The 72,089-nt window shown below is 32.8% G+C and overlaps 4 protein-coding genes and 1 pseudogene across 8 annotated transcripts in view; 2 read left to right on the top strand and 3 right to left on the bottom strand.

Annotated features, from left to right (window-relative positions):
• Positions 1-19,318: 19,318 nt before the first annotated feature.
• LOC108477444 (uncharacterized) lies at positions 19,319-24,380 on the bottom strand. 2 transcript variants are annotated; one of them, XM_017779990.2, is made up of 10 exons: positions 23,999-24,380; positions 23,800-23,894; positions 23,608-23,705; positions 23,469-23,518; positions 23,138-23,233; positions 22,904-22,993; positions 20,986-21,078; positions 20,740-20,835; positions 19,893-19,958; positions 19,319-19,708 (listed from the first exon to the last, which is right to left on the bottom strand). In XM_017779990.2, exons 1-10 carry the CDS (start codon positions 24,185-24,187, stop codon positions 19,538-19,540), a joined length of 1,044 nt encoding a protein of 347 aa, XP_017635479.1. In that variant the 5' UTR covers positions 24,188-24,380; the 3' UTR covers positions 19,319-19,537. The 2 variants fall into 2 exon arrangements, with proteins under 2 accessions (XP_017635479.1, XP_052878399.1); XM_053022439.1 differs by lacking the exon at positions 20,986-21,078.
• A 14,830-nt stretch (positions 24,381-39,210) lies between these two features.
• Positions 39,211-43,993, bottom strand: LOC108477291 (protein root UVB sensitive 3). 3 transcript variants are annotated; one of them, XM_017779795.2, is made up of 15 exons: positions 43,700-43,993; positions 43,570-43,627; positions 43,315-43,374; positions 43,179-43,217; positions 43,029-43,091; positions 42,822-42,878; positions 42,657-42,720; positions 42,364-42,447; positions 42,031-42,113; positions 41,798-41,927; positions 41,512-41,604; positions 40,829-40,967; positions 40,344-40,384; positions 40,065-40,252; positions 39,211-39,706 (listed from the first exon to the last, which is right to left on the bottom strand). In XM_017779795.2, the coding sequence occupies exons 1-15, from the start codon at positions 43,816-43,818 to the stop codon at positions 39,617-39,619; spliced, it is 1,308 nt and encodes a 435-aa protein (XP_017635284.1). In that variant the 5' UTR covers positions 43,819-43,993; the 3' UTR covers positions 39,211-39,616. The 3 variants fall into 3 exon arrangements, 2 of the variants coding, with proteins under 2 accessions (XP_017635284.1, XP_052878482.1); XM_053022522.1 differs by having other exon boundaries at positions 41,512-41,592; positions 43,700-43,991; XR_008275580.1 differs by lacking the exon at positions 39,211-39,706 and having other exon boundaries at positions 40,154-40,252; positions 40,829-40,999; positions 43,700-43,991.
• Positions 43,994-46,171: 2,178 nt separating this feature from the next.
• On the bottom strand, positions 46,172-56,405 carry LOC108477832 (origin of replication complex subunit 6-like; annotated as a pseudogene).
• A 4,788-nt stretch (positions 56,406-61,193) lies between these two features.
• On the top strand, positions 61,194-62,000 carry LOC128285495 (protein MAIN-LIKE 1-like). Its single transcript, XM_053022969.1, has 3 exons — positions 61,194-61,247; positions 61,357-61,606; positions 61,666-62,000. The coding sequence occupies exons 1-3, from the start codon at positions 61,194-61,196 to the stop codon at positions 61,998-62,000; spliced, it is 639 nt and encodes a 212-aa protein (XP_052878929.1).
• Positions 62,001-71,134: 9,134 nt separating this feature from the next.
• LOC108479544 (probable inactive purple acid phosphatase 1) overlaps positions 71,135-72,089 on the top strand; it is a 4,657-nt gene continuing 3,702 nt past the window's right edge. The window contains exons 1-4 of one of the 2 annotated variants that reach the window (XM_017782218.2): positions 71,135-71,344; positions 71,533-71,705; positions 71,826-71,917; positions 72,026-72,089. The exon at positions 72,026-72,089 is cut by the window's right edge and continues 3 nt beyond it. In XM_017782218.2, coding sequence (XP_017637707.1) covers positions 71,535-71,705; positions 71,826-71,917; positions 72,026-72,089 — 327 coding nt within the window. In that variant the 5' untranslated portion in view covers positions 71,135-71,344; positions 71,533-71,534. Of the gene's footprint in view, positions 71,345-71,522; positions 71,706-71,825; positions 71,918-72,025 lie in introns of both variants that reach the window. The other variant, XM_017782217.2, reaches the window with a different exon arrangement.

The following is a 72,089-nucleotide window of genomic DNA, read 5'->3' as shown; positions in this document are numbered from 1 at the left end:
GCTAGGTTCATTAATACACTAGTGAAGATTACAAATCGAACTGATGGTCAAGGTGTCCAACTAGAGATTCATAGGAAAGCCAAAAAAAGATAGTAGTCTGAGGGATGTGATGTTAGGGATGGATGGTAGGGTTCCAAACTCGAAGAATCCATGAGTGATGTGAACGAAAGCCTCAAGGTGATTAAGGGTTGCATTGTAAAGCTGGACTATATGGGAGATGAGCTCAAAAAGAAAGTGCGAAATACTCTTAATGGGGAGTATGCATTGAGTTCTCAACTCAACTATAGATATGTTGACGTAACAAAATAATGCTCTCAAAGTCGTGGTATAGGCTTTGAAGACAAAGATGGAAGAGTTCAAGGGGAAGCTTGTTCTATGCAAAGCAGCTATGGGTGATAAGATGTTAGCTATGACACCCAAACACAAGATTGATGTCCCAAAGTCGAAAGAGTTCAAGGGGACCAAGTTTATGAGGGATGTGGACAATTTTTCGTGGGGAATAAAGCTATATTTCCATGTTGTGGAACCAAAGATGATGCCACTGAGGTAAAACTACTTCTATGTAGTTAACAGATGTTGCTTTTCTATTATGGCATTGTAGGTCTACAGATGAAAAACATGGTGGAACCAATATTGGGATGTGGTTGGAGTTTTGAAAAGAATTCGAGGAGTAGTTTTACCCTAAGTATGCGAAGGATAAAGTTCGTGTAACACCCTATACCCGATCTGGTCACCGTACCCGAGCTAAAAGATACTATTACAGTTAATAATCAATATCAAATCCAAAATCAACCTAAATTTCAATCAAATACCAAAATATTCAATAACACACGTATAATATGAATTATAACTAAAACTGAGTCTTAATCGAATTTATGAAGCACTTAAATCATCTGGGGAACAAATCAGGACTAATTTGAATTTTTTTAGAAAAGATAGGTAAAAAGTGAAAACAGGGATCACATGGTCATATGAACCATCCTACAAACAAATTAAACAGACCACATGGTTGTACCCTGCACCCGTGTGACAGATGGTGTCATAGACCGTGTGCACCTAAAATGCCTACCAAAACAAGTAAACACAACCTAGGTTCGCTTAAACTTCAAGTCATACAATAGGCCCTTAATCAACCTAGACACTACAAACATACCAAAACACAACATGAATTATTCAACCTAAGTGTCTAACCAATATGTCACAATTGCCACCACAATTCAAACATTATTTCTTAACCATTCATGCATGAACATACTTTACATTTCATGCCTATTCATTCACCAAAAGAACATCATTTTCCATCATCAAATAAAGTTCACTAATTGACCTAACACACAAGTACAAATTCATCAAGCAAGATAACATTATGGGTACCAAATATGCTTATAACAACACAAGCCACAAATCACCAAAACAACCATTATATATTGCATCATTACACACATAGTTCTTATTAAAAAATGGCACAAATTAAACATAATCAAAATACTTATATACATCCTTTTCCATAACCCTATTTACATATGCATATCCATTAGCTTGAGTAAATCATATTTCAAGTTGACTATTCACTGACCATTTTATTTCTCATAATAATGTCAAATCATCCAACATTATTAACATCATTAGACCAAGATCATGAACATCCAAAATAACATAAACACAAATACAACCCTATATACATGCCACATAATCGAATTTGGAATAAAGAAAGAATATTAAATCAGAGACTGGATAGTGTGAACTTCGAGTTGATCTGGCCGACATGTTTCGCAAAACAACCTATTCAGAGATAGAAAAGTAAACAAGATAAGCATTACAAATGCTTAGTAAGCTCGTAGGAAATTCATTTAACCTACCTCGATAAATTTACAATTAAATTATGAAAACCTAATGTAACAAGTACGAATACCATTTGGCACCCTGTTACATCCACAAGTACATCTCTTAACACTTTCAGAGGTTAATACATTATATTACACATGCTTATAATATAACTGTTTATCTTTGGTACTATCCAAAACACATTTGACCAATTATAACTCAAATCATTTTGTTTATTTATCATTCACAACTTAAAACAATGTAACTCACCTCGATTCCCATTTAATTAAATCGACTAGCTACTATATAGATCCCTGTTATCACAATTTAACAACAACATGTGAGACTATCACACATGAATCAAATAACATTACCAATGATACCATTTAATCTATATAAAAAACATTTAGCAAGTACAACATTTATGTTATTCCATTCTCATGTATTCATTTCATATTCAATATTCACATTATTTAACCAATTTTATTTTACTCTTTTATTTATCATCCAAAGAACTATAGTAAATATACCACGAATACACAGGATAATAATGCTCACACGAGCTATTAATCAAACATTAACCATTACACGATATTGCTCATACGAGCAGTGAAGAATATGCAGCACATGCAGGATCTTAGCTGTAACACCCTAAAATCGGCTTAGAAGTTTTGGCCAAATTTCAGAGGTCACATTGATCACCGAAGTGATTGTAGAAAAATTTTAGTTTAACAAACCGAAAAGCATTGCAGTATTTAAGCTACGTAAAATTCTCAGTTATAAAATCCTGATATTTCAAAAGAAAATACAGTCAAGTGCGTAAAACACAAAATTTCGTACCACAGTTTTCAAAACAATACTTACAATTCAAGTTGTTTAATTATAACTTAGAAATTATTAAAATACAATTAAAGCCTGTTTTTAACTGTGATTCCGAGACCTCCGGCATGTCGAGTCTAAACTACAGAAACCGATCGTACCTACAGGGGAAACACTAAGGGGGTGAACTACACAAGCTCAGTGTGAGTTTAAAACATATCTATCATCAGAATTACAGATCAGAACCAAACAGTAGTCCGATAACGGAAAATGCTTATAGAGATATGCAGAAATAAAAAGCAAACTCAGAACCAATGCCCCCAACCAAATGTAACAGTCAAGCACACCAAATCACACACGAAATACTTAGCAAATAAACCTGTTAATTGGTAGATACAAAAACACTCATCATCACAATGTACACACCCAAAACAGTCGTAATTGTTATAACGAACAGACATATTATTGACAAGAAACTTACATCTAGATGTATATGAATGCAGTCAAGTATTAAGACTTTTCCATCCAGCCAAAACACCTCTTTGTCCCCCGATCACACCCCATAAGAGCTGTTTAAACTTATTCAACCAAACACACCACATAGAACCTTTAAAGGCCTATCCAACCCTACATACCATGTATGTGGTCCAGGCCACTTAGATAATAATATGCAGCAGAGCTTACGTATATATAGTACAGTGCATTTCGGTAAATCGCTGTACAAATATGTTGCAGTTAAAACTGCCAAATCAGATAATAATATGCAACAAAACTGACGTATATACAATATAATCTTCCTTCTCTTCACGACCAAACCCCAAATATTTTATGCAAATGTATGTATGCAGACAAATACACAGAATTAGTGAACACAATGTACTAGCAGTCATATAGAATCAGAAATGCACTTTAAACACCATCAGCCACTCAAACAGAGAAGCTCATATACAACCAACCAAATACAGAATCCAAGCTATTGCATTATGCACACAATTGGAGATCAGAAATACGGATACAGAGTATAGAGTTGGAAATGCTCTTACACACACAAGCTTATTATCAAACTTCTTCAGGTCCTAACATGGGACGAGGTATCAATTCACAAGCACATTACAAACACTATTGCACAACTCAACCATTTAATACTACACTTACAAATAATAGATGACTCTAAGCCATGTCGAAGTCTCTAGTTCTTATAAAGAAAGACCAGTAAGCACTGAACAACACAAGAAGTAAAGTGGATTAAGCTATGCAATGAGCGAAAAACTGCATAACAGGTGAGCCAACACGCCAATGTGCAGGGGCACATGCCCGTGTGTCCTAGGGACATGGTCATGTGAACAGGTCGTGTAACTCTCTGACTGTTTCTGCTTAAATAGGGTACAGTGCAGACACGACCATGTGAGGGTCTCACATGCCCGTATGCCCACCAAACATGACCATGTGTCCAAAACACACCCTTGTGTGAGATCCCTAAATCCCTAAATTAGCCACATGACCATGTGGCCAAGTCGTGTGGAACCAAATCACCTAAATCCTAAATTCCAAACTCACACGCCTATGTGCCCAGGCCACACGGCCGTGTGGAAATCGGCTAAAATCCCCAAATTGGCCATACGGCCGTATGGCCAGATCGTGTGGCACCCAAATTAGCCCGATAACCTAAACCCAAAAGCACACGGCCGTATAAACCGCCCTCGTGGGGGCATACGCCTATGTGGCCATGAAACCATACTTAAATTGGCCGAAAACTCGATTTTGCAACATCAAAATGAACTCCAAACCTTAACAACCCAAAAGTATATCAAAATTACACACAATTTCTAGGCATCACCAGATTAATCGACCTTTTGAAAGGTCTATTTCCCAAACACACAAACAGTGTCAAATTCTACAAAATAGGTCGAAAATTTGACAATGAAGGGGAAAGATTCCCAACACACATGAAATTATAAAATACCACCAAATTGAATTCTCAATTCACAAATAAACTAAAAGAGTTACGAATCCCATAGCTGACTCGTGACCAAAACTACCAGACACCGACGTGACGACAGAGAACCGAAGCTTTTCGAATAAAAATCATTCTTGTTTTGTTTTTTTCCTTTTACCAAAAAGCGCCAAAAATCCAAGCAAAAAAGAAGAAGAAAATAGACCATAGTAAGGGAGAAAAGAGAACATAGAAAACCTTAAAAAAATAAGAACAGAAGTCAAAAAATAATAAATAATAAAAATAAATAAATGAAAATCTAAACAAAATAATTATTTAATAAAAAAATATCAAAATTTTTCAATAATAAAAAAAATCATCAAAATAATCCCCCTAAAACACACACATGAGGACTCGACCTAAGTCCCAAAGGTACACTAACACAGACCCAACCACCAAACCAACAAACCTATTGTGACATCAAAACGCGAGATGAAACCTAAATGTACAATCTAGCCACTGACCCTACCACAAAGCTCAAAACTTCTAACCCTAAAAATTGGTATGTTACATTAACCATCGGTAAGATATCCAATAAGTCGGGACATTAACCATTGCACAATACTCTAATGGCTATTCACTAAGTTCACACGGGCCTTGTATCACATATTTAATCTTTCCATTCTTTTGAACATTTTCGTACACATGTCAAAAAACCATATACTTATTCATTTTCGTTCACATATCAAATAACCATATACTTGTAATTTAAGCCAAGTAATATTTCATAACCGTTCCATATCATATAACCATTCATATTAGCTGCATCATCATACTTTGCACTAAAGTTCTTTCGATGCCAATAATTATTGTATTACAAAGATTAAACTATCAAGCGAATAAATAACACAATAATAAATAATCATTAACAAATTAAGTCTCATATGAAACTTACTTAGTCAAAATTGACAACGATATGACACCAAGGACTTTTAGGTAATTTTTTCTTTTTTCGCGTTTATCAACTAGTTGATCCGTTTCTTGATCTATATAATAATTTAACTCAATTAACCATTTCAAATACCTTAAATCAACTAAAAACATGCATTTGACCCTTTAATAATATTTTACACTATTACCCTAAATTTTTACCTTCCATTCAATTTAGACCTTAAAACCGAAATTTATACATTTATCTCAATTAAGTCCAAAACATGTTAGCCAAATTTACCCTTATTCATTTACAACCCTCTACATTTAAAAATTACAGAAATTCCATGTCAATTTTAAAATATTTTCATTGTAGTCCCTAAGCTTATAACTAACAATATTCATTTTACAATTTAGTCCACAATCAAACCTAAGCTTATAACCAAGCTATTTAACAGCAAAACAACAAAAACCATCAATGACAACATTTCAAATTTTTAACAGTTTTACGATTTAGTACTCAGACTAACTTAGATTAAGCTGCAACGATTTCAAAAATATAAAATTTATGAAAAATAGGCTTGATTTGCTTATGCAAGAAGACTGAATTAGCTTGAAGAAAAAGCCATAGTTTCTCAAGCTTCTTTGATGTATTCAGTTGAGGAAGAAAGAATGATGAAAATGTAAGAATGATGAAAATGTAAGATAACTTTAGTTTTATTATTATTTTAACTTAATTTTAATTAAATATATTAAATTCTTCCCAAACCATGAATTAACCTGCCATTATCATAAAAAGTGATAAATTGCCACTTAAAACCTTCATAATTACCGTTTAAGTCTTTTTAGCTAATTAAAATCATTAACAATTAACTTTTATGATTTTTACAATTTAGTCATTTTTCTTAATTAACTATCAAATCATCAAAATTCTCAGATCAAATTACAAATTACCTATATAAAAACTCTGTAAATATTTAATAATAATATTTAAAGGCTCAATTTATAGAAACGAGATCGCAATACCTCATTTTCCAGAATCACTTGACTTTAGGGTTAAACCACTTGACTTTAGTTAACTGTCCAATTAGCAAAACTTACCAGATCAAAATTTAATAACTATAATCAACTTGTAAATATTAATAAATAATATTTATGGAATCACTTATTGAAATTGTAGCCCCAAAACCATTGTTTCTGACACCATTGAAAAACGAGTTGCTACGGTTTGAGCCAAGTTACGACGATTTACACAACAAGGCACTATTCAAGAATTTAGTGAACTAATGCTCCAAATTTTTGACTTAGCAAAAAAAGAGACATTTTTCTCCTTTATGGATAGACTGAGACCTTAGGCCAAGCTCGAATTACAACAAAAAGGGATCCAGGATTTAGCCAAAGCCATGACAATAATTAAGTCATTGATCGAGCTTGGTACAAAAATGGACAAGTTTGGGTTTTTCAAGCTCAAGAGAAGAGTAATGGTAGGGAGATTAAGAAGGACAACCTAAAAATGAAAATGGGAAATCACAAATAGGGAAGTGGAAGTTCAACAAACAGTTAGAGAAAAAGAAAGATCAGGAGCTAGTGAAATGCTTCTTATGTGAGGGTCCACATAAGATGTAAGATTGTCTAGAGTGAGCCAAACTGACCATGTAACACCCCTAACCTGTATCCGTCACTAGAATAGGGTTATGAGGCATTACCGAACCTATACATTAGCATTTATACAAAACCGAGTCATAAATTTGCATTCCAAATCAAAACTTTTCAAATTTCACCATAAAGTCCCTAATATGGGCCTACGGGCCCCAATACATGCTTTAAAAATGATTTGGAACTAAATCGGTAACTTTGGAAAACTTTTTAAAAAAATTTCTTGAAGTTAGAGGCACATGTCCTTGTGGCTAGCCCGTGTGGCTCCCATGACCGTGTGGCCAGCCCGTGGGTAATTTTGACTTGCAATTTCTTAAGCATCAAAGGGGCAAATGGCTTGGGCACACGCCCATGTGGCTAGGCCTTAAGATAAACTGATTTTTCATCATTTTTAAGCCATTTTTACACGACCATGCTTGAAACCCATGTCCTTCCCATGACTAAGACACACGGCCGTTTCTGTAGCCCGTGTACTATCCTGACTTCACATTTAAGGATGTAGGGGACACATGGTTATATTACACGCCCATGGGTTTACCGTGTTCTACACACGGCCTAGCCCGTGTGTCTAACTATGTGGACGAAAATATGCCGTTTTAGGCCACTTTTCTTACCCTTTCATCCATTACCTGCACTTAAACACAATTATATACAAATTACAACCAACCAACCAACCAATTTATGCCCATAATATGCATTTTATATTAACACACTATTACTTAACCATTAAACTAAGTTTCATACACACATGCCATCCCTTTTTATATACTTTAACCATCTATAACTTTATCCAACCAAATACTTATACATGCCATATAAATCAAAAGATATTAACCCAAAAACTACCGGAGAACGTCTGGATAGTGTGATTCTTGGTGATGATCCGACCCTCCGACTCCACGTTAATCTACAAGACATGGCAATCACATTCAAGTAAGCTTGTGAAAGCTTAGTAAGTTCATAGGCTTAGAACGTAAACTTACCAAATATGGTAAAACATTTATATATTATACAATTCACTAATTTCTCCTGTCATTCACAAACCAAGTCAATTTCATTAAATATTATTCACACTTAAACTTCATTCTTTTGGGCTCATTTATCGCTTACCATCTCTTTTCAAATTAAGAAACTATACGGAATTGAGTACTTCGTTTTCACTTTGCCATAGTAAAACTATGGACTTGCACATGATCATGTTTGACTTTCCGAAGCCGTGGCCCAACCATGGTCTTTGTAACATCTCGAAATAGGGCTTAAATGGAATAGTGGTTGCGAAACCACAAATCTGAGATAGAAAGTTTATTTCAATTAATTTTTATGATTTACCGAGTGATTAGATGCATGTGTTAGAGTATTGATAAGAAATTTTATAGATTGCATATTTAATTTGCCTATTAGGGCTTATTTGCAGAAGTTGTTGTAATAGCCCAATTTAGGGCCTAAACGGAATGATAGTTTTAAAACCACGAATTCGAAGTCAAAAAATTTATTCCGATTAAGTTTTAAAGTTTATTTATTGATTAAAATATTGTGTAAAAATATCGTTAAGTAATTTTACTGATAAAGTGCTTAATTGGACTTTTAGGATTAAATTGCAAAAGTTGTAAAATATGTGTTCTAATTCATAAGTGCTTGATTAAAATGGGGGTTTAAAGAGGAGGTCCTTAAATGGTAATTAGACCATTATATTTCGTTTGGACAAAAATGGGCATGAATAAGACAAAATTTTAAAGAAAGACCTTAAGGGCATTTTAGTCATTTGGTAATTAAAAGAAATAAAAAGGGAAAATAAAGCCAAAATAAAGCCAAGCTCAATAGTAAGTCCGTTCTAGCCCTGTTTTTTAAGTTCTTTACGTTTTCGGAATCCCGGTAACTTGATTAAGCTTATTCTAGCAATAATTTAAGCTAGGGTTCATATTTGGAAAAATACCCATAGGTGAAATGTGTTTATTTTGATATTTTATGGTAGAATATGAAGGCTGAAATTATGTTAAACAACTTTTGCTAAGCGATTTTAAGCAAAAATGAGTAAAACGGCTTAATCGGTAAAAGTTGTTATTATTCATAACTATGTGTTAGAGTGAGAATTTGATACTATAGAAGGGAAAAATGGTTAGCATGTCATAAAACATAAGAATAAGGTATGAAGTTTAATTCCTGAGCCTAGGGGCAAAAGTGTAAATATGCAAAAGTTTAGGGGAAAAATTGTAATTTTGCAAAGTTTGAGTTAATGACTGTTTTGAATAGTAAATTAATTGACAATAGTCGATGCACATTCTCATGGTTCCGTCTTTCTTTTTCACAAACAATACTGGTGCACCCTACTGTGAGAAACTCGGTCGAGCGAAACCTCTATCCGTCAACTCTTGCAACTAAGTTTTCAATTCTTTCAATTCCGTTGGTGCCATACGGTACAGAGCTATCGAAATTGGTGTAGTCCCAGGTACAAGTTCGATGTCGAATTCTACCTCTCAAACGGGTGGTAATCCCGGTAATTCCTCAGAAAAAACATCTGAATACTTACAAACCACTGGCACTGATTCAAGTTTCTTTTCTGACTCTTTGCTATCAAGTACGTACGCAAGATATGCTTCACACCCCTTTTTCACATATTTCTGAGCCAACATCGAGGATATTATTGCTAGCAATCCGTTCAGGTCAGTAGACTCAACTCGGATTATCTCATTATTTGCACATCTCAAATCAATGGTTTTTTTTTTTTGCAATTTACAACTGCATCATATACAGTCAACCAATCCATACCGAGAATAACATCAAATTCATCAAACGGTAAAAGCATCAAATCGGCTGGAAAACAGGAACCTCGGATTATTAGGGGGCATTTCTTACACACCTTGTCGACAAGCACATATCGACCCAAGGGATTCGACACTCGAATTACGAACTCAGTAGACTCAACAGGTAGAGTCTTACTGGACGCTAATGTTTCACATACGTAAGAATGAGTTGAACCAGGATCAATTAAAGCAAGCACACTAGTACTATAGAGAGTAAATGTACCAGTGATAACGTCAGGGGAGGATACCTCATCTCGTGCACGGATGGCATAAGCTCTGGCGGAGGCACGAGTCTCAGATCGAACAGTAGTATCAGTAGTCCCTCTCTGATTACCACCCCTGCCTCCTGTATTACTCGGTGGTCTACCTTTAGTTGTTGTACCACTCGACCTCCCACCTTGCAGTTTATTTTTCTCGTCAGATTCCGTGCAATCTCGAACGAAATGATCCCGCGAACCGCATCTATAACAGGCTCTGTTAATAGATTTACCCCAACATTCACCTACATGTCGTCTTCCACACTGTGGACATTCGAGTTTTTCTGGCCGATTGTTGCCAACACTAGCAACCGAAGTAGCTCGAGAGTCCGTTGATGGTCGCTCCTTAATAGAAATTCCTACAATCGTCTTTGATCTATTAGTATAGTCTCTGAACTTCTTTGCAGCCGAGAAAGAAGTTTTACCCATCGATCTTTTGCGAAAATCTCTAGCTTTAGTTTCAGCTTTCTTTTTCTCTTTTCCAAGCTCTTCAGCCTTGTAAGCTCGTTCAACCAGTGTTACAAATTCTTTTAGTTCTAAAATACCCACTAGTAGCTTTAAATCTTCATTCAATCCCTCTTCAAATCTTTTACACATGGTAACTTCATCAGCTACACACTCTTGAGCATATCGACTAAGCCTTACAAACTCACATTCATATTCGGATACCGTCAAACGGCCTTGTTTAAGCTCCAAAAATTCTTTGCGCTTTTGATCAATGAATCGTTGACTGATATACTTTTTACGAAACTCCATACGGAAGAAGTCCCAAGTAACTCGTTCCTTTGGAACAATCGAAATCAAGGTTCTCCACCAATAGTAGGCCGAATCGCGTAATAAGGATATGACACACTTTAGACACTCATCGGGTGTGCAAGATAGCTCATCAAAAACACGGATGGTATTATCAAGCCAAAACTCAGCCCTTTCAGCGTCATCAGTAGCGGTGGCTCGAAATTCCTCGGCTCCGCGCTTTCTAATCAAATCAACAGGAGGTTTACTCAGCCTCATAGGGTCAGTAGTTGCTGGTACTATAGGCACCGGAGAAGGTTTATTCAAATTCGGGAATTGTTGAGCAGTCGGGTTTGTTCGGGCATACTATGCAACCCACTCATTCATCATGGTAAAGAAGGCTTGTTTAGCCCCATCATCTTGATTACTGGCAGATGGTTGAGGTTCAACAGGCGCTGTCCCTTGCGTGGGAGCAGGCGCTACACTCTCAACGTCATCCGCTAAGGCTCTCTCTGGAGTGGATTCCATTTACTAATCAAACAACAATTTCAACCGTCAGAAGTCATCACACTATCATATCCTAGCATTATGGCATGTATAGCTAGACTCATACGCGCTACGGTAGTCCTAGAGTCGACTAAACTGTGGCTCTGATACCAATAAAATGTAACACCCAAATATCCGTGTCGATTACTAGAGTAGGTTCATAAAACATAACATGCTCAACTTTTCAATAGAACACTTGAGATACAAAAGAAAATTGAAAAGTGAAATCTTAAAATTTACGAATAACATTACCCGATTAAAACCCTTCTATTCATTTTATGATTTATCCCCTATTGACCGAGTGCACATACATAATATATATAATTCAATCATATCACAAATATGAAGTTCTAAATCAAGATTTATAACCAAAACATTTTTAAATTCATACATAGAATTTTAGCCATATTCGTATGGCTTTATATACAATTATATCAAAATAGCTAACCTCCCAAAATTACTATCCTATACATGCCATAATGTCTACTAAAGTTTCAAACAAAAGTACCAAAAAGGTTGACAAAAGTTGCGATGACTTCGTGATGGTTCCCAGGCTTTCCTCGAATAAAATGATCTATACCAAAGCGAAAAACACACCGAGTGAGTTATTAACTCAGTAAGTCCTAAGAAAATTTTAATACTATAATAATTCAATTATCCACAAACTAAATAATTAACTCAATACTATTTGAACTTAGCCATGATATCACAAGGAAATATATTATGTCACAAACGTACCTTATGCATTTGGTACATACTTACCCGAATACACCATATACTCCTACTCTAAATATTCACAATTAAAATACCATGGCAATGTCATATACAACCATTGATGTATATATATATATATATATATATATAGTATATATATAATATACAAAGCCTAAAATTTAAAGCATAAACCAAGCCACTCCATCTATCAATCAAATCTCCAATTTAATGTTTAGTTGCATTCTTAATTGCCACAAATAATACTCCATAATCAACATTTCACACTTAGTGCTCGATTTAAAAGTCCCTTTTACGTTGCTTTTACTTATTCGCACACATAGTGCAATGTTTTCTCGCACACATAGTGCCACATAGCTTCGCACACATAGTGCTATATTTTCTTATCTTTAATCATCATAATATCATAGATTGATCAATAATTTCACATTCGATTCCCAAGAACATATATATACTATGATATCTTATCTAACTTAATTTGTCTCATCTATGCTCAAAGTTAACTATAACTTGATTACCTAAGGACTTACCTTTTTAATCGGATGACAACTCCGATCGGCTACTCCATCACTCTTGCTTTCCCTTTTTCCGAACTTGGCTCCCTTTGATCTTGAGCTCCAACTCCAGCTAAGCAAATAAAATAACTAAATCATCGTAACCCCAATTTATACTTCTTCCTCATAGACACACACACACAAAGATTCGGTATTTGCTCATACATAATTTAAAATTTAAATCTTTAAACTTAATGTATATCCAACATACTTCTCATATATTCCTATAATTCAATACATTATAAGATCAATTTCGGCAATTCAAATTTCCAAATTTTATTAGCTAAGTTCATTTTCGGTTAGTGCTCTTTTAAAATCTATCAAGCTCGTATTCCTCTAATTTCATGAGTTCAACGTCTTAGTGCCCATAGTAACTACTCAAATAAATTTTGAATACATAAATTAAGTCACCCCAAACTATCTTGATTTAAAATCGACAAACATACATATGTCAAACTATTTTAACCAAATTTTACTTATCACTTATACTAAAATATGCACTTAAACTTACTATGTTTACATCATGCCTTACACTCCTAAAACATAAGACATTAATCTATTTCCTTCTTCCATGTCTCAGTCAACTACACATTTTACCTCATAATCTTGAATTTTGCATTTTAACGTATCTATCATGACTTATTCGGCTTACATTGAACCATTACTCATACAAGAAAATAGCAAACAAAATGAATATTCCATTCAAATCCTCATATGGCCGAATACACAATGTACTACCCAACTAATAATTCAACAAGTTCAATCTCATTCTCTCATCTACATATTCAAAACAACATGAAAACAACCTCTAATTCTACTACATTGATATACGGCTTAGTGCCCAAACTACCATAGAACTTTGATTTCTTTTTTTTTTTTTTGACATGGCCAAGAGATGCATTTACAATTAACTTAAACATTTAAAGGAAAAATTCCAAAATAACTTCAAATCTTACCTCCAACTAGCCAAGAAGGTGCCGAATTGCCCTAATGAAATTTCTCTTTTTTTTTCTTTCCCTTTTGTTTCGGTTTGTAACCAGGAAGAAGATGAACACTTTTCTTTTCTTTTATTCATCTTTTATTTTTTATTCATTATGATTTGAATATTTTATTCCTTTGCCAATTTAATATACAAATTAATTTAAATTAGTGGAAGGGCATCATTACTTGGCTGGCCACTTAGTGCAAAAATGGGCATTTTGACATGCAAATCCATGCTTTCTCACCTTATTGTTATTTAATCCTTACAATTTACCTATCATCTTTTCTAAATTTCTCAACTAAGTCCTTTCAAGAAAATTCACATTCCTAAGGCTAATTTTAAGCATTTAATTTTTTTTCACACATATACTATCACACATAAATATATGCAATTAAAACAAAAATAAATTTTTGTGACTCGATTTTGTGGTCTCGAAACCACATTCCGACTAGGGTCTAATTAGGGCCGTCACAATTATGATGATTTAAATGTTCAATATTAATTCGACATGGAAATGAGAAAGTATGTAAGTTTGTATGTAAATAATACATTATCTTTATTATGTTTTTGTATTTCAGTATAGTTTATGTATTGTAACTGATTTTTAAATCATAATTGACTATTGGAAGTATGGAATCAAGTATTAGAAAGAGAGAGAAATCCCGGTTGAACTTTCGGAAAGATTGGATGATACAGATGGTATGTAGCTAGGTCACATGTATGGTGCTGAGTGCACATCATGTGTACAAGAGAGCTACAAGACATTATGATGTAGCTAGGTCACATGGGTGATACAATGTGTACACCGTATAGACAAGAGAGCTACAGGATATATGTAGCTAGGCCGCATGCGTGGTTCCAGGTGAAGGACACCATGTAGACAAGAGAGCTACGAGATAAACTGGCTAGGTCACATAGGTGGTATTAAGTGTTCACCATGTGTACAAGAGAGCCAAAATTATGTGTACAATCGAGCTAGGTCACATAAGTGGTGCTAAGTGAAGGCCACTATGTGTACAAGAGAGCTTCGATTTTAAAGGTGAAATGTGTGCGATACCCTCGCGTATCTGTTATTATTCCGAAGCGTTCAATTGAGAAATTGATTAAATGAAATTGTGTATGACTTTGTGATGATAAGTGTAAGTATATACGTGTGTAGCTTATGAGCAATATGCTCGATATGTGATTGGAAATTGGAAAGATTGTTATGGGTAAGTGATGAATACAATTGAAGTGTGAAAGATCAAAATTGACAATAAAACTATTCTGGATAGTTGCAGTGACGAGAATCTAAAAATTTATCAAAAATATTAGAAATTGAATCAGAGACTGAATGAGATATCAAATTAAAGATTAATGAGTCTATTTTCATATAACAGAAACAGAGAAAGCAAAGGAATTCTAAATTCTAAGATATTTAAGTTTCTATGAGACTCGTTCAGAATGACTATGTGATCCCCTATTCTGACTTGGAAAAATCATTAAAAATTGTAAAAAAATAATTAGGAGATATAATTTATATGCTTGAAATCCTTAATGAGTCTAGTTTCAAATGAAATAAACTAGAACACCCTTTGAATTCTGTACAAGGATAAAATTGATTTTTAGTGAAGAGTGGTCATAACAGTTAAGCAGTGAAACAAGGGTGACTTCAATGAATAAACTGTACTAATTGGCTAGACCAAAAATTTTGAAAATTTTATGGTAATAATATATGTGAATCTAGTTTCAAGGAAAATTAACGGTTGTAATTTGGAGTTCTGTAGCTCCAGAAATAAATAATTTAGTTTCTAGTACTCTCCTAAACAACTTATTTTGAACCTGTTTATGATTGTAATAATGAAAATATGTGTGTTTGTGGTGGTAATATTCTGGGAACATATTGTGACTTTGTTTAAAGTATGATAATGTATTGTTTATTAATATTTACATACTTACTTACTAAGCTATAATGCTTACTCCCTTCCTTTCGTTTTTCCTATAGTGTCGCAGATGTTAACTCGAGTTGGAGGTCGCCGGATGTTAAATCACACTATCAAACTATTGATCGATATATAAAGGTTTTAAAGTATTTTAAGTCTTTGGCATGTATGGAGACTCGTTTAATTGTTATTAAGTTGCTAGGAATTGGCTTAAAATACTGACCTATGTTATTTGAAGGTCTCTATTGTATAAAGTCATTTAATGCAGATAGTCTTGATTATGTTATTAATTATGAATCGATTTTTATATGATGATTAGTAATTATGTCCGGTAATGCCTCGTACCCTGTTTCGACGTCAAACACGGGTAAGTGGTGTTACAGTCTTACACGAGTCATATATCATATCGATGCCATATCCCGGATATGGTCTTACACAGAAGCACTTATCACTTTTCTCTGATGCCATAGCCCAGCTATGGTCTTATACGGATCGCTTGTATCACTTTAATCCGAAGCCATAGCCCAGCTATGGTCTTATACGGGAATCACTTATCACTTGTTTTCCGATGCCATAGCCTAGCTATGGTCTTATACAGATATCGCTTATCACTTGTTGCCATGGTCCAACCATGGTCTTTTTCCATCAATTCATCGTTTGTCACTAGACAGAAGTACTCAATCCGATGTTTCATTCAATTTGATCATTTCTGCAATTTCATATTTTTACATTATTCATGGTTTTATCATAATCATATAGTATAACTTGTTATAAAATTTATAAGAATAAAAATGATCACTAAAATTTAGCCACATGAACTTACCTGGGCTACTTCGCAATAGTTGTAGAAGTTCGAGAAAATTATTCGACTATTTTCTCCTTTCCACGATTCATTTTAATTTCTCGATCTATAATTGCAAAATCATTCATTAATTAGCATTCATTTCAATTTTATTTTATCTCGCAATTTATACCCTTTAAACTTCCAGTACTTATTCATGGCAACTTTTAAAATCAACCATGAAATCAAAAACTAATGAATTAGATGATAGGACCTAGTTGTAAAAGTCCCAAAAACACAAAAAATTTAAGAAATAAAAGAGATTTGAACTTACTTGCAGTAAAAATATGAAAAACCAGCTCTAAGGTTTCTTCAATGGCTGTTTTTAGCTGAGGAGGATGAAGAAAATTGAAGAAATCTCTAGATTTCCAATTACACCCATTTTTAACTATTCAATTTTTATTTCTTTTCCAATTTGAGCCCTTGTTCACACCTAATTTCAATATTTCTTGCACACACATGTCGTCCAGCCAAATAATAGGTGTTTAATTTTCTATTTAGTCCTCCTTTAATTATTACTAGAGCTATTTAATCACATTTATCAATTTTACACTTAATTCATGGAACCTTAAAATTTCTTGACGAAACTTTAATACTAACATACTAACACTCCATAAACATTTATAATGCTCGGCTTAATATATCGAGGTCTCGATACTTCGTTTTCACTTCTAAATTATTTAGTATTTATTATAAAATACTATTCACTATTTCAATCATTTTCCTAACTTCACATCGAACTTATTTTCATTAAATTAATAATATTTTCTACTCATTTGTCTGATTTAGTGATCTCGAATTACTGTTCCGACACCACTGGAATTTGGACCGTTACAGACCATCAATAAAAAAGATGTCTAGCCAAAGAGCAAAGCTTTAAAGTTTGGTTCCATGATACTCAATTCTACAAAGGTAAAAAAATGGTCAAAATCAGAAAGGGTTGCTGTTCGTAGACATTGGCATCATAGAAAAAATAGTTCTCCAATTGATATAGGAGCATCAGACTCGTTCATATTAGAGAAAGCTACCAATAAACTTAATCTTACAGTTTCCAATACAATTGGATTAGCCAAGATTGTCCTACCTATGGATGTCGCATAGGGAGTTGAGCTACAAATCGAAGACTGAAAAGGCAAGGAAAATATTGAGGTAATCCATTTAGACAATTATGTTGGGATCTAGTGCCTTGGTGTAATTTTTTTGTCATAATGTACTTGTAATTAGACCTGATCATAGGCTGAGCCACCCGCCCAAGCTCAAAGGCCCACCCGAAAAGTGGGAGGGTTTGGACAAAAACATAGGCTCGAAATATAGGCTTGGACAAAAAATAAAATCCGTTTTATAAATGAGTCGAGCCTCGGGTAGGATTTTTTAGCTTAGGCCCCATCCTGAATAAGCTTAAACTTTTTTCCCCTGTTGTTTTGCTACTATTATGTTTTTGTTTTGCTATCATTTGGCTATTATATTGCTACTATTTTATTGTTATTATTTGAATATTGTATAACTCTTATTTTATTGTTAATTTGGCTACTATTTTAGAGGCATTTATTTGTTAAGTTGCAATTATTTTAGTGTTATTTAAGTAAATTTTTTAAAAGTATTTTCAATTTGTTAAGAAACATTTATTTTAATGTTTTTTAGTTATTTGGTATATTATATATTTTTTAAATTTGTTTTTATATAAAATAATTTCAAAAAATTAATAGGGCAAGTCGAGTCCAGCTCGAATTTATAATTTTTAATTTAGGTCGGGCTTGGGCAAAATTTTAAGTCTATTTTTCGGGCCGAGCCTAGAAAATAATTTTAAAATTTTACTTTGGCCTAACCTCATCCATGATCAAGTCTACTTGTAATTTTTTAAATAAATTTGTTTAATAAATTTTTACCATATACATTAATATCATTTATATTTGTCCTCAACGACTTTTACATGCAAAGCAAAATGAACAAGCAAATATTGGCTAGACAGTAACCCATTATCAATATGTTATTTAACTTACTCATTAAATTGCAACCTTATTCCTATACATAATTACTCTCCCCCACTAAGATTTTCTCCTTAAAAGCTTAATTACAAACTTGACAAATAGAATAGTATGTTTACAATAATTTCACTAAAATAAGTTCATCACAATGAAGAAAATAAATATTCCCAATATTGTACATAAAATAATGAACAAACCTATTTGAAATAGACATAAATTAATTTATCGAAAGTATAACCAATGTGAATCTCTGTCTCTACAATTTCAACTTAAACAGGTTTAATATGGAATGAACCAACAAAGATCTTCTAGTAGTAGTTTTTTTAGAAAAATAAATCTCTTCAAAAAAGAAAACCCGATTACATTAAAAATCTTCATAGAATTCTTAGTATAATTTTCTCAATGATTCAACTCAATGAAGTGTTCTTAAAAAACCATATAAAAAAAAGGTATTCCTACAAATCTCTCAAATATGTGCATTAAAAATTGGGGAGCAAATTAAAAAGTTGTAATATCATCGTTTCGTTACTAATCAACAGTTGTGTGACAAAAAAACAATGTCAAAACATTAGTAAGTAAATTGTAATTTCTTATAATTTAATGATTAAGATTAAAATGAAAACATTAAAAAGTTAGTGAGCAAATTAAAAAGTTGTCTTTATCATCATTCTGTTACTGTTTTAACAGTTGGGTGACAAAAAACAATATCGAAAATATTAGTGAGTAAATTATAACTTTTTATAACTTGATGAATTAATATAAAAGTTTAGTATTAATTGGATGGCACAACGGTGAAATTTGTCCTTTTTATTTTAAATTGGGCCTAAATTGCGAGTTTCAAGGGAAACTCCATATTATTTGCTTTGGGTTTAAAACAACAGTTTGTAACATGAATGAAATGACGCTATGGCAGTAAATTTCGGCACAAGAAAGATGTGGAAACGAAGATAATCATTATGATCAACATACCTATGATGAAAGCTATATAACATATGCTGCGTCTTTACTTTCAGTCATGCACGATTAATACACAACTTCTTCAGTAGGGGCCAGCTGGGCCTTTTTCTGGCAGCTGTAATTCTGCAAAAATTCCAAGATTAATCTGGCAGCAGAATCTGGCTTTTCTACATGAGGAAGATGACCGCAATCGGGTATTTGGCGAATAATTGAATTCGGCAGTTCACAGTGCAGTCTCTGCAATATGCAATTCAAGAAGTTAATTTTCACTTTTGCTACTGGATCAGCTCAAAGTTTCAGTAAATTAACACCGGAACTTCAATTCGTATATCATTATTGTTATTGTTTGTCAATCATGTCCGAGAGCCACTTTATGGTAGTATTCTGATGCCTGTATGGAGCAAAAGTTTGAGTTGCTAACCACTGCTAGCTTGTTGCTAATAATCTGGTCATCCTCACCCCATATGATAAGTGTCTTCTGCTTCACCTGTACAACAAATTTTGCAAGTTACATGAAAATTTACACATTTTATTGCATTTATTTTGTTATATTAAGGCATACAAATATCTGCTCAAAATACTCCATATGAAGAAAAGTCCTTTTTTATTTTTTGTTTTTATGTTTTTCAAATGCATGTAAGAATTTGTAGGACCTTGAGATGCATCCAACACATCTATGTTACTCAGACACGGTGTTTGCGCCAGACACGGGAATTTCATTTAGAAAAAAAGAAAACCATGCATTTGAAGAATTCTTGGAGACTCATAACCCAATACCTATATTTAGACTATGCGCCAGAGAAATGAAGAGTAGGAGTAATATAACAATAGACAACAAGGAGAATCCATACACAGCAAGAATGGCAAGTTGTATTTCCCTAGAATAATTTTCCATTCATCATCCTTTGCGGTCGACAAATAAAATGAATTCCCTCCTTTTATAAGATAAAATTAACTTGTCCAAATGCTACAATATGTTTTAATTTTGCTCAGGATTTTGTCATTTAATTATATATTAAAGTATTTTCTGAAGTACTGTTATTCTAAAGATAATAAGGCAAAGTGGAATTTAGCACAGTTTGAAATCAAGGTCATATTTCATGTCAGCAACTCAAGGTTCCCTCTTGGAGATGAGTTGAAAATTTTATCAAAATAAAAACTAATTGAAACAATAAAGCTGAAATTAATATTAACTGTCAGTAGTCATACTACTCAGACTCAAGTGTGAGGGGCGTGAGAACTTCAAAGAAAAACGAAGTCGGACAAACCTGATCTATCTGTCGGCTGACATTGTAACCACCGCTGATCATAAAACTCACGGTTGCATCCTCCCACCAAGGATATAGGCAATGCAGTTTACCAATCTGTACAGGGGTACAAGAACAGAATGGCTATTAGATCCCCACTTCAACCTGCAATACTAAAAAATGTACTAGCTTCCTGGAATACACAATAATTAATCTGATAACTATTGCATTACTTTTCTTAGCATCATTTTAGTGAAGAAAACTTACATTAACCCAGTCTAAGCCGGTGTCAAATGACACACCCTTGAATGCCAAAAAATTTATATATAAGCGTAGCGGGAAGCTCTTCAATATAGATACCTAATTCACAAAAAAGTCTATGGTTATAACACTGATATGTGAGAAAAACTACGGAACTATGATGCTCCTGCTGTTCATTTTGCTTGATGCATCTATGTTCAATCTACATTTGAACATGAATATGGACATAAATATATACATGACAATCCAAGGACCCTCCAAATACAAGAAAAACTTGAAAAATATTGACTATTTGTTCGATACATATCCATATCTAACACACATTGGAGTCTGAGGAACATAGATTTAACAAGCCGACCCCTTCTCACAAAGGGAAAAAAAAAAGTACCCAACATTTACTGGTAAGCATTAAAGTGTGATGCCAATATCAAAGCCATACAATTAGCCAACAAAAGAAAGTATGAGAAAACACGAGTAAAACTAGATTTATTTGTAGATGTTGAGATGCATCAACAACCATTGAATCTATTAGAATTAAGTGAACCGAATCCTTATTTAAATAAAATACAGTGATAAAATAAAATAAAAGTAAATTCATATAAAACTACAATTCTTTTATTTTATTTTAGAATAAGGTTTTTTAAACAAGTCTACAAATAGACATAGTCTATTCCATTTGTAATCATTCGAATTCGATATAATGAATTTTCATCTCCTCTGACTGTATTTTTTTCTCGAAAGAATTTCTATGTAAAATCTTTGTAGGGTTTCCATGTAAAATCTTTGTGTTCTTTATTTTTATTTTTTTTCTTTGCGATATATTGTCATTACCAACATTCTATTTCTTTTACAAAATCAAAATTAGAAATGCGACAAAAAAAAAGTTAGGAAAAATGAGATGAAGTCATTTAACATGTCTGCTTGTTATTTCCCAAATAACAGAGGTAGGTAGTTAATGAAAACCAGAGAAAGGATTGTATGAAACAGTAACGCCATGTCATTTGTATCCCTTTTCAATAGTTTTATGCCACATCGGTATTCTTATCTTGAATTTCAGTATTTTAATTTGGATTTAATTTTTTTCAGGATAAAATCCTGAAATTCAAGATAAGAGTATTGATGTGGCATAAAACTATTGGAAAAGGGATACAGATGACATGGCGTTACTGTTTTTTCCCTAAAAACCATAGGGTGTGCCTCACATTTATCATTTATCGAAGAAGAGGTAAAATGGAGGTGATGTGGTGACAAAACCGCAAAGGAAACGAACGTGGCGATGATGTCATGACGAGCATGCAAGGGACATCATGCCGATTTCTCCAAGTTATGAAGCCGCGCTTTAAACTTTAAGTAGGACTGCTTCTCCCAATTGGAATTTGATTATTCCAAGAAGGTTTTAATATAATTATAACTCTACTCTAAGTTTATTGTATCTCTATTTTGTTATGCCAATCAAGAAAAGTTTTTATTTTGAGGGCGACAAGATGTAGTCGCATATGAATTTCAGTGAGAGTTTCGTGATAACTATGAAGAGAATTTTACCAGAGTTAGGATTTTGTTTTCTGGGTTTCTTCATATTATACCATCGTTTATTTACTCATTTATGAAAACCTAAAACCTCTTTTGACCGTGGTTTTTATCCTCTTTGAAAGAGTTTTCCACATAAAATATTTGCGTGACCAAATTTTCTTTTCTCTTTTTCGTTCTTATTTGTTGTTTATACGAGTCGATCCCAACAAAAACCTTTTGTTATTTTTACAAAAAAGGAGAAAATTCAGTCAAAAAGGAGCCAAATGATCAAAAAGGAAAAACTAGAACAATTTAGTTCAGGTGGAGAATATAAATGAGACAGATAACTATAAACATCAGGGATTGCCATAATCATTGAGATTCAAGGTTTTTATGAGTAGTTAAGAAGACTAACCCCAGCATAGGCTGCTGCTCGAGGTAACTTTGCTAGGTTTCCCGTGCCTTCCGCATATACACTTGCATCGATCAGAACAAGATTTTCAACCTAAACAAAGAAGTAACTGCGTGTCATGAGTTACATGAAGCATCATGGCATTTATTAGTAGAATCAATACCAAAATATAACTCTACTATCCAACTAGTCTAATGGAGAAAAGATCGTATTCCTAATATTGTCTAAGATGCTTACAGCTTCCGGGTTGTTGACTGCAAAATCAACTGCAACAGCAGCGCCCAAACTTGGCCCGATCAATGTCATTGGCCTTTTGATGTATGACTTCCATAGCTGTAAATAAGAGATAGCCAGTTTAATCTCAACATAATGAAACACGAGGAAGTTGGACTCAGGGCAACCACCTGCTATATGCTAACACTTGCCTCGGTGCCAATATGTTCAACCACTCTCATCAATCTGATTTCGATTTAACACTCTTATATAAGGTTACCCCATTTTTACAGTCTCACTGCTTAAATCATATGCCATTCTGTGAATTGAAAATTGTAGAGATAAGAAGATTTACCTGATAGAAATGCTCACGCTTAGATGCTACATCACATGACTTGATTCTTTCTAGAAATGAACATACAAGTAAATAAATAAAAAGGAACTAAAACTGAGGAACATACCATAAGTTGTTTGACACACAAAACAAAACAAACCTAAATTAGAGAAACCCCAACCAAGAATGTCAATAGCCCAAGTTTCTAAACCAGCCTCCTCAAGCAATGGAAATGTGTATCTCCATTCTAAACAAGAACTGGACAATGAAGAAAGTATAATCATACAAATAGCTAAAATGGGTCATCATTTCTAACGTGTTTAGTTAGAAAAGAATATATATATAAAAAGACCTGTCAAAGCCATGAAGGAGAACCACTGGATTTTGGCTGCTCTGAATCAATGGCTTCACGCAACTACTCATAATGCTTTTTTCTGAGAAGCTAGCCTGAATTGTTAATAAGAAAATTAATAGCCCATTATAAGTCAAATAATGACTGAAAAAAAACCATATATAAGTCTAAAGAAGAAGATGAGGAAGAGAGAGTTCACATTAACGGGCAGTCTTTCGATTCGGGTGGCGAGTTTCCGGGCAAATGGGTCTTTGATTTCTTCCATTTGCTTTGGTAGAAAGGAAGGGAACTTATCATCCGCCGCCGCCGAAATTGTAAATCGGCGCCGTTGGGTTTTGCATTCCGGGAATAATGTTAGAGCGGAGCTGGCGGAGGTGAGGGTGAGCATTTTTCGCCACCCGCGAATGGAGTTAGCAACGCACGGATATTCCCTCGATGAAGTGAGTGGTCGAGCATGCTTATTACTGATACTAACCGATAAACCGCGCAATCCGGACTTTTGTAATGGAATGACGCGTGTCGTAACACTTCTCCTCTTACAAGTTAAAATCGAATTGGCTCGGCAAATGCAGGCTGGAACACATCCCGCGCAAAAATGAAGTAAATTTAAAATTTAACGTGTAAAAAGGAATTTACATTTTCTTCAGAAGGAAAAAAAGAGACTACATGATAAAAGTTGTGTTTTTAGAATTCAACTAATGCTCAAACCCATTATGTAACTCATTAACAAAAATCATTAATATTTATAAAATATTAAAAAATAATAATAATTCAACCCTGGATTTAATTAGTTCGTAATTCAACTGATCTAATATTATTTTTCAAGTTAATATCTCGACTTATTTTTTATCCAACTGTCTAATCCAATTCAAACGTAATTGATTTATATCTTTACTAAAGCATATCACATTAATATAAAATTTTCAGGGTTAGAATAACTTGTGTTGTTTAGTGTCAAACTATACAGTCTAACTTTTTAACCGTAATGATTTTCATTCTATAACGTTTTTAAGAGGTATTTTCAGGCTCACTTCAAAATCAAGCGATAAAACTTTAATTGTGTAAAATACCACACAGATTAGGTATTATCTTATTTGAATATCGTTATGTTAAAAAATAAGTTACCTTTAAAGTAATTTTTCAACTTTAAAGAGAAGTTCCATTTGAGTTAAAGAAAAAGAGATCGTTTTTGTTTGAAAGCACTAAAGAAAATGTATTTGGTTGAAAATTTAAAAATGATTTTTAGAAATGAAAATGAAATGTGAAAAACAAAAAATGTTATTTTATAATAGGTAGTATGGACACGTAAATAAGTTATATGCATACTTTTTGATTTATAACTTTTATAAGTATATTATAACACTTTTTATGATACGTAAATTATTTTTATAATATATTTTTAGCCATAACTTTAGAATTTTTTAAGATTTAAATAATATTATTTTTATCATAACTTTATAAAATAAACAGAAACTATTTTATAATATAATTTTTAAGATTTATAATATTACTTTTAAAAATTTTGTAATAATTATTTCAAACACACGTTCACAAGATAAGCAATTATAAAAGTTGTTTTCTTAAGTTTTGTCGAGAGTCGTGCCTAATTAATTGTTGCTGATGCTGAAAAGATGCTTCTAAAGCAACTCCTGGTTTTAGCTGGGTTGGGCGATGTTCACGGTCCATTTATTTTGTTTTGGACTTTTTAGTTTGTATTTGGTTGTGGTTTTTCTCTTTAATATTATAAATCTCAATTGTTTAATCTCAAAAGTAATATATAAGTGATTGGAAAGTTATAAGATAATTAAATCTGAATGTAATTAATCGTGTAATTACTATAATTAAATATTTTAATTACACTCAACTCAATAAGAATCACCAATTACAATGATTACTTGAACATATTACATGTATACTTACAAACAGTTATACTTAAATCAATTATTAAATAAATAAGGATTTTAACCTTAAATTTAATTAATAAATAGGTCTGTTTCAAGTCAATATATATTCAAAATATTTTCTCAACAAATTTTAAACATCAAAATTTTTATCCTAGTTCCTATCTATAAAAGTGTTAAAAAATATTTCTCATAAATTATTTTCTAAATAAATATAAATATAAAAATAACAAAAATTTTAAAAATCAAAGCCTTTAAGCAACTTTTAAAGTCTATAAAAAGCAAGTGCATGATACTATGGCCATTTGAAAAGCTAGTGCACGACATGGTTTGAACCATGACATTTAGCATATAGAGGATTAATTATCCATGCTTTATGTGTTGTTTAAAGATCGATCTTTAGTGGCGTTTTTAATAAAAGCACCGCTATAGGTTCACATTTAGTGGCGTTTCAAGAAAAAACGCCGCAAAATTTACGCTAAACGCCGTCGTTTTAGTGGAGCTTCAATGGCATTAGCGGCGTTTGTACAAAAACGCCGCTATAGATCAGTATTAGTGGCGTTTTTAAAGAAGCGCCGCTAAAGGTATGCATATAGCGACGTTTGTTAAAAAACGCCGCAAAATTTTTTTTTAGTGGCGCTTTTATAAGAAACGCCGCTATATGTCTTATGTAAAGCTTTTAGTGGCGCTTTTATAGAAAACGCCGCAAAAAATTTTGTGAAACGATCTTGTGTAGAGCTTTTAATGGCGCTTTTATAGAAAACGCCGCAAATTCTGATCTATAGTGGCGTTTTCTCTAAAAACGCCGCAAAAAATCTTTTCATCTTTTTTTTTTTGTACTTTAAGTGGTTTATTTATGTTAAAATATAATTTATTTTTAATTAAATATTTATATTCTTGAGAAAAAATAATGACACGTAGGAAAAATTTGAATGTAAAACATAGAAAATATTTGTTAAAAATGATAAAATACTATTATTTAAAATAATTTTAAAGATTTTTGGTATATGACTGATTGTTTTTAATTTATATGTTAAATATTTTCTTATATAATTGTAAAAGAGATTGTATTAATTTCAAAATATTGAATTAATTATCATTATAGTTTAGAGTACTTTACGGTTTAGGGTATATGGTTAAGGGTTTAAAGTTTATGAGTTATTATTTTAAGGTTTAGGGATTATGGGGTTTAAGGGTTATGGTTTATTATTTAGGGTTTATGGATTATGGATTAAGGATTATGGGTTTAGGGTTAATAAATTATGGTTTAGGGTTTATGTTTATATGGTTAATGGTTACATGTTACGGGTCTAGGGTTTAGGGTTTATGTGAAGGGTTTAGGATTTTAGGGTTTAAGGATTAGAGGATTAGGGTTTAGATAAATTAGTATTTTTTAATTTATATATTAAATAATTTTTATTTAATTGTAAAAGATATAATATTAATTTTAATATAGTAAAATATTAGAGTAGTGGTGTTTTTGAAAAAATGGAATTATTTAGATTAAATTTTTAGATTAAATTATTTAAGAGATAATAGATAAACTTTATATATTTAAATATTAGATTTAAAAAAAATGATAACAAATAAAAATTAAATACAAGAAAAAATGAATATAAAATGGAGGTTAGTGGCGTTTTTGAAAAAAATGCCACAAAAAGCATTTATCTTTAACTAAAACACTGTTGTTTTAATTGGAGCTGGAAGGGGATTAGTGGCGCTACCTTACAAACGCCGCAATATATGAGATTTAGCGGCGCTTTTCCAAAGCGCCACAAACGTTTAAATTTTTGATGAAACGACGTCGTTTTCTTTTCTAGCATTTTATCCTCCTCATACCCGACGCTTAGCCATTTCCAGCGTTAATTTCCACCCTTTAATAGATTTCCCCCAATTCCCCTAATCCCTAAATTTTCCCCAAATCCTAAGCATCCAAGCTCCCGAGGCTACCCGACCACCTACTGCCGTCATGGTCGCCGTCCTCCTCGCTTCGAGATTTCCCCAAGTGCCTTTGAAATTTAGCAACCGAATTTTTGGCACCAACTTTCGCTCAACTACGCAACAAGTAAGTGTGTGCTTGTGCATTTTGGTTAATTTTCGTAAATCACCTACTTGTTTGTTTGTTTTCGATTATTCAAATGTGTTGTTTTTATTATCGGGTCGATGTAAACTTAGCTTAAGAGTATTCTATTTCATTCTATAGGCTGGGAAGGTGGATCATTGAAGAATTTGATGTGGGATATCCTCTAATTTTGTAATCTTGTTTTTAGGATTTTTCGTCAATTTCTCTTTTCATTAAGTATTTGCTAGTTTTTTATCCGGTTTTCAGGAATATCTGTTTTTCTTTTTTTCGAAATCTTGTTTGGATCTTCGGGTTCGTGTTTGGTTTCTTGTTTTTGAATTGGTGGAGATTGGGTTAGTTTTATATTTAATGCTGCGATGTTTGACCTTTGAAAGCTAAGCTTTTACAATCAACTTTGCTTGAATTCGATGGACATTGCTCCTATTTTGCGATTTGAATATGATTTTCAAAAAAAAAAGTTATTTTCTTGATTTTTGGTGGGAGACGTTTCTGGATTTGGTTTCCAGAAATGAGAAAGCCTGTGACTTTAACATGCTTCTTGTATAGAGTGAAGCTCATTGTTTTTGGTTTGAATTTTGATAAAAGATTGTTTTGATTTGGAATATTTTACATTTTCATGTGCTTGAAGTTCAAATGTTGTTATTTCTCTTATACGAAGTTTAATGGGAAAGCTACTAGGTTCTCTGTTGTGTTGTCTTTCTCATTTACTTGTGGTCCTCACTTCTTTGGTTTTATTTAGTTTACTGCTAATTTTAATCATCATTTTGTTTTGCAAATGTTGAGAAATGATTGTGTTTGGATAATGTTTAGTTGCCATCTCTCTGGTACACATGCACAGTCAATCAGTCTTTTTGCCCATATCCATGTTTATATTTTTATATATCTTTATCTCTAGTTTGTAAATATTATATAAAAAAGTGCAATTTATCTGTCTCTTGTTTGAGTATTGGAGTTTAAGGCGTGATTCCTGCATTTTGTTCTAGGAATTTTTAGGTTTATAGTGCTGAAATATAACAGTATGAAGCTAATTTATAAAGTCTATAGTGCTTTCAATGTATTTGCATACTTTCTGAGTTACATGTCCAACAGTCCTTTCTATTTGAATCATGCAGAAAGATATAGATTTGTTTTTCACTTTGGAGGAGGGAGTTCAAGGAACTTTGGACTGCATTACCCTTGAATTTGTTCTGATCTGTAGACTATTGTTCTGCTGGAGTATGTCTTATTTAGATGAGGCTGAAATAATTTTTTTTCCGATCGGCACTGAAAAAATGAAGGGGGAAAATGTGATAATAGTAAAAGCAAGATAGTCTGTTGTCTTTTCAAGTGGAAAGTGTTGTCAAAGTAGGAGAAGTGATGCTCACATTTGTGATGGTTGTAGTTAGCATCTTGTTTGTTCTTTTAGGTTGACTATTGGATTTCTTCAAAAACTCATCCTTTTTCCTGGATACGGAGGCTTTAGAATTGAGTTGAGCGGGACCTGACTTTTATCGTTCATTCTTTTCCCCTCTTTTTTTATTTTCACTTTTCTTTTCTGCAGATAGAGCCAATCCCAAGTGGAAATCTGCCTCCTGGTTTTGATCCAAGTACTTGCCGCAGTGTGTGAGTGTTTGCCTAGATTTTTTTTACTTCTTTTTTCCCTTTCTCCATTTTGTTTTGTTTGTATATTGTGAGTCACTTATTTCCCCTTCTTGCTTAAGCACCTATCCTAGTCACTTCTGTGCTTATAACCGCATGAATTAGAGACACTTTCCTTCATGAGTCTGCTGATTGGATATGTTGCTATGACTCTCCGTGCAAAATTCTAAGGTAATGGCTCTTTTAATTGATAGTTAAATGGTTTTTGGAATGTGATAGATGCTTGTTCTTGCATCTTTTTAATAACTTTGAAAGTTAATTATATAGTTTTATTTATCTCTTCTTTTTTCTGTTTTTTCTTTAACTTTTAGTTTTTTTATTTTTGAGAAACTGCAGTATGTGGGAAACATCCATTCACAAGTGGTGAACCACTACTCCAAGAGGTTTTTGCAAGTCTTGGTCTGTTGAAGGTTGCAAGCTTATCGAAAGGAAAAGGTATTATTTTCAAGATTTTCCCTCTTCTTTTTTCCCTTTATGAAAGCTGTGAGGGTGCACTATTTAACTTGAAGATTGACTTGGAGCAGCTTATACACTAGTGATAGGACACAACCAAACTAAACTTTCTGGCAAACTATAAGTAGCTTATAATCATTAGTTCTTGAATCAAACTCAAACCCAAAATTTAAACGTACATCATCAGTATAACAGCAAATATTTGGTTGAGGCAATGTAATGTATTTTTTTAATGGAAGGGTTCCAAAAAATGAAATTCAAAACATCTTGTGGTAGAAAAGTAAGACAAACTAACCATAATTGCTACTTTGAAATCTTGTGTTATTAATTGGATTTGACTATAATTTGATATACCAACTATAATTTAATATACCAACGAGCTTTGTATAAAGAAAATGAAAACTCATAAAAGGCGGGTTTAAATATATTATTTTTCGGCTTTCTGTTCACTATATACAAGGTGATGCATTTTTTTCTAGGCTTTTGATTAGACATTTACGATCATACTTTTCTATTTTAGTGTTCTTCACATATTTTCAGACTAAAAAAAAAATTGACGATGGTAATGAAATTATTTTTAAATTTTATATATTTTTATTTTATTAAATCAATTATTTATTTAAAACTTTCACTTTACTTTATGAGACAGGATAAGGGTGGGTTACTTTGAAACAAAATTAAAGTAAAAAATATCGTTACAAAACTAAACTAAATATTAATTGACCTTTTGAGAGAAATATTCTCTCAATAAAATAGTTTAATTCATTGATGTTGAAGTCATCATTTTTAGTTATAAATGTATATTATTGTTTTTAAAAGTTATTCTTTGAGAAAATTTAATTGATATTTTTTAGAAAAATAAAATAATTTTAATTAGTACATGATAATGATGCCATTACTATATACAAAATCATTTTGAATTTGGTCAAAATTTTACTATTAATCATTATATTTTGTATAAATTATTTAATTTAATATTTATATTTTAATGATTATTTATTTTTTTTGTATTTTTGAGTTGTTTAATTTTAATTTTGGGTTTTTAGAAAAATTTATATAATCTCTACGTTTATTTATAACCTTTCTTTAATTCTTAAAACGTAAAAAGAATATGTTTAAATGCACTTAAATTTGTATTCTCGAAATTGCTACAACAACAATAATACCAATTAAATAAAAGTTGAATTGATTTCTTTAGAAATTTGAAAATTTAATATTAAAATAAATTAATATTGTGATATCAATGCCTAAAATAATCAATTCATGTGATTTTGATATTAATAAAATGGACTATCTCACCACACGGATCCAACAACAAGGCTCAAGTTGGAGAACAAAATTTATTCATGTGATTTTTTAAAATTTATTTAATTAAAATAATTTTTTAGCTTGGGAAATAATATTTATCTTAATGTTAAATATATATCATATAAAACTTACAAAACTTACATAATACATAAATATATATCATAAATATATATCATATAATAACTTACATAACTTATATACCTTACAAAATACATAAATATATATCATATCATAACTTACACAACTTACATAATACATAAATATATATCATATCATAACTTACATACCTTACATAAATGTATATCATAACATAACTTACATAACTTACAAAGCTTACTTAACTTACGTAATACATAAATATACACTTCAAAATCCCCACTGAATTAGTTTACACTTATTAGATAATTTATACTTGATATATATTATCTATTTTAGTAAACGCAATTTATTGTCAACTTTAGATTTTAAGAACTACGAAATGGATAGGAGTTTTGCTTCTGTAGCTGAGGCCGAGGTACTATGAATTTATTAATTCTTTCAAATATTAATTACTTTCTACTATTAAATAATATTTTTACTACTATATTGTAGGAAGTCAAATCTGGACAAAAAGTTGGACGCCTTCAGCTTTTTGAGATTACGCATAGGAAGAAAGATGGATCTCCTATGACATCTGAAGCTGGAGAAATTATGGTATATTTACTTAATAATATTTGATTTATTCTAAATATTTATAATGTTTAATTATAATTGTTTAATTCGATTCATCATTACTAGTTTTAAATAATGTTAAGTTATGTTGCATTCCTTTTTATTATATATTTCGTTTTTAACTGTTTAATTGATTTTTTAGGAGAAACTAAAGGAGAAGAAGGCGGAATATGAAGCGATTGCTTCGACTGATAGTTCTGTTAATCTTGAGAACATTGATAATGAATTATCACTTGAAGTTTTGAGTCTGAAAAGTACAATCGGGTTCGATTTCAAGGATCTGGTGTTACCCCGACTCAATATTTTGGATCCGACTCCCGAGAATACATGCCTTAGGAAGTCAAGCTCAAGTGAAGTTCGAGGTTAAGAGACCAGATAGCTCGGATGCAAGCGAACACGGTTGAGCAAATTGCGAGGTTTAACGAAAATATGAAGAACTCCAACAACAACTTAGAGCGGAGGCGAGAGAAGGAGGCGGCGGGGAGGGAGGAGGCAAAGCAGAGGAGGAGGCAGAGCACGAGCGAGGGAGGCGAGGCAGCGAGTGATGGCAGCAGAGCGAGCAAAAGTACGATGACCTCCAATTGACTTCAGCAGATGATGTAGATGTTTCAGCAATCGCAAAAGCCGTCATCTTAGACATTAGTTTTCTCATTGTAAGAATGTTTTTAACTTTGCCACGTTTAACATTATTGTAAGAATATTTTAAATTATACTTTATTTATTAATTATATCATATATCTTTCGTTAAATTTGAAGTATTATTTAGAATTAATGTTTTTGGTTGTGTTTTTATGCTAAATTTGCTGTTTTTGGCTGCATTCTATACTATATTTGTTGTATTTGGTTGGATTTTAATGCAGGAAGTGCTGGATATTGGTGAAAAAAATATATTGTAAATCTCCATTTCTTGTGAAATGAAAGAAGTTGAAGCGAACAGGTTGAAGCTGACCCCCGAGTTTCTTGAGCTTCTAATTTATTGAAGCCATTGCTGATAACATAAAAATTTTCTTTGGAGACAAGGTTTTATTCTTTCTTAGTTCATCCCTTTGTCTTTCACCATAAAACCTTGGCTCATACATTTTTTTCTGCAGGTACCTAATATGGTTGTGGATCAAAGGTTGCTCGGTAACTTCCTTCAGGATGTACCCAGTCAAGTGCGTGCTAAGAGACGAGAAAAGTAAAATGCTTGAAGTTTTCCAATAGTTGCTTTGAAGTGAAATGTCAATGTAACTTATAAACAACAAAAAGAAAGTTCAGATGGGACCAATGACTGGTTTACCCACTAGCGCCTTCCCGCCCCTCACTGATGAGGATTTGAGGTTTATTAATAATCCAGTTTCTGATGAAGAAATTAGAGTTGCTTTGTTTGACATGGCTCCTCTGAAGGCTTCAGAAAGTGACGGTTTTCACGCACTTTTCTACCAAAGTCAGTGAGACCATGTTGGTACTTCCATTTGCAGTTGGGTTAAGAGTATTTTTGCTGGTAAAAGTATTGATGCGGAGTTAAATAATTCCCTTATTGTTCTTTTACCTAAAATCCAAAATCCGGAATGCTTTGCTCAGTTTCGTCCAATTAGTTTGTACTCTGTTCTTTATAAACTGGTTACAAAGATTATTGCGAATCATTTTAAAGTGGTTTTCCCAAAACTTATAGCTCCTGAGCAGACTGACTTCATAGCAGGACGGAATATCACAGATAATTTTGTCATTGCTCAAGAGGTTGTACACTCTATGAAGAGCAAGCAAAAAAATAGAAAGTGGATGGCCATTAAAGTTGATTTGGAAAAAGCTTATGATCGAGTGCGATGGGATTTTATAGACTCGTCACTTCAAGCTGCAGGTATTCCTATTTTTTTACGTAATGTTATTATGTCTGCAATTTCCACTTCTACTATGCAGGTATTGTGGAATGGGATTCCAACTTCGAAATTTAGACCAGCTAAAGGTGTTCGACAAGGCTGTCCTTTATCTCCGTACTTATTCATTTTGTGCATGGAGTGGCTGAGTCACAATATTCATGCTGCTATTGGTGCGGGTAATTGGACCCCTATTCGGCTGGCTCTCAATGGTCCACCGCTTTCTCATCTTTTCTTCGCGGATGATTTGATTCTCTTTGGTCACGCTGAGGAGCATCAAGCTCAAATCATTAAGAATATTCTTGATGATTTTTGTAACTACTCGGGGCACAAAATTAATATAAGAAAGACAAATATTTTTTTCTCCAAAGGTGTGGACAGCAATTCAAGGAAATGTATCAGCAGTTTTTTTGGATTTCAGGAAGTTGACAATTTGGGGCTTTACTTAGGTGTTCCCCTTTTCCATGAAAGGGTTACTAATAATACATTACGCTTTGTGGTCGATAAAGTGCGCAACAAGTTGTCTAGTTGGGACGCCAGACAGCTTTCCTTGGCCGATAGGTTAACTTTAGCTCAATCTGTCCTTCTTTCGATCCCAAGTTACTTTATGCAAACAATGATGGTTCCTAAAGGTTTGTGCGATGAGATCGAATGAATTGTGCGAAAATTCATTTGGGGATCCTCTAATGGCAACTCGAAGGTAGAATTGGTTAATTGGGACTCGGTGTGTCAACCGAAAGCTCATGGGGGCCTTGGTCTAAGGCGTTTGAAAGATCATAACACCTCTTTCATGATGAAGATTGGTTTTAACATTGTCTCTAATGTCAATACTTTGTGGGTTCGTGCCCTTCGATTAAAGTACGGAGTTCCTAGTGGTTTACCCGAAAATATTTCAAGGGGGTGTTGTTCTTTCCTATAGAGATCAATTGCTAAGGTTTGGCCCCTTATTTATGAAAACCTCTTATGGTCCGTTGGTGATGGTAAGAATATTCAATGTTGGCGTGATCCTTGGATCCCAAATTGTGACCCTTATTATTTTATATTTCATGTTTTTCTAACTTTAATATGGATTGTAGGTGTAACAGCCAATTTTGGCCCATACCAACAAACCAAAATAAAACACCAAATACAATAAATAAAAATAAAGTCCAAGAGTCACCTAGCCCAAATTACAAACTACCCAAACCCCATCAGCCCACTACTAAACCAAACCCAATTAAATACAAACCCTAAAGCCCAAGACAGCCCAACCAACTAAAAATTTTCAGACAAAAAACCTAGTCTGCAGACTTTCACCATTGCCTCCTCGCCACGTGTGCCACCACGGCTCGGGCACCAACCATCAGCCTCTGACACGACCTGTAAAATGAAGGTCCACACGCAAGCAAATACCAACAGCAGAGAAACGAACAAAGAGAAAACGACAAGCAAAAAAAAAACGAAAGGAATCAAACAAAATGAAAAAACAAAGAACAAATCAGTGTAACTCGGCTATAAAAAGCCAAAATCAATCCCTTTCTTTTTTTACGGAGATTAGAAAGCAAAATGCAAAATAAAAATTAGAAAGGTCGTTGTTTTAATATTTTTTGTTTCTTTTATCTTCTCATTTTTTTCATTTTATTTCATTTTTTAGATATCTATTTTAAGCATAAAAAATAAAGAATAAAAAAGAAAAGGGAGGGGCTTACCTGGATCTCGTGGTCGCGCGTCGGAGAACACTTTTTCATCACCGACATAGGACCCAAAAAGGGGGGTTGAGGGCCTCCTTCGATTCTTTCAGTTTTGGTAGCCTAGCCTTCAAAGGCGTTTCAAACGAGGCTAAGGGGACCATTTTGCGTCTCCCCGACCACCGTCTACGGTGGAGGAGCGGTGGTCCGGCGATGATGGGTATATTACCCTAGCCAAATGAGAAGAAGGAGGAGGGAGAGAGAGAGCAGGAAAGCTCTCTGTCTTTTTTTGAAAGAAAATGAAGTTAAAATAAAAATAAATAAAAAATTTTGGCTTTAATAGCCATGCAAAACACTGCCGTTTTGCACACATATGCTTGGGTTTGGGATATTGTCCTATTTAATCCCCGCGAGTTTAAGCATGTTTCGAATTAGCCCCCAGTGACCTTCTCTTTTCATTTGCAATTGATACCCTGAATTCTGGCCCACTTTCAATCACGTCCTGCATCCTTTTTGTTACTTTTATTGTTTATTAATTTTAGAATGTTTTATTATGTACTATTTCAAATATTTTACATATTGTTTGCTACTAGATTATTTATGTATATGATTTATTTTAACTTGTTTTAACATTGATTATTAAAAATTGAATTATTATCCATTTTAAACGTTTTTTTTTTTGTATATTGAGTGTACTTGGCTATTTTGTTATATGATATGTTTTGATACTTTTCACATATCATTCATATAGTTTATTTCAATTATTTTTATACATATAACAAAGTGACAGTTTTGTATATTATTATTACTATTATTATTTTCTTTAAGCCCCTTTTATTTCAAGTTTTTATCTCTATGTATATATATGTATATTTTAAATTAATCTATATGCACATCGTTCATTTTAAAACTATTTTCATGCCTTATATAACCCTATTTATTTATTTTAAAATATTTGTTATTATTGTTTACTTTAAATTTTATATATATTTTTCATACTTTTACATGTATATATATTATTTACTTTAAAATTATTCGTATGAATCTTTTTCAATTTGCTTTATGTAATATAGATTTTAAAATTCTCTACATTATATATTTTACAAATTTGCTTCGTGCATCATTTGTTTTAAATTGTTTATTGTAAAATTTTATATGTATTATCAATTTCAAATCGTTATATCTATTTTGTACACATATACATACTAATTATTTATTAGATGTCTTGAGTATTACATATTTTAAGTTTCTTTTACATAATATTTATTTTATACTTGTTTAGGTATCATTTGTCTTAAATTATTTTACACATTATTCATTTTAAGCTTTTCCCATATATTATTTATTTCAAATTTTGGTCTGTAATATCTATTCTAAAATCTCTTATACATATATTCTTCTTTTAAATTGGCTTGCACATTGTTGATATTTCTTTTATTAGTTATTTTAAATTCATTTCTTGTCATTTTAAATTTGCTTTACGTTTTATTCATTTTAATTTGCTTTATAATATTTTTATTCATTTGTCTTTGATTATTAATGATTAGTATCTAAGCGATATATGTTATGTGAATATTACCATTGCGTGTATTATATTTGGTCTATTCGTATCTTCATCATTGTCATTTGCTTGTATAACATCGTATTCATGTTGTATAATCCCATGCTCTACGATATATCTTTGTTTTATCTAGCCTAAGTCATATCATACATTAAGCCCAATACATTTATCCAATAAATCATTTTATTTTAATCTAACAAATACACGTCGTTTAAATATTGTATTCGCCACTATTCAAAAACAAAATTTTCCAAATAAGGCAATGTTATGCATTTTGAAATGTCGAGGAATTGTGCCCTAACTTACGGGGTTTCGATTCTCTCGTTGATTCTAAATAGCCAAATATCCTTTCGAGTTTTAAGAACACATGAAATTTCAATTAAAATTAAAGATAATTTTGCGCTCAGAAGTTCAAGGTATCGCGTCCTAACTTACGGGATGTGATTCTCTGATGTCTCGAGACGAGGAAATCTTTAGCAATCGTTTTGATCCAATTCAAGCACTTTTAAACTCGACATTCATAAAAAGGGATCGTATTTCAAGATTTATTTTAAAACTTTTCAATTTACGATATTAAGACATTAATTAATCAATTAGGTACCAATTTTAGGCGTTATGAGGGTGCTAATCCTTCCTCGTACGTAACCGACTCCCGAACCCGTTTTCTCAAATTTCGTAAACCAAAATGTCGTTTTAGTAAACTAAAATGTTTTATTAAAACAAGGGTGATCCGATCACATCCAATAAAGATCGGTGGCGACTCCCGTTTTAATTTTCACTTTCAAAATCAAAGTCGATTCCTGTTTTAAAAAATGGTTTCGACAGTAGGCTTAGTAATATGATTGCAGGTGATGGATCGTGAAATTTAGACCTTTTTCGTTTGTGGATCCCAGAAGAGATCATTAATAAAATATTGGAATCCCACCACCACACCCTTTTTTAGGGCCTGACAAAATTGTGTGCAGAGCTACCTCGACCGGCTTATTTTCCATTAAAAATGCCTATGAGAAGATCCGATATGGTACTTTGAATTCTAAAGAACGTACTTGGGAGTTGCCTTGGAGTTTTAATGGTCCTCAGCGTATCCGGTACTTTTTATGGCTCGCCCTCAAGCAGCGCCTTTTAACGAACGCCGAAAGATCAAGAAGAGGCATAGGGAATAACAGCACTTGTGGATTTTGTGGTCATGAATGCAAGGATGTACTTCACGTACTTCGAGATTGTTCTGCAGCCCGAATCATATGGGATAGTATTATTCCAGAAGAAAGACGATCCAGGTTCTATTTTGGCTCCCTTCAAATTTGGATGATGATTAATCTCAAAAATCATTTCTCTATTTCTATTGATGGTGTGGACTGGTCGTGTTTTTTTGGGATTATCGCTTGGCGAATTTGGGAGAATCGCAACTACTTTATTTTTCAAGAATTTTCTTGGAGTTACGAGAGATCCTCAAAGGTTCCTACAGTTGGGCAAGACAATATTCATCAGCCACAAAGCTAGTTCATAATAAGGCACATGCTTCTTCACACATGTTGCATACAGACAGCAATTGGGTAATTTTGAAATCTGATGGTTCGGTCAGATTTGATGATGGCTTTGCAGCTGCTGGAAGGTTTCTTTCTGATCATAATGATGGGTGGATCATAGGGTATTGTAGGTATCTAGGTAACTGCACGGTGGTCGAAGCGGAGCTTTGGGGGATTTTAGATGGCTTAAATCTTATTTTGAATAGAAGTCTCGAAAAGGTTGTTATCCAAACTGATAGTATTGAAGCTGTTAATGCTATTCAAGAAGATATTCAGGGATATCTAATTCTGCTCTTATCAGAAGAATCCTTAATATTCTTAAAGCTCTTAATCAGTGGAAGATTTAACATATTCCTTGTGAAGAAAATCCAATCACAGACAGTTTGGCCAAATCAGTTCATTCTAGAAGACTTGGGTTACGATTGATAGAGGATCCTCCTTTGTGGATTTAGTTTTCATTTATTTGTAATTTTTTCTTTTCACCAAAAAAAAAAAAGAAAGTTCAGATGGAACTTTTTCTTGATGAAATTTTGGGGAAAGACTTGATTTTGCACTTGTTCATAATAGTTATAATTAATTGCGGTTGGAATTAGTTTATTCTTTAATAAACAGCACCTGAATTGCAAAAGTAAAAGTGCTTTTGTATCATACAGTTTTCTGCATACTCAAAATGAATGATAATTATAATTAATTTGGGTTGGAATTAGTTTATTCTTTAATAAACGGATCACTTGAATTTGCAAAAGTTACAGTGCTTTTGTATCATACAGCTTTCTGCATACTCAAAATGAATGATAATAATTCAGTAAATAAAACAAATGTTCCAAATAAATGGTTAAAACTTTGTCAAATATAAAAATCATAAAGAAAAATAATTATGACTTTTTTTAGTCTCTAACTCATACACATCGACTCCCCGTTGTTGGATCTGAACTTCCGAATTTTTCTTTGCCGATTCCATCTCAGACATGAACTCAGTTTAAACCAGGTTGTCTGATTTGCACCATTGAAGCAGTGAATAAGAAATTGAATTTCCTTTTTTCTTTTTTGCTGTAATTTACTTTAATAGGGTAGCCATTTGACATGTTTGCTGTAATATAAACTAAAGTGGCTTTAGTCAGTTTTTTCACCCAATGACCAGTGTGCTTTCCATATGATTGAGTGAGAGAGAAGCCTTCCAGCTTTCCACCCTGCTAACTTTAGCTGCAAAATGAAAAGAAGAGTTGATGCATCAGTGAGAAAGCTACGTTGAGGATATGATATTCCAAAGATATTTCAAGTACGTGTAAAAACTGGAAAAAGTTAAACATATTCATGTCAGACACATCCGAGTCTGAGTAACATAGGATGTATTGCATATTACCAAGTATTGCTTATCATTTTATTTTTTTGCAAAGTCAACCAACTTCAATCCATATAAGTTTTTCCTTGGAAAATTTTCATAGAGTAACATAGGATGTATTGCATATTACCAAGTATTGCTTATCATTTTATTTTTTTGCAAAGTCAACCAACTTCAATCCATATAAGTTTTTCCTTGGAAAATTTTCATAGAGATTACCTTCTGAACAAAGCTTTCATAGTGCTTATCCATCCATGATTGGCACTCCAAATGTAGAGATTTTTGTCCAACCGTAAGATTGACCACAACAAGTGCGTGAATATACGACTTCAAGATATCTTCAGCTGTCGAATCTTTGTGCACGACAACGCTGACCGTTCCCTTTCTCTCCACTAGTAAATACTTTGCTAGAGTAACAATATAGCTAGAATTAGCAACAATATCGATAAAAGGGCTGTACCACATATATAGAATACATTCGATGTGTAAAAGATCAACCTTCATTGTAAAATGATCCAGCTGAAGTCAGAAAGTTGGCCCTGTTTGAGATATCATTACACTAGTCAGTTCAATACAGTTCATGTTACCATATGCGACGCATGTCAAAATAACTAAGCAGTCCGTATACTATTGTCAAAAGTTCAATTTAGTCCCTATATTATAAAAACCAAGTAATAGTATCCTTATGCGTTTGATATTGGTGCAAAAGAGAAAAACAGATTACAGTGCTGAACACTGTACAAAATAATAATGTGGATTCTTAGAATCTAAAAGTAGAAACCTGTGGATATAACTAAAGCAACAAAAGAGTTTCTTCTACTAAAAACATACGCTTTGTCAGATTTTAGAAGTATGTGTCAACATTTAGACTGTTTTCATTAATATTATTATCAACTTTAGTTGTTTACACCAATACTAGCTGTGCAATGATTAAATACTCAGTTACTATTGAAGTACTATCAATATAAACTTAAAATACTCACATTTCAGAGTGATCAAGAGTGGAGACCCTTAAGCCTAGTTTTACATTGGTGTGTAGGGGCTTAGCACTCTTTGACAACCTTAAAGTGGTCCATAAGGGCAAAACATGCTCCATGGCTGAAACCTCTTTAGGAGAGAGAACTGAAAAGGTATTTGGGAATGGGGATTAACATCTGCTTTTAAAAAAATGATGCCACATGTTATCATTTTGAAAATATGCTGGAAAGAAAACAGTTCATATTGAGCTTATAGAAGCAATCAGATTGTATGTGTTCCTACTAAATAGCCCACAGACATTGTTACCAATCAAATTTGTGCAGTTGATTAACTTGGATGATATCATGAATAGTTTTTGCAATTTATGGTGCTTATGCAGAGTAAATTGGTTTTGACAGAAAGAAAATCACATATCCGACCCTCCAATTTTCTTTAAGTACTTGTACTTGAAGACCGTATCCGACACATATCTAAATATGGGTATGTGAATATAACATTTCATGAACCTCCCAAATACATGTAAATACTCGGGAAAAAATGAATATACCCATGTCAAACACACACCCAAGTCTAGGTAACATAACTTAAGACAATGACAAGACAACTTTTGGGAACAGTAAAATCCACGGCCACTATTCACTAAAAATTGGCCGCAAGGGGATAATATCGACAGATTGTGGTTTTTTACCTTGGCCAGATTCTATGAAATGTTGTAGAAGAATCGAACTCCTCTCAAAGTTCAGTGAGTCTAAACTGAGGCACCTGACAGCTTTGTAATTTGCTATGCATAGGTGAAAAGGAAACCATCAATTAATTATGGGATTAGAGAAAATAAAATAAAAGATAAGCCATAACAACATAAAAATCTGGAAAAAGATGCCCTAGTTTTGATATACTATGCAGTACAAAGACAATATGTTTTACTATGTCTGACCATAAGATAGGTTACAGGAGTTTATGTCAACCAAACTTACCATACATATGGAACATTGTCAGAGAGAGAAAAGAAAACCAAATAGCGACTGGGTTTTCAGTAGTAATGCGAGCAAGAAGCATTCCCAATGCCATGCCAATCATTGTTGCCATTGTCTCTTGGCTTCCTTCCTACCAATATGTTGAAAAAAAAAAAATCTCAGTACTCAAGCTATACTTTTACAACACAGGCTCTTGCCACTGACATCCAAACATCAGACTCATTTCAAGGTACCTTGGCAGCTATATCCGCAGCATTATTTTGGAGGGCGAAATGCTGTGTCAGAGCAGCTCTGGTGGCTCCACTGGCAACACCGGCTGCATAGGGAAATCATGTAGGAAAACACAAAATTAGAAGTTGAAATTGAGTCGCATCCAACAAAAATCGCTTTACTTTTACACAATAACAAGAAGCTTCACTGGTAATAATGTAACTACCACAAAAACCAAACGTGTCCCATAGAAATTGCTTTATGCAATGTTAAAATGGCTCAACAGAACCGATAACTAACATGTCTCTGCAGACTTGGTGGTTATAATCTTAGTTGCGAGGAATTTAGAAACTTACTGAATGATCTTGACAAGCTCCCTAAGCAAACAATGAAAATAAAAGCTGAAGGGAACAAAGGGGAAAGAAGATCCATCAACATTCCTGAAATAAAACATGGAAGTCCTAGTTGTTATTTACAGTTAAGAAATTTAGGAGATAATAAAATCACTAATACTCTCTGAACCCAAAGATGTGCATGTATATGCACCCATGCAAATCCATGTACGTAAGGGGCAGAGAGAAATATTGAAGATCAGCAGTCAATTCTTTTGGACTCCAATGCAATTTCGCTACAAGAAACATTGACATACCTAAATCATTCATGAGATCTGCGACCAAACGCCACATTTTTGCATTGCTATCAAGATTTGATCCCTAATGAAAAAGCATTATGGTGTTAGACTCTCAACATGAGCTTGAAAATATGGTTTTGGTAAATAAGAAAAAGGCAATCAATGGAATCTCAATGAGTAAACCTGATAAAGTGTGAATAATATGCCTCCAAGCATTCCTGTTAGATCTCTCAAGAACCACTACAAGATTTACAATAACCATAATATCAAAAGGCCTGAACTCACTTCAACAATAACGCATTAACTCCACAAATGTCCAAACTATCACAGCTCAGGTAAAATAATACAATGAAGATTTATACAAAACTGCAAATTGGATGTTAATTCTACCTGAAAAGTTGCACCTATAATAGTTGCGGATTTCTCACCAACTCCAATAGCACTCAAAAGAGCCTGAGAAATAAGTTAAAAGTAAGCAAGAAACATAGACAAAAATCATCGCTCATAAGTAGTTCAATATCAATTGAATTTGACCCTTACTTGTGTAGAAAGCATTGTTCTTATATATGTTGAAAGTCCCTACAAATGTAATGTAAACCAAAACAATAGAAACTTTAGCCATTAAGTATTACTAATTTAAGTAGTCCATAACTGTTCATCAATGTTTTTTTCATACCTGCAAAGAGTCCCATACTTGAAAAGGGACATAATCTGGAGTCACACTGCCTGGGAAACCCTGCAATCAAGCTGACTTTCATGACTTGAAAGGAAAACCCATATTACTCAAAATCATCTCCGGGATTTTGGGTATCCAAAAATAAAAGAATTTGTAAAAGAAAAACAGATTGTTCATCAAGTTTTTCATGAGACTAAAAACCCAGTAAACAAAATTCGATTTTGAATGGAAACAAACAGGAAGAGTGGAACTTGCCTCGGGGACGAAGGCATCGAGGAATCGTCTCCAAACATGGTTGAAACCATTAACTGATCTGTTTCAGCCAAATAAAAACTTGGGTGAGCGAGAAAGAGAAAAGCAAAGAGATGAAAAGTAAAGGCTTTACCTTTGGATTTGTAGAGAAGGGGAGAAAGTGATAGTGGCGGTTTTGAAAAGCTTGGTAGAAGAAGATCCATTCCATTCTTCAATAATGAGAGGGTGCTTTGTCATCTTTGAAGCTTCCATCCACCATTCCTTAACTTCTCAAACATAAATAAATAAAAGTAGAAGTGAAGTTAGTGATCCTATTCCTATTCCGGCTCAGATTCTTCTGTCTTCCAAAACTAATGTACTTCCTGTTACACTAGAGTTCCAGGTCAATAAAAACATGATCGTTGACCCCTTTTTTTAATATGAATAATAAGTTTTTTTTCTCTTTTTTCATATGAATAATAAGTTAATTTTTAAAATAAAGAAAGAAAAACAATTTTTAAGAAAAAATATAAAACTGGAAAGATCTAATTAAACTCTAGTCCTTGTATTTTTGCGTTTTTAAAATTCAATCCCTTTAACTATTTTAATTTAATAATTAAACTTCAATTGATAATATCGTAAAAGAAAATTTATTAATTAATTTGTGTGGCATTTTAAAAAAAAATTGCTTGTGGCTAATTTAAAGTTGCACAGAAGCTAGGTAATTTCACTTTACTTCTATGAAACAATGTTAAATAACATCACAACCTCAATTTCAAATGGAATTCTTAAAATTATAGATTTGGCATTATTTATTTACTTATTTAGCTTTCCATGTGTATAATATTAATCATGTAAGCAATTTTTATTTTAAAATATCACCCAATTCAATTTAGTAGAAATGTGTTATCAATTAGATTTTAATTATTAAACCAAAAGAGTGGAGAGATCAAATTACTTAGATTAAAAGTAAAGGGACTAAATTTCAAATGTGAAAAGAGTATAGTGATTGGAAGCATAATTAGACCAATCGGAAAAAAATTTAATAGTGTTACAAATTGGATTTCAATTATTAAAAAAAAAAAGTAGAGGGATTCAATTTAAATGTGCAAAGAGTACAGGGACTGTGAGGATAATTAGATTAATTGGAACAATTAAAAGTGTAGAGGACAAAAATATTGAATTAAAAGTAAAATGACTAAATTTAAAATGTGCAAAGAGAATAGGGATTGAGAGCATAAGTAGACTAATTGGAATAAATTAAACAATAAAAAAGATTAGAGGACTAAATTCCTAAGATTAAAAATATAGAGGTTAAATTTCAAATGAACAAAGAGTATAAAAATAGAAGTGTAATTAAAACTTTGGAAAAAAAATAGATGGGCTAAATAGAATTGAGAGAATAAATAGAGACTAAATTGAATTGGGAAGAAAATTAAATGGATGGAGTGTAATTAAAAATTTTGGAAAAGAATAGTGACTAAATTGGAATGAGAGAAAAAAATAAAATAAAAGGACAAAATTGAATAGCAAGGGAAAAAATAGAGGGAGTAATTAAAATTTTGGGAAAATAGGAGTGTAATTAAAATAAGGGTAAACTAAACACAATGTCATTTTAGAATATGATTTTTTAAAATTTATTCATTTTAATTAAAATAATTATGTGAATTAGTTACTGACATTAAAATAATATTTGTCACTAACAGATTGCTGACGTGAAGGATTAATTCATTGAGTGATTGAGACATGATATTTTTATTAACTTTTAACTAAAGCTTAAGGATTTGTCTATAATTAAACCAAAACATTTTGTTTCTCTTTTCCCCTCTCCGCTCTTGCTTAATTTTTCTTTTTTCTTTTTCAAACTAGTCCTGAAAAAAAAGCAGAAGTCTGTTGATAAAAAAAATGAAAGATTAAACCCATCATTTATCACTGAGGAATGATCAAACAAAGTGTCCAATTACAAGAATAGTGAATGAAAACACTTAATTACTAAATATAAAAGAATTCTACCAATAGCTAAGAAGTAGATTGATCCAAACCAAGTATGGAAAAGATTAAATTAATTAATTTTTTTTTAAAAATAGAGTGATGAAAATAATAAAATTAGCTATATGTCATTTTAATTAGTTTAATTTGCTGCTGCTAAGGGGTAACTTTTACCCACAAAGCTGGACTTATTGGATGTGGGACGATGGCTGATGGTATTCATCGTGAAAGCTAAGAATTTCACTCTCAATTTAAGGGTCTGTTTGCCAGTAAAATATTTTCTAGAAAATAATTTCTGGAAAATAATTTACTTTTCTAGAAAATGATTTCTTGAAAATATTTTCGGTGTTTCGATAAAATTGTATAAAATATTTTCATTGTTTGGCGATTTCGAAAATATTTTCCGTAAAAGTTATTTTTACATATATTAATAAATTTATATACATATTAATCAATTTTATATTTTAAATTGTTTTTACATATATTGCAATGATTTATTTATAAATAAATAAATTGAATTAAATATATAATAATACTCAATTATTAAGCTACAATATTAACCTTCATAAATTGAAAACAACTAAAGTCAAATAAATTATTTGTAATTGTGTTAAAAAAATAAAAAACAAGGATTGAATAATTATAAATTAGCTTCCATACCACAATTAATATTAGAAATTAATAATATTATCCAAATGCATAATTAGTAGTACACCACATAATAACAACATTGTCCAAGTGCATAACTAAATATTACACCACATAAAAGTATCAATATCTTCAACATTGAGAAAATTTTTGTGTTTTTTTTTGTTAGATGATAGAACAGATGATTTCCACTCTTCATAACCACCTTTCTCCATTTTCTTTGCTCGCTTGTAACTTGAAAGCTGCAAGAGGTTCACGTTAGCCCTACAATATTTTGATGCACAAGAAAATAAACAAATGTTGTTTTCAAGAACAATATCACAAACTTCTAGTAGCTTTTAGCGCTGAGATTAAATCTCAAATGGTTCAAATTCTCTTAGAAATTATAACTGTCTGCCTTACTAAGCATCAAAGACTTAGAATCACCAAGAAAGGCTGCTGCAAGACCAATGAAAAACCCATGCAGAGCTTAGACATTAAAGATTTTAATCTCTTGAATGATATAATAGAAGCCTCATCATTGATTCAGATCATGAAACAATAATTTCATACAATTATTCCAAGCACTTATTCAGTACAATCAATTAAATAGATAGATTATATTGCAGAAATTGTTACAAAAGCCAAAACACAATGATTCATATATAGAAAACAATGAATCCTACTTCATCCGACATTTAGTAAACTAATATTACAGATAATGTAACGCCCCCACGCCCGAAAACGTCGCCGGAGTCGAGCTTGAGGAGTTACCTAACATAATTTATCAAATTAAGAATTTCAAATCTTTTGTTTCTACATTCACAGCTTTCTAGCTACTCGCATCACAGTTACAAGAAAAATCATACCTCGAGTTACGAAACTCAAAATCAAGATCCGTAAATTTTCCCTAAATTTAGACTCATATATCTATTTACTAATTTTTTTCTAGAATTTTTGGTTGGGCAAATTAGTACAGTTTATTAGTTAAAGTCTCCACTGTTTCAGGGTTCGACTACTCTGACATCTATGTATTAAGAATCAGATATCTCTCTATACAGAATTTAAATGACTATGAGGTTTGTTTCTCTTAAAACTAGACTCGATAAGGAATCTTTAAATATAAAGAATTACTTCTAATTATTTTTTTACAATTTATTATGAATTTTTAAAGTCAGAACAGAGGATCCAGAAATCACTCTGGCCCTGTTTCACAAGGTTTCAAATATCTCATAAAGTATAATTTATATGCCTGTTTTTTTATCCATATGAAAATAGACTCATTAAGCTTCAATTTCATAACTTGCTCATCATTTAATTCCATTTATACTATTTTTAGTGATTTTTCAAATTCATGTCATTGCTGCAGCAATATTCTGTTTTAAGGCAAATTTCATCTTTTCATGAGTTGTTATGAACTAGATAACCTATTAAACTTCCATGATATCAAACATGATCTAAATTTAACCATCACCATGACTTATCAATATCAAACATTTTCTCAACCAATCATGGCCATATCATAAAATTATTTACACAAAATAAATATATTGCTATACATGCCATACTTAAGTTTTACAAGCCATTTACCCGGATGAAAGTCCTTTGGATAGTGTGATCGAACCTTGACCCATCCCGATTCGAGCTGGCTTGTTCAAAACTACAGTAAATAAAGAGGAGGAGTAAGCATAAATGCTTAGTAAGTTCATATGTAAATAACAAGTAACATAACAATACAAATATACCAAACAACTTTAGCATGGTATCACCAAAACATATATCATATTTCTAAACATCATTCATCATCTTACTACCTTATCGTTGTTGTATCTATTATCAACCCGAGGGTTAAGAACATACTTGTCCAAAGTGTCCATTTCACAACACTTACCAAAACGTCGCTTGCATCTTAAGTGTTCTTTCATTTCACTAGAAATTTCACCCATTGAACACATCGAATACAACTCGGATACGGATAATTTGCACATAAGTGCCTCATATGTAATCAAGAAATCATGTAACCCGCCCCTAAGTGAACTCGGACTCAACTCAACGAGCTCGGGCGTTCGCATCCATAAGTGAACTCGGACTCAACTCAACGAGTTCGGATGCCTAGTTACATTTCACGAACTCGGACTCAACTCAACGAGTTCGGACATTCGCATCCATAAGTGAACTCGGACTCAACTCAACGAGTTCGGATGCTCAACCATCCTAGTGACATGTCACTTGTATCCTAATATATTCCTAAGGTTCAAACGGGCTTTTTCCTTGATCTCACATTGCCATCTTCCATGGAATATCGGAACCGATACTCGGTAGCAATTCATATTTATCAAGTAGTAAACATAATTTGCATATTACTCAACATTAACCACAAAGCATAATATTTCACGATAAAAAAATCAGCATATCATATAATTAACATCAATAACTTAAAAATAACAATTATGCTACATTATTTACACATGAACTTACCTCGTATGCGAAAATGGCTACTTTTACCATTTCGTCCACAACTTGGTATTTTTCCATTTTAGCCCGAGTTTCAGTTTTCCTTGCTCTATCATTTAAAATATAGTCTAATTAGGACTCACATTATTCAAATTGACCCAAAATCATATTTTAGCAAAATTATAGTTTTGCCCCTAAACTTTTGCATCTTTACACTTTTGCCCCAAAGCTCGTAAATTAAACTTCAACCTATTTTCTTATGTTTTATGACATGCTGATCATTTTTCCCTTCTATGGAAACATCAAATTCTCACTCTAACATGTACTTATGACTATTAGGTATTTTTACCGATTAAGCCCTTTTGCTAGTTTTCGCTTAAAACAAGTAGCACAAGTTGTCTAACATAATTTAAAACCTCATATTCTATCATAAAACACCAAAATACACAAATTTCACCTATGGGTATTTTTTCAAATATAAACCCTAGGTTAAATTATTGCTAGCATAAGCTTAATCGAGCTACCGGGACTCCAAAAACGTAAAAATCATTAAAAACGAGGCTAGAACGGACTTACAATCGAGCTTGGAAGCTTGAAAAACCTTAGCCATGGTTTCTCCTTGCTATATTCGTCCATGGGGTTGAAGATGAGCAAAATTGGCTTTTAATTTTGTATTTTAATTCATTTTACCCCTAAATGACCAAAATGCCCTTACTACTAAACTTTCCAAAAATTCCATCTATGTCCAATTTTTGTCTATAGACTTAGAAATTGGTAAAATTTCTATTTAAGACCTCCTAATTAATATTTCAAAACAATTTCATACTAGAAACTTCGAGAATGCAAGTTTTACAAAGTATTCGATTTAGTCCCTAATTTCAATTTAAGCACTTTATGCATAAAATTTCTTCACGAAATTTTCACACAACCATGCAATCATATCATAGACCTTAAAATAATCATAAAATAATTATTTCTATCTCGTATTTTGTGGTCACGAAACCGCTATTCCGACTAGGCCCAAAATCAGGATATTACAACTCTCCCCCCTTTAGGGATTTTCGTCCCCGAAAATCTTACCAGAAAAGTGTTCTTCACTTAGATTCCTCAATTTCATATTCGGTGCTGAAGAACTTTCACTCAGGCGGTGCCTCCAATATATCTCATTAATTTCTCATATATTCTGAAAGTTTACGAACTCATCTCTTAATTGTTCTTAAATTTTCAACCCTTCTCCGTTTCCCTTGTCATCTTGACATAAAACCAGATCTCAATTTGGTTAATGGAGACTAGAATTCCAAGAAATTAAACAATCAAAAAGACCTGAAATTCCATGAATCTGATGAGTAGGAATTCATTCAATACCGATATGATTTATAGATCTCGCCAAACATTTAACAATAGGATACATCACATTCTCCTCTTTCCGCCATGGAAATAATTCTGATATGGCCTCAAGAATAATCCTTCTCATTTCCATCCCAATATCAACACTGGCAAGGATAATTTTGATAGATCCCAATGTTCGGCTTTAACCCCTTTAACAACTCCGATTTTATGTAACATCGAATGCTCTAAACTATCACATTTCCTCACTATCTTGAAACACATCACAATTCATACAACAGTACATTACTGAAAGTCAGGAAGTCTTTACTCAATGTAGACTAGTCTACTTCAGACGCTTCGGTTACTAATATTCTCATCTATCCAAACTTTGTCAACATGTAATAAACTTTTCAGCTTTCACAAGACGAAAACCTTATCATTCGTAGTGATTTTAACTAATATCCAACTCTTTCCAATAAATATACACTTCTCGTTCAGACTATTTACTCTTTTATCTGTACAAAATAAAATTCTATTATCAGACTTGGGAAAAATAATCTTGAAATAATTGTCACATGAAATCTTTCAAATAGATAATTCACCATACCGACTGAAACTCGCGCTTTTATCGCTTACTGATGTCAAATCCTTACACAGAAATTAGAAAAAAAAATCCCAATACTAAAATCACCACATTACCAAGATCAAATTAGAAGTATAGTCATATTTGACATGATTAGCACGAGCTGAAGAACGTACTTCGAACACGAGTCATAATTGACAAATTATGGAACAAAGATAACAAGGAAACCGAATAAAGAAATCCAAGATACGATACTATACCGAAGAATCGAAAACCAAACTCATAGAGAAAATACAGAATACCCCGATAATTCTTCAAAGAAAGAAAGTCCAAAAGAAAACATCATTTAATCCCACTGGAATCAAATATAACAAGAACAATATATCTTCCCATACATATATATCAGATGAAGCATCAAGTAGAAGAAACAGAATCATAATATCATATGTATTCTCTCATCAATTCTTATCAGACGAAATGGAATAGAATACCCGATGAAATAGAGCAATACAAATTATAAACCAGTCAGATTACCAATGCTTTTATCCAACACCAGGATTAAAAGACATTCCCATATAATAAGAATTTCTTCAGAAGATCAATAGCCATAGAAATATTTTTGAGAACGGGTAAACACATAGAACATCTCAAAAGAGACTGCTAAATTTGTCCAGTCATTACTGTCACACTCAGATAGTTCACATTTCAATTATCATTTCCCCAACTAGTTCTGCCGTCACAAATTTCATATTAAACCATTCACTAAAGAAGGCCAGTTCTGAATAAATTTCGATTTACACTTTTCTCGACCTTGCACCGAGTAATTCGGTTTACCAAGGAGAATTCCTTTTCTAACGGGACGATGCATAACTCCAATAATCTTTACGTCAATCCGATACTTTATCGACTCGACTTTACTTATCAGCTCATTTTCAATCCTCGATCATACTTATAATTATTCTATCATTGAACTCTTTGGGTTCTCAACCGAAACTTATTCAATACAAATCTCATGAAATTCCATTATAAGTACCACTTGATAAGGGGAGGGTTGTAGGACCTCTGACTCGACTTTCTTATACATACACATATGACATAACTCCCATCATCATAGCAACATCATCAAAATCATGTCATTCATTCAGGCAATGCAACATTCATGTTGGCTTACACAAATTTTGCTATTGTCCATTTAGACAATATACTTATGCATACATTCTATGTTTTTCTAGATAGCTTTACTTATCCATTCATTTAATTAAATTAAGTCATGCTCATGACATCATATAAGACCAAACAAACATAGATATTTGCATCACAATCACAACTTTCATTTCGTGCATCATCATGTACATATCATTACAATCATATAATTCAATCCAACAATTTAACATAAATAAGTTCATTTCATTATAATCCTTTATCTCATAAAAATTATATATCATTAGCATTCATCAACACTCGACGTCCAAATCAAGACAAGGACATTTTCATTCGTATCATAATATTATGACTTTTATTCATACCTCTACTACTTTCTATTTATTCCGTTCATCTTATCAAGTAAGCCATATACACTACATCATATGAGTATGAAGCAAATATGAATATTTATCACATATGTATCATAAACTTTTATTCATACTTTTCTGAACCGAGACTTATCATAATCATAATTTTACTCAAATACCTTCACATAACATTGAACATGGTCGGCGCAGCTCGGTTGGAGAGTACCCTGTCTAAATAAGACGGTACTCATACGCGTCGGAACACATCACACTATCGCAGATCAGTGGCATGTATAGCTAAACTTTTACACATGCTAGGTTAGCCCGAGAACCGACTAAACCTGCTCTGATACCACAAAATGTAACGCCCCCATGCCCGAAACCGTCGCTGGAGTCGAGCTTGAGGAGTTACCGAACATAATTTATCAAATTAAGAACTTCAAATCTTTTGTTTCTACATTCACAGCTTTCTAGCTACTCGCGTCATAGTTACAAGAAAAATCATATCTCGAGTTATGAAACTTGAAATCAAGATCTGTAAATTTTTCATAAATCTAGACTCATATATATATTTACTAATTTTTTTCTAGAATTTTTGGTTGGGCCAATTAGTACAGTTTATTAGTTAAAGTCTCCCCTGTTTCAGGGTTTGACTACTCTGACATCTGTGTATTACGAATCAGATATCTCTCTATACAGAATTTCAATGACTACGAGGTTTGTTTCTCTTAAAACTAGACTCGATAAGGAATCTTTAAATATAAAAAATGACTTCTAATTATTTTTTTACAATTTATTATGAATTTTTAAAATCAGAACAGAGGATCCAGAAATCACTCTGGCCCTGTTTCACAAGGTTTCAAATATCTCATAAAGTATAATTTATATGCCTGTTTTTTTATCCATATGAAAATAGACTCATTAAGCTTCAATTTCATAACTTGCTCATCATTTAATTCCATTTATACTATTTTTAGTGATTTTTCAAATTCATGTCATTGCTGCAGCAATATTCATTTTAAGGCAAATTTCATCTTTTCATGAGTTGTTATGAACTAGATAACCTATTAAACTTCCATGATATCAAACATGATCTAAATTTAACCATCACCATGACTTATCAATAAAAACATTTTCTCAACCAATCATGGCCATATCATAAAATTATTTACACAAAATAAATATATTGCTATACATGCCATACTTAAGTTTTACAAGCCATTTACCGGATGAAAGTCCTTTGGATAGTGTGATCGAACCTTGACCATTCGTCCCGATTCCCGAGCTGGCTTGTTCAAAACTACAGTAAATAAAGAGGAGGAGTAAGCATAAATGCTTAGTAAGTTCATATGTAAATAACAAGTAACATAACAATACAAATATACCAAACAACTTTAGCATGGTATCACCAAAACATATATCATATTTCTAAACATCATTCATCATCTTACTACTTTATCGTTGTTGTATCTATTATTAACCCGAGGGTTAAGAACATACCTGTCCAAAGTGTCCATTTCACAACACTTACCAAAACGTCGCTTGCATCTTAAGTGTTCTTTCATTTCACTAGAAATTTCACCCGTTGAACACATCGAATACAACTTCGGATACGGATAATTTGCACATAAGTGCCTCATATGTAATCAAGAAATCATGTAACCCGCCCCTAAGTGAACTCGGACTCAACTCAACGAGCTTGGGCGTTCGCATCCATAAGTGAACTCGGACTCAACTCAACAAGTTCGGATGCCTAGTTACATTTCACGAACTCGGACTCAACTCAACGAGTTCGGACATTCGCATCCATAAGTGAACTCGGACTCAACTCAACGAGTTCGGATGCTCAACCATCCTAGTGACATGTCACTTGTATCCTAATCTATTCCTAAGGTTCAAACGGTCTTTTTTCCTCGATCTCACATTGCCGTCTTCCATGGAATATCGGAACCGATACTCGGTAGCAATTCATATTTATCAAGTAGTAAACATAATTTGCATATTACTCAACATTAACCACAAAGCATAATATTTCACGATAAAAAATCAGCATATCATATAATTAACATCAATAACTTAAAATAACAATTATGCTACATTATTTACACATGAACTTACCTCATATGCGAAAATGGCTACTTTTACCATTTCGTCCACAACTTGGTATTTTTCCATTTTAGCCCAAATTTCAGTTTTCCTTGCTCTATCATTTAAAATATAGTCTAATTAGGACTCACATTATTCAAATTGACCCAAAAATCATATTTTGGAAAAATTACAGTTTTGCCCTTAAACTTTTGCATATTTACACTTTTGCCCCAAAGCTCGTAAATTAAACTTCAGCCTATTTTCTTATGTTTTATGACATGCTGATCATTTTTCCCTTCTATGGCAACATCAAATTCTCACTCTAACATGTACTTATGACTATTAGGTATTTTTACCGATTAAGCCCTTTTGCTAGTTTTCGCTTAAAACCGAGTAGCACAAGTTGTCTAACATAATTTAAAACCTCATATTCTATCATAAAACACCAAAATACACAAATTTCACCTATGGGTATTTTTCCAAATATAAACCCGAGGTTAAATTATTGCTAGCATAAGCTTAATCGAGCTCTGGGACTCCAAAACGTAAAAATCATTAAAACGAGGCTAGAACGGACTTACAATCGAGCTTGGAAGCTTGAAAACCCTAGACATGGTTTCTCCTTGCTATATTCGGCCATGGGGTTGAAGATGAGCAAAATTGGCTTTAATTTTGTATTTTAATTCATTTTACCCTAAATGACCAAAATGCCCTTACTATTAAACTTTCCAAAAATTCCATCCATGTCCAATTTTTGTCCATAGACTTAGAAATTGGTAAAATTTCTATTTAAGACCTCCTAATTAATATTTCAAAACAATTTCATACTAGAAACTTCTAGAATGCAAGTTTTACAAATTATTCGATTTAGTCCCTAATTTCAATTTAAGCACTTTATGCATAAAATTTCTTCACGAAATTTTCACACAATCATGCAATCATATCATAGACCTAAAAATAATCATAAAATAATTATTTCTATCTCGGATTTTGTGGTCACGAAACTGCTATTCCGACTAGGCTCAAAATCAGGATATTACAGATAATGCAGTGTTACCTCTGGTCCTTCATCAGATAAATAACCACCATAATCAAATTTTCTTTTTTGAGGTAACACGTCTAGCAGTTCTGCAGACACTCAAAACAAAGTTTAAAGAAAATAAATTCCCTAGTATCGAAAGCCAATATATGGTACTAAAATTGTACTGCAAATGATACCATCAAATGCTTACATACACATGGTTATATACAGCCAATTCTAGGGTAAGTCCAAATGAACACCTACCTCGGTTTCCTTTCACTTCCTTAGGATCTTTTTTCTCACTTGAGATCCCAAAAACATTATGACATAGATCTTTCATGGAGGTGGAGACCTGCATTGAAAATTCCAAGAAAATGTTCAGTGCATTAAACATTTATAAGTTAACAATAAAAAGATTACATTTAGGGAAGTAAAATAAAACAACATGTTACTTACACAAGAAAACTCAGATTCAGAGGTGCCACAAGCTTCAATCAACCTAACCTTGTCAATCTTAAGCTGTGAAGTAGATAATTTATGTCAAAAACAGGCAAATAGAGGAATAAAAACATTTAATAGGATGAATTAAGTGCACATTACCTTGTGTTTTTAGTGCATAAGTAAAATGGCACAAAGAAGAACACCGGCCTAGTGAAGTCTCTGACCGGCTTTCGCTGGAAGAAGGCAATGATGCCAAAAATCGATCCTTGTAGCTGACAAATTAAGTCACTCAAACAGTTCAAAGGATGGTAAAGGAAAAGCATAAGATAACATAACATCTAAATATCAAATGAAGAGTCGTCGATTGTAACAATCCTAGCAATTAAAGATTATCTATTGGGACTTACCCATTCAGGCATTTTTCCAAACACATAAATGATATGGAAATGTAATCAGATAAACAAAAATAATATATGAAATGGAAAAGGATCTTACAGAGATAAGCCCTTCTTCACAAAAGGTATGAGCCTAACACATCCAAATTGAATCCCCAATTCCCTAATATCCAGCTTTGTTCTGAAGCACCATTTTTTCCCAAGTTAGTGAAAATCTGAGTATAAAATAATAGCAGGAAAAGGAAAATGCCTGTGAAAAAGAGAGAGAGAGATTGCATGAGAAAGAGGGAAAGAGAGGGAGAAAGGAAACGAAATACCAGCAGCAAGAGAACGGAAATTGAACAGCAGCAAGAGAAAGGGCCTTACCTGGATGAAGGAGAAGCACGAGAAAATGTCTTACAGAAATTGAAACGGTAAGACATTTTTCCAAAATGTAAGGTATTTTACGCGTGATTTGGAAAATGTTTTCCAAATGGAAAAGGTTTTCAGGCTACCAAACACTGGAAAATGAGGAAAATATTTTCTAGAAAATGAAATACAACCAAACAAACACACCCTAAAGGTCCTATGTTTTTATTCCACGCTATTTAGCATTTTCCGAATGGCTTATTTACCAAAATATGCTGAAAATTTTTTAAAATTGAGAATTTATGATTTTTTTTAATTATTGATATATGTTGAATTTAGAGACCAAGAAAAATATGAATTTTTTTAAATTATGAGACAGTTTTTAGTGCCACATCAGTAAAAACATGCCTTGTAGGACATGTTTTCAAGTCAACATTAACTTTTCCCCAATAATTACAATCTCAATGCTATAATACCCCCAACATCCATAATTTTTTTCCTACATAAACTATTCCAAACTTTATTCTTTTCAACTCAACTCTCAATGACCTTTCAATATAATCAAGTAATTCGTTTTGTCCATCTCCAAAAATAATGACCCTATTACTAAACTTTGTAACAGTGTTGAGGGCAACAAGATTTTCAGTGATGACGAGTTATTATGTGATGCAAAAAAGATGAAGTGCAAATTGGGATGACAACGATTGTTTCGCGTTTCATCTTTTCTGCACAGCACAATAACTTTTTCCCGCCGCGAATTAGGCCCCTAACTCTATCATAGGTTATAGTAACGGGTTTGTTGCCTTTGGTGAAGATGGATAAAACAAACCACTTAATTATACTGAAAGGACTACTATGTTTTTTGTCTTTGACTTGTATGAGTTCTATAAAGCATCCTCTTCCGATAAGGAGGAACACGTTGTCGTGGTTGTATAACCAATGTCAACTAGGGTCTCATTTATGCTCCATCCATTGATAGTATAATATTTGTAAACTTGAAACCCTAGTTACACTTCAATCTGAGACCGTATAACCACCATCAACTAGGATCTCGAGTTGCAATGCGATCCGACTTCTTAAGTGTTGACTTCATACTCACATGGCAAATGAAATTTATAGGTCACCGAGCTTCACAACATTATTGTAAATTTAAACATACCTTAAAACTATAATAATGTCTATCTCAAACATAGACAAAAATAAACCTATAAACTTTTAATTTTTAACCGTAAGAAAAAATTATTTTTAACAAAGTGAAAATGATGGTGACAGTGAAAACGTGTCCTGTAGCAGTAAAAACACATCTTTTAGAACATATTATGCATCTTTTAGAATATATTTTCCTTTCTCTCTCCAAAAATAATATATATCAATAAATTTAAAGGAAAAACAACATAAATAATCAAATTTAAAAAATTCAACATATATGAGTAAATTGACCTTTTTCAAATAGTTTTTCTTTTCTCGTCTCTTCAAGCATGCCATTATGGCTATCACTCTTGGTTTTCTAAATGATAGAATTTTGGATTTTTTAAACTTATTCTTTTCATTCTATTGATAACTTTAATTTGTCAACAATTGTAAGTAAGAGTGAAGTTAAAAATTTGTTGGGATCAAAATTAAATGGTATATTTTACAATAATAAAAATATAATTTTATCATTTTAGTAATTTTATCTTTATAATTTTGAAATGATTAAATTACTTTTTTATCATTTTAAAAGATTAAAATATAATTTTACTATTAATAAGTTAAAATTTGAAGGGTGTAAATGAAAAATTTTCAATTTTAGTCGGGTGCACCTGCCAACCACCGGGACTCGCCACTGCCTATCAGTGATGTTTAGGCAGCTATGTTAACATTTGGGTTTTTTACTAATATAGTCAAAAAAATAAAACACCAAAATGGTACAAAGTATAAATTATGTACCAAAATGGTACATGCAGGGTGGTGCTGCCTATGGCAGAGGCGTGACCACCCTGCTTCTAACACAATTTGTGAAAAAAAAAAAACAAAATGTACTATTAAAAAAACAAAAAAAATCTAAAACAAAAAAAAATTGAAAAAAAATGCTAAAACGATGGGATAGGACATGGCAGGCGGTGGAAGGCCTGCCGCAGGTGGCACCAGTCGAGTCCTGCCACAGGCGGCACTGATCATGGACGTGGTAGAGGCGGCACCGTCTCCCAGGGCTGCTTTATTTTTTTCTTTGTTTGGGGACCATTATGGTCCCCAAAGTTCATTTCGGCTAGAAAGAAAAAAGGAGAAGAAAAAAAGAATTGAAGAAGAAGAAGGAGAAGGAGGCGGCACTGGTGAGGGAAGAAAAAAGGAAAAGAAAAAGAGGAGAAAAAAAAGAGAGGGAAGGAAAAAGAAAGAAAAAGAAGAAAAAAAAGTAATTTTTTATAAATTAAGTAATTAATGTTAAATTAAGGAAAATAATTTATTTATTTTAATTGTTATTATTATTGTTAATTAATTTTGATTTAATTCAGATTTAATTTTTAAATTTATTTTTTTTGCAATGTATTATTTAGTTAAAAAGAGATATTAAGGTATGTTTGTATTTATTTTATTTTATTTTATTTTTTGGGTGAAAAATAAACAGAATTACAACTAAAAAACCTCCTAAGAGGTTCTACAAGTTTTGTCTTGCTGAATAACCTTAACCACCAAATCAGGAGGCACTTCAAAATGCTGGAGAGATGATTTCCAAGAGAGACTAAACTTTGCCAATTGATCTGCAATTAAGTTACACTCCCTAGTGACATACTTAAAATCCCATTGACCATCAGAGCGCAGAAGTCATTTAATTCTCCTGAGAACCGTAGTGCCTGAATCCACTGATATCTCCGAGGATAAAGCCTTAACCACTTTAAGGTTATCAGACTGAACTCGAACTTTTTTATAACCCTTACTTTAATAGAATGAGAATTCCATCAAAAATGCCCCAGAATTCAGCCTCCAAAGGTGAGCATCTACCCAAATAATAGGTGTATCCCAAAATCCAATTTCCACTCCGGTCTCGAACCACTCCACCCACTGAGGCGCTTCCAGAATCTCTAGCAACTGCTTCATCAGTAAATAGGTGAACCAAATTGTCAGCCAAGCGATAGGAAGTTTCAAAACTGATTGCAGTGAATCTGACTACACCAAATAACGATTCAAAATGTTGAGCCCAACTGAGGGAGGTTTTGATGGTCTCATAAACCGTCCAAATGATGTCTTGGAAAATGAAAAGGTTTCTATTCTTCCAAAGTCTCCAAGCAATTATCCCAAAAAGACAAGACCAAGTAATTCCCTTATCCTGCAATTTATCATGACAACATAGATTAGTGAAAAACCAAATTTGAATAGGGTCAGAAAAAAACCTGGTAGATTTCTCAGAGGGAACAACGAGCATCCAGACTTCCTTAGCCTTCGAGCAGTCACAGATAACATCTAGAATATCCTCGATTTCATGCCCACAAAGAGGGCAAGCACTACTATGTCCAATCCCTCTCCTAGCTCGTTCAGAATTAGTAAGAAGCCTCTGCTTAGCTACAAGCCAAAGAAAAAGACGAACTCTCTGTGGACCTTGATATTTTCATTCATTCATAATTTATATTATGATTATATTATTTTTATTTTTTATGTGATGGGGTTTTTTACAAAATAGTATAAAAATAAGATATTAAAAATATCTTAATGAAAAAATAAAATACTGAAAAAAATAATTTATTGGGGGAAAGTGGTTTGGCGGGTTTTACTAAAATAATATAAAAATAAAATATGAAAATAGTATATTTTAAAAATAAAATAAAAAATACAAATAAAGGGCCAAAATCAGTGTTTTTACTAAATTAATATAAAAAACACTAAAATAATACACTTGAAACATTATGTACTAAAATAATATAAAAATAAAATACGAAAATAGTATATTTTAAAAATAAAATCCAAGAATAAAAAATATAAACAAATGGCCAAAATCAGGGTTTTTACTAAATTAATATAAAAATACTAAAATAATACATTTGAAACATTATGTACTAAAATAGTATAAAAAATAAAATACGAAAATAGTATATTTTAAAAATAAAATCCAAGAATAAAAAATACAAACAAAGGGCCAAAATTCAAGGTTTTTACTAAATTAATATAAAAATACTAAAATAATGCATTTGAAACATTATGTACTAAAAATAATATAAAAATATAAAATACGAAAATAGTATATTTTAGAAAATAAAATCCTAAAAAATACAAACAAATGGTTAAAATCAGGATTTTTACTAAATTAATATAAAAACACTAAAATAATACATTTGAAATATTATATACTAAAATAATATAAAAATAAAATATGAAAATGGTATATTTTAAAAATAAAATCCGAGAATTAAGAAAAATACAAGCAAAGGGCCAAAATCACCGAAAAAATTAAGAATATTACAACATAACCCTTTTTGTTTTCCCATATTTTTTATTTTCCAAGGAATTTAATTACATATTATAATACATTTTAAAATAGTATTGAGCTATTTATCATATTTTTTAATTATTATTACATCACTCACATTATTATTAAATAAAAATTAATTTAAAAATATTGAACTACATGTCGGGTATATTATATATATTATAATTTAAACCGAAATATTTTATTTATTATCATTTTAAAATAATAATAAAATATTTGTATTAGAGTTAGATATATTTACTTTTTAATGTAGTATAGGAAAAAATATGTTGTCGAAAAAACTGTTTTAGTATTTTTTGTAATTAAAAGCAATATATAAAATTTAGTTATTCGATAAATATTTTAAATTCATCAAACATTAAAATTAATAATCAAAATTTATTTTGAAATTGCGAGCATCGCAATGGCTTCATTGATTAGGAAAGATCCTCACATATCTAACACAGTCAATAATATGGTACTATATTGTTATTTGTTAATCACGAGTTCCATTAAAAAAAGATCTACGTAATTTAAGGAAATATATTATGTTATTAGAACTATTTTCTGTAATTTAACACTGTCAGGACTCGTACCACGCATTAAGTGGCTGGGTGAATGGTTTAGGATATTCCCCGGATGTACAACTGATGCCCTACTTGGAGTCAGCTGGATTCGGGTCAGCAGTTTTGACCCGGACGTTTGATTTGCATTACGAAATATCTGCATTGGTCGAGAGTTGGCGCCCGGAGACCCACACTTTTCATTTGTTGTATGGGGAGTGCACTGTCACTCTGGAGGATGTTGCATTGCACTTTGGGCTCCCAATCACCGGAAGTGCCATAACGGGCGTAAATGCGATAACTAAGTCAGCTGCACTTTGTTATGGCCTATAGGAGCCTCGCCTGGTGATGATGAGTCTAATTTTTCAGATTTGAAATTTACATGGCTAAAAGCAAAATTTGAGCATTTATCAGTTAATGCCACTGAAGAAGAGTTGATGTGCGCAGCTCGAGCATACATTATGCAAATTATAGGGGGTGTACTGATGCCCAATGCGAACAACAACAAGGTTCATCTCCAGTATTTACCTCTATTAGCTGATTTACGTAATGTTTGCTCGTATAGTTGGGGTTCCGCAGTTCTGGCTATGTTGTATCATGAGCTTTATCGGACGACAAAGCCTGATGCCATAGACATAGGTGGATGCCTTGTATTGTTGCAGTCATAGGCTCTTTATCGGATGTCATTCTTGGTATTGGTTAGTCACCAACCATACGTATTTCACTAGTTAACAGGTGGTAAAATTTAACTTGCTATTCATTGACAATTTCTTTATAATGATACTATTCTAACGATACTATATTTACTTAAAAATTATTTTCGTAGATGGAGTATTTATCCAGGTATCAGGAGGTCATACACTATCTCGATATATCGTCTGATGATTGAACAACATGCCGGGTAAGGGGTAAGCTATTCTAATATTCGTGACATGTAATTACTTTGTATATCTTACTCAAATCGTGTTAAATTTTAACTATGGTATTAATTGTGCAGTTTATATGGATGCCATATCATAGACTAGAAATTGCGGCTATTATACCATCGTCTGCCTACATTGATTCTCAATTGTGGTGCATTAACGCACCAATTATCAATTTTAATGTAGTCGAATGGTACCACAGGGATCGAGTACTACAGCAGTTTGGTTGCATCCTGTATATCCCGAATCCGCTAATACAAGTGTGGAAGGTTCACGGCATCAATAAAAAAGGAAAACATGGAAGTTATTGGGTGGTTGTGCACCAAAAATACATTGCGGTGTGGAATAATTTGATGGCTCGAAGACATAAGATGGATATGTCTTCCGATTTACAACCATCGTTAGAGTACATACAATGGTACTTTAGTGTGGGAAAGCCATATTTACTTGGTGGGCAGTCGACTGTAGTCCCCCTGCACGTGTAGCGACCTGGGGCATACGAGCCAGTGGCCAAAATAGAGCCCGAGCCACAGCCAGATCCAGAGCCCAAACCCGAGCCAAAGCTAGAGCCCGAGCCACAGTTGGAGGTCGAGTCCGAGCGATCGCATTCACATTCAGCTGATACTTCTTATCATCCAGATTTGCTAGGCAATGACTATTTCCTGGGCTCGTCAGGGGGCGGATACCATTACGAGTTTGATATATTGGGGTTATATCCATCGCAGCACAACACTTCTCCCGACCCGTATCCACTGCAGTACAACACTACTCCGGCCCGTATCCACCACAATACTCCACTCCTTTTGGGTTGTATCCGCCACAGCATGACACTCCTCCTGGCTCAAGTTCATCGATACCATTCGAGCCATATGATTTTTCTTCCATGTATCAGACACCTTTACCTGCGACTGAAGAGGATGTTGGTCGTCGTAATTACCCACAACGTGAACGTCGACCTCCGCAAAAATATAACCCTAGGACCACACCATCGAACCATCTATTTTAGGGGTTTCTTGGGTTTTGATATTAAAAAGTTTGTATTTTTTTGTATATATTTAATTAGATTAATTGGAAATTTGAAAAGTGGAACAAAATTTAACCATAACGTAAATTAGATTAATTTGGACATTTTGAACATTAAAACACATTAATCTAATTAAATACATTAATCTAATTGGAACATTAATTAAATACATTACAACATTAATCTAATTAGAACAAACTTTGCAATATAATTTTTTTTATAAAAATTAAATACATTACAACATAAGTTCAATTCCTACCCGATCGTGACGATTGTCCAACATTATAGTTTCGCTGCGGCTATTTACTCCGGTTATGACTAGCTAACCTGCATAATCCACAACGCTTACTATCGGATTTCTCCCTAATGTCCATTTCATTACGGATTATGGATGATTGCGAACGACCTTTTGGATTCCTGCGTAGCCCTCTGTCTGGGAAAAGCTCGAAAGTCGTTGGAGGCACCTCCAACGTAGACAGGTCAATCAAGATGGGGAACTCATTTTCCTAGACACATAACATGCGCTCGAGTGCGTACACATCATTAACAAATTGTTTAACATTAAGGTTCACTTTAGCACACGCTACCACGACATGCGCACATGGATAATGAAGTATTTGGAACCTCTTGCAATCGAACCGTCTGTTCCAGAGATCAACTCTATAGGACCTAGGTGGTATATCGGGTCGACGACCAATGGTCTCCGTAACTTGAAACGTTTCAAGGCGTCATGAATATATTTCTACATTCATCGACCTCACCATTTGACGATTTGCAACCATTGCATCCTTGAAATCTTCGATAAACACGTGTTCTGCCTCCATCTGGTTGACTTGTTGCTGACCTATTCTTGGCATCAATGTAGCCAACCTGTAGAATGTAGCCAAGAAGACAGATAAAATTAGAAGATGTCGTGTTTTCAACAATACAGCGTTGACCCCCTCCACTAAGTTTATGGTCATTTGACAATAACGAAAACCCTCGTCAAAACTTTGAGCCCATTTCTACAGCTCCATAGTATTCAACCACTGTCGGAAAGATGTGTTTGTTTGACCCTCCATGTCACTCTCAAGTCGAGTCATTCTTTGGCGAAAAATGTGTGGCTCTAGCTCGTGTGCTGTATATGTATTAAGAAAAGATAAGTTACAGTATTGCCCTAAAACATTAAAACTTATATTGAAAAGTTAATGTAATCATTTACCCATTTTCACAACTTGTCTATTCTAGTTTGTATTATTATAATTTCGATGGAAGTTAGTCGTGATGTGTCGAATGCAGTAAACGGATCTCCATAGTACACCAGAACGTCTAATGGTGGCAATTAATCATTTCCCTCTATCTAAGATAATGCAAATATTATCGTTGCTAATAATATACCTCCACAAGTTGGTAAGGAAGAATTCCCATGATTCCATGTTCTCCTTATCTACGATGGCAAATGCTATCGGGAGTACGTTCCTGTTGCCATCTTGAGCAACGACAAGAAGTAAGATCTGTGTATATTTTCCATATAGTCAGCTCTCATCCACTTGCACAAACGGTTTGCAGTAGAGAAATACGCGTACACATGAATCAAACGTCTAGAACATCCGATGGAAATTTTTTTCCCGGCTATAGTTGGTCATCTGGGCCGTAATAAGGTCGTGTCTGTAACTCAATGACAGTCCCTGGTACGTACTCCCGCATAACGGCTATCCATCCCTGTAGCTCGTTATACGATGCATCGAAATCTCTATACAATTGCTCAATTGCCATCTGTTTAGCTATCCATGGCTTTCGATATGATACTCGATACTAAAATTGTGCCTACATTTCAACAATCAGTATTGAAACTTTAATGGTCTACATGTCCTTCACCATTGGCATGATACACGTACAGATATTTTTAGAATCAAGTTTTCGATGATCTTCTATCATACATGTTGATGTGCACGTGTGAGGCCTAACAAATTTGTGTATCTCCCACATCTACAAAATTTGAATAAATACAGCTCGTACCCGCCAATTGCAGCCTTCCGTTGACTTTCAACACTCCCTAATATATAATGTCGATTTAGACACTGCAACTTTGTAATCCATTGATTTATTTATGCTATACCGCTTAATAGTAAATACACGCTCTTATTTACTTTTGAATTTTGGCCTACGAACAACTCCTCAGGATCGAAATTTATGACCAGCCGGTGAGCAGGAAGTATTTCAAGGTACTTTGGGAACTCAGTTACATGCGCCGCGTCAGGGTCTATTAGCAACGTGTGTGGCCCAGGATTATTGTGTATCACAATACGTCACATATGATTCCCGATCGAAGATGCGTTAATGTTTCCATCGACATTCACATCTTCTTCGTTAATATCATCGTCGGCATGTCCTTCACCATTGGCATGATACATGTACAGATAGTTTTAGAATCAAGTTTTCGGTGATCTTCGATCATACATGTTGATGTACATATGTGAGGCCCAACACATTTGCGTATCTCCCACATCTACGAAATTTGAATAAATACAGCTCGTACCCGCCAATTGCAGCCTTTCTTGACTTCCAACACTCCCTAATATATAATGTTGATTTAGACACTGCAACTTTGTAATCCATTGATTTATTCATGCTATACCGCTTAATAGCAAATACTCGCTCTTCTTTACTTTTGAATCTCTGGCCTACGAAAAACTCCTTAGGATCAAAATTTAAGGCCAGCCGGTGAGCGGAAAGTATTTCAGGGTACTCTGAAAACTCAGCTACATGCGCCGCGTCAGGGTCTATAAGCGACGTTTGTGGCCCAGGATTATTATGTATCACAATATGTCGCATATGATTCCCGACCAAAAACGCGTTAATGTTTCCATCGACATTCACGTCTTCATCATTAATATCATCGGGGACATCGTTCACATCGGGATCACTATCACTATCAACCTCTTGATCACAAGGATCACTACTATCGTATCCATCATCACCAACCACATCAATGTCGGGTGTAACATTAAGATCGATACCGATCCCACGTATAGTCGATTCACTATCAACGTATGATATTGGAGCCACCATGCACGGTTTTTGAGCTTTATGTTCTTCACTGTAACACCCCTTACCCGATATCGTCGCCGGAGTCGAGCACGAAGCGTTATCGAACTTAGCTTACTAATTTAGGGTATAAAAAAATTTACTTTTAAAATTAATTTAGTTTCATTCATTTAATATGTCCCTAAAAAGGGTCCTCGAGACCCTAAAATATGAAATTAAAATGGTTCAGCAACAAACTGGAATCAATAAAAATTTTCCGATCACTTAAACAATTCAAAACAATTTATTTCATCTTTCATAAATAAACTGTCCATCTGCGTTATAGTCACTAAATAAATCATAACTCGAGTTATGAAACTCGAAATTCAAATCTGTAAATTTTCTCTGAAACTAGACTCATATATCTTCTTACTAAATTTGTTTCAAAATTTTTGGTCTAGCCAATTAGTACAATTTATTAGTTAAAGTTTTCCCTGTTTCAGTGTTTGGCTGCTCTAACCTCTATTCACTACGAATTAATTTTCTCCCTATACAGAATTCAAATAACTATGTCGTTTATTTCTATTAAAATTATACTTAATAAGGAATCTATACATATAAAGTATAACTCCTAATTATTTGTGTACAATTTTTAGTGAATTTCTAAATTCAGAATAGGGGATTCAGAAATCACACTGACCCTATCTCACCAAAATTTAAATATCTCATAAAATACAACTCCTTTATTTACTCTGTTTCTTTCATATGAAAATAGCCTCAATAAGATTTAATTCTATATCTAATTCACTATCTAAATCCATTTCTATTATTTTTAGTTATTTTTCAAATTCATGTCATTACTGCTGTCTGATACTATTTTAAAGCTAATTTCACCTTTTTCATGATTTCCATGGAATAACCATTTAAGCATACATAACACCAAACATGTCCTTGATTAGCCATTCCAATAGCTAATCATTATCAAGCATTTACATATCATTCATTAGCCATATCATAAGATCATACACACAAAATTGCTACGATGCTATACATGCCATACTCAAAATGAAACGTCTAGCTATACCAAAATAATCCTTGTGATAGTGTGCCCAGACCTCTGACATACTTTACGATCCCTGAGTTACCTTGAAAAAACTATAAAAAGAAAGAAAATAAAAGGGGTAAGCATTAAGCTTAGTAAGTTTGCATGCAAATAAATAACAACATTCATAAGAATTATCTTACTACTTGGCATGATACTACTTAATGCAACTTCATTAATTGTCATAGACATATTTTAAACTTCTTCACTTACTCACTTACTTAAATACTTACTTACTTAATCAAATTTATTAATAAATTTTACTTACCTTTTTTTTTATCAAGCATACATGAACATTATATACTTACCTTTGCTCTTCTAGCATGAACTTGTCTTACCTTTTTAGTATAACTCGTCTTACCTTACCTTACCTTGATATTCTCTTTAAATTTTCCCGTTGAACCACTTGGAATACTAAGGATACATGGGTACCTTACCATTGCCATGACTTGTCATGGTCTTACGTGGTGTCCTTTTGAAACTTACCATTGCCATGCCTTGGTATGGTCTTACATGGGACTTTTGCCTTATAGTAACTTATTAATGCCTTGTCTTGACATGGTCTTACATGGTATCCTTACCTTAGAAACCTTACCAATTGAGATGCCTTGGCATGGTCTTACATGGTATCCTTAAACCCTAATGTCATGACATTTGTATCCTACACATTCCTAAGGTTCAACCAGGACTTTCTGAAATTACTTCTCCGTCAATTCATGCTTAAGTCTTCTTCGAATAATTTCATAAAATAAATATACACATGCTGGAAATTAGCAAAATTAACATAAAATAATAGAATATTGCATTTATTTACCGCAAACTTACCTCGAAACAAAATACGATCAATTATATCGATTTAGTCCACTATCTTTTTCTTTCCCCGATCTAACTCCGAATTTTTTTCTTCTTGATCTATAATAACAAATTTAGCTTATTTAATACTCACATTTATTAAAACAGTCATTGACTCAAACTTTGGCAAAATTACACTTTTACCCTAAACTTTTACATATTTATACTTTTTTCCTAAGGCTCGGAAATTAAACTTCATCCTATTTTCTTATGTTTTATGACATTCTAATCATTTTTCCCTTCTATGGAAACATAAAATTCTCACTCTAACATGTAGTTATGAACATTAGGTATTTTTACCGATTATGTCGTTTTACTCGTTTTCACATAAAATCGCTTAGCAAAAGTTGTTTAACATAATTTCGAGCTTCATATTCTACCATAAAATATCAAAATAAACACATTTCACCTATGGGTAGTTTTCCAAATATAAACCCTAGGTTAAATTATTGCTAGAATAAGCTTAATCAAGTTATCGGGACCCTAAAAACGTAAAGAACATTAAAAACGGGGCTTAGAATCACTTACTATAGAGCTTGGAATCTTGAAACAAATCCTAGCTACGGGGAACCCTTGAAGATGAGCACATTTTTGCCATTTTTTCCCTTTTTAATTCTTTTATTTGACACTTTACTAAAATGCCCTTTATTAAAATTTTTTAGTTATTTTTACCTATGTATATCCATTTTTGTCCATGAAAATATAATGGTCTAATTCCATTTAAGGACCTCTACTTCAATTATGCACTTCAATTTAATCCCTTAGCATTTAGAACTCATATTTATCAACTTTTGCAATTAAGCCCTAATATACAAATCGGACATGCAATCAATGAAATTTCTTATCGGTATTCTAACACATGCATCTAATCACTCGGTAAATCATAAAATTAATCGCAATAAACTTTTCTATCTCAGATTCGTGGTTTCGTAACCACTGTTCCGTTTAGGCCCTATTTCGGGATGTTACATTTACCATATGCAGCGAGATTTTCAATTTGCTCCATACTGGCTAACTTAGCAAATAAGTGAATCAGTACATTTTTGTCACTCCCATTCCTACAGTAATGAGCGATCATTGTCTCCACGTCTTCGTCGTCTACAAGTTCCATTTCGGTGAATTTGATGGGATCTGTCGAAACTGAAAACTTGTAGAAAAGTTTCGAGATTCTTCTCTCACAACGTCTAACAATTTTTGCGTTAATCATTCCCTTCATATCATCCAACGAGACATTTCTATTAAATCTCATTGCTATTTGTTGTCGACATTCAAATATGTATCCAACAGTTGTTGTCAAGATGATTCTATCGAAATAAACACATACGAAAAACTGATTATCTATCTTCAATGCTCAATCTGTTAAAAAATAAACAAACTTTTTCAAAACAATTTCGAACAGCAAATAAATTACTTAAATAAAAAATTTAATTAATCAACATGCAATTTTTTCATTCATAAACTCATACTTTTTTAGTTCTCATTTTGTACATGAACAATATTTATCTTTACATTTAACCATTTAAATTCAGTTCTACATTTTCGTCCATCTCTGACCCTGTATCTTCCTCTGGGAAATACTGTACAATCCAATTTAAATATTTTTTATTCTCTTCATATTCATCTTCTACAACCCAATTTGGTATTTTCTCGAGATCTTTTTCCTCTTCAATCTTTATAGTAAGTATTGAAATTAGAAATTCTCTTGGTAATTTCCTAACATCTAATTTATCCATTCATGGTATGTCGATCACATTTTGCTTCCCAGTCAACTTTCGTGAACCTATACTTTGTCTCGCTATTTTCTTTGCTCCTTAAGAGATTATAAACTTTACGAAGCATATAACTAGATTCTAATAGGTTCGTGGTACCAATGTCTTCCAAAGTTGGTCTAAAATGATTTGATGGTCCCGTTCTATTAATGTGTCTCTAAGGGTTAAGTATTGCACTTTATTCTTTCTAATCATTTCATGACCCTTCCACAACACTTCTTGCATCTTTTTATTTACTGTGATAACGTGTTGAACAATGTCTTCTTCTGATTTCATTCTATAATCTTGCATTTCTCTCATCATCTTATCAACTTTCTCCCTTTGTGCTGAAGTTATTATCTCATTAGGCAATACCAAATATGTTGCCATTTCTAATAATATCTATAACATACCAAATAAATTTCATAAATATTATCTAATGAACCTAAAACACATATAACAAATAAATTACATAAAAAATAAAACATTCTTTACATAACATAAATATGTTTTTTAGGGTTTTTATAAAATTAATATAAATCAACAACAATAATAACTAACAATAATTGGGGTTTTTACTAACAATAATAAGCAACAATCCTAATAATAGTTTTTACTAACAATAATAATAACTAACAATAATAAGGCTTTTTACTAGCAATAATAATAAGGTTTTTTACTAATAATAATAACTAACAACAAAAACAATAAAATCAACAATAATAATAACAGTAAAAACACAATAACAATATAAAATTTATTATTTAAAAAAATTATACATTCTCTTTTCTATTTTTTTCCTTCTCCTTTTCTTTATTTTTCTCTTCTTCTCCTTGCTGTTGCTTCTTGCTTCCGAAGTTGCTGCTTCAGCTCTTATATTGGTCAGGTGCCGCGTCTGCCAAAGGCACAACCGGTGCCGCTTCTGGCACCCCCTCTATCTTTTTTTTCAAATTTTTATTTTTATTTTTTATTTTTAACTATTTTTTTAACAGAAAATGATACAACGTGAGAGTCAGGGTGGTCACGCCGCTACCATAGACGGCACCATCCTAAATGAACCATTTTGGTACATAATTTTTTTATTGTATTATTTTGATTTTTTTTTTGTCTTAATAAAAATCCCTTTAACATTTTATAAGTTGACTTTTGTAGCTTTTAAAAATCTGAGCTTGGAAAACATGATCGTAAAGGAATCTCCCTTCAGCACATTCCTCTACTTCACACTTTACAATAAAAAAAACTCTTTCAACCAGCCATAAATCTCCAACTCCTTTAAAGGTTTCTAGTTCGGTGACTCAATCCTGTTTCTTAATCCCCATATTGTTATCTTCAATTCTTCATGCATTTTCTTTTTGGGGTAAGTTTAAATTTCACCTTTTATGACTATTTGTATTGGAGTCTTGCATAAGTAGCTTAGCTGGAACAGCTTTTCACCTTTGTTTTGGTATCTGGAAACTGTAATTATGCTAAGCTTTGATTCTTGTATAATTCTCTTTTCAAGTTTGAAGGTTTTTTTTTTAAATGATCGATTTCAGATGTTTGTAGGGATGAAGGGTTTAAGAATGATCATGTGGACCATTTTATTGGTTCTTGCAATACTTCATAGGGCAAGTTCACATGGAATCCAACCTCTTTCAAGAATTGCTATTCATAAAGCAACATTAGCTCTTGACAACCTTGCTTATGTTAAAGCCTCTCCTACTGTTCTGGGACTGAATGTAAGCTTAAATTGCAGCTTTTTTTACAATTAGCCTTGCAATGATCATCTATTTTCTGGATTACATGCCATTTTTTCGATCTTCAAGTCTTCATCGGGTCATTGAATCCTGATGTGTTAGGGTCAAAATACAGAATGGGTTACAGTGGAATATAGCTCTCCAAACCCTTCAATGGATGATTGGATTGGGGTATTTTCTCCTGCAAATTTCAGGTAGAATAGCAGGCCAATACCTTCCCCCTGAATATTTTTGTATCATTGAAACTTAGTATGTATCTTTATTCCAACTGACAGTATACCATGCTAACTAAAAACTTGCAGTGCATCAACCTGCCCAGCAGAAAACCCAAGGGTTTATCCTCCACTGCTGTGCTCTGCACCTATT

Source organism: Gossypium arboreum, chromosome 12, assembly GCF_025698485.1.
Source record: "Gossypium arboreum isolate Shixiya-1 chromosome 12, ASM2569848v2, whole genome shotgun sequence".
NCBI classification, from domain to species: Eukaryota; Viridiplantae; Streptophyta; class Magnoliopsida; order Malvales; family Malvaceae; genus Gossypium; species Gossypium arboreum.
Note: the sequence above shows the minus strand (reverse complement) of the source record. Positions and strands in the feature narration are given on the sequence as shown.

Coding starts and splice junctions, on each gene's coding strand:
- LOC108477444 (XM_017779990.2), bottom strand. CDS start 24,187: ATGCTCACCCTCACCTCCGCCAGCTCCGCTCTAACATTATTCCCGGAA. Junction 23,895..23,998: donor TCGAAAGACTGCCCGTTAAT/GTGAACTCTCTC, acceptor TTAACAATTCAG/GCTAGCTTCTCAGAAAAAAG. Junction 23,706..23,799: donor CTCCTTCATGGCTTTGACAG/GTCTTTTTATAT, acceptor TTCATTGTCCAG/TTCTTGTTTAGAATGGAGAT.
- LOC108477291 (XM_017779795.2), bottom strand. CDS start 43,818: ATGGAAGCTTCAAAGATGACAAAGCACCCTCTCATTATTGAAGAATGG. Junction 43,218..43,314: donor AAGTATGGGACTCTTTGCAG/GTATGAAAAAAA, acceptor TTACATTTGTAG/GGACTTTCAACATATATAAG. Junction 39,707..40,064: donor ATGAAAGCTTTGTTCAGAAG/GTAATCTCTATG, acceptor TTCATTTTGCAG/CTAAAGTTAGCAGGGTGGAA.
- LOC128285495 (XM_053022969.1), top strand. CDS start 61,194: ATGGCTTCATTGATTAGGAAAGATCCTCACATATCTAACACAGTCAAT. Junction 61,248..61,356: donor CTAACACAGTCAATAATATG/GTACTATATTGT, acceptor TAACACTGTCAG/GACTCGTACCACGCATTAAG. Junction 61,607..61,665: donor TGGGCTCCCAATCACCGGAA/GTGCCATAACGG, acceptor TATGGCCTATAG/GAGCCTCGCCTGGTGATGAT.